At 34.6% G+C, this 72,089-nt stretch overlaps 6 protein-coding genes across 6 annotated transcripts; 2 read left to right on the top strand and 4 right to left on the bottom strand.

Annotated features, from left to right (window-relative positions):
- The first annotated feature begins 13,730 nt into the window (after nt 1-13,730).
- LOC133173784 (calpain-D-like) lies at nt 13,731-37,097 on the top strand. The gene is made up of 13 exons (XM_061308819.1): nt 13,731-13,823; nt 15,527-16,116; nt 16,372-16,550; nt 16,820-17,003; nt 17,387-17,531; nt 18,597-18,684; nt 21,756-21,860; nt 24,014-24,160; nt 24,409-24,570; nt 25,787-26,004; nt 26,702-26,919; nt 27,172-27,341; nt 34,203-37,097. The coding sequence occupies exons 1-13, from the start codon at nt 13,796-13,798 to the stop codon at nt 34,369-34,371; spliced, it is 2,403 nt and encodes an 800-aa protein (XP_061164803.1). The 5' UTR covers nt 13,731-13,795; the 3' UTR covers nt 34,372-37,097.
- LOC133173783 (uncharacterized) lies at nt 36,974-38,396 on the bottom strand. The gene has a single exon (XM_061308818.1). The coding sequence runs from the start codon at nt 38,377-38,379 to the stop codon at nt 37,183-37,185; it is 1,197 nt and encodes a 398-aa protein (XP_061164802.1). The 5' UTR covers nt 38,380-38,396; the 3' UTR covers nt 36,974-37,182.
- A 328-nt stretch (nt 38,397-38,724) lies between these two features.
- Nucleotides 38,725-41,160, bottom strand: LOC133173782 (insulin-like growth factor-binding protein complex acid labile subunit). Its single transcript, XM_061308817.1, has 3 exons — nt 41,103-41,160; nt 40,507-40,563; nt 38,725-40,397 (listed from the first exon to the last, which is right to left on the bottom strand). Exon 3 carries the CDS (start codon nt 40,384-40,386, stop codon nt 38,773-38,775), a length of 1,614 nt encoding a protein of 537 aa, XP_061164801.1. The 5' UTR covers nt 40,387-40,397; nt 40,507-40,563; nt 41,103-41,160; the 3' UTR covers nt 38,725-38,772.
- Nucleotides 41,161-41,371: 211 nt separating this feature from the next.
- On the bottom strand, nt 41,372-49,686 carry LOC133173747 (S-acyl fatty acid synthase thioesterase, medium chain-like). The gene is made up of 8 exons (XM_061308771.1): nt 49,603-49,686; nt 45,285-45,418; nt 44,631-44,769; nt 44,337-44,436; nt 44,170-44,248; nt 43,962-44,055; nt 43,729-43,811; nt 41,372-41,909 (listed from the first exon to the last, which is right to left on the bottom strand). Exons 2-8 carry the CDS (start codon nt 45,415-45,417, stop codon nt 41,788-41,790), a joined length of 750 nt encoding a protein of 249 aa, XP_061164755.1. The 5' UTR covers nt 45,418; nt 49,603-49,686; the 3' UTR covers nt 41,372-41,787.
- Nucleotides 49,189-56,637, top strand: LOC133173746 (uncharacterized). Its single transcript, XM_061308770.1, has 10 exons — nt 49,189-49,328; nt 49,623-49,722; nt 50,054-50,171; nt 50,275-50,472; nt 50,673-50,903; nt 51,118-51,270; nt 51,399-51,491; nt 54,455-54,614; nt 54,714-54,881; nt 55,038-56,637. The coding sequence occupies exons 1-10, from the start codon at nt 49,298-49,300 to the stop codon at nt 55,505-55,507; spliced, it is 1,722 nt and encodes a 573-aa protein (XP_061164754.1). The 5' UTR covers nt 49,189-49,297; the 3' UTR covers nt 55,508-56,637.
- A 5,288-nt stretch (nt 56,638-61,925) lies between these two features.
- Nucleotides 61,926-67,631, bottom strand: LOC133173829 (replication factor C subunit 3-like). The gene is made up of 7 exons (XM_061308879.1): nt 67,493-67,631; nt 65,882-66,087; nt 65,366-65,460; nt 64,206-64,387; nt 63,834-63,970; nt 63,307-63,475; nt 61,926-63,187 (listed from the first exon to the last, which is right to left on the bottom strand). Exons 1-7 carry the CDS (start codon nt 67,577-67,579, stop codon nt 62,999-63,001), a joined length of 1,065 nt encoding a protein of 354 aa, XP_061164863.1. The 5' UTR covers nt 67,580-67,631; the 3' UTR covers nt 61,926-62,998.
- Between the last annotated feature and the right edge of the window lie 4,458 nt (nt 67,632-72,089).

Genomic DNA, 72,089 nt, shown 5'->3' with positions numbered 1-72,089 from the left:
CATATAAAGATGACTAGTCATAGCTTTACTGTTCTAGAGAATATTTTTAAAGATTTTTTTCCTATAAATTCCCAAGTAAAACCTTGATCTACTATTGTGGCTGCCCTACCCCAGTGGGTCTTGATTTGAATAAACATGAATTTACACTACCTGAGGATGCTTCTATATAAATATGAATAATCATGGATTTGATCTCCTGTTGTGGCCTTGCCTTAGCTCCATGGGTCATGATTTGAACAAATTCGAATCTACACTACTAGTAAGTAATGAAACTTAGTTTAATTAACATAAGTTTTATCTTTTCAGGCCCAGTGGTTTTTGAGAACTGTAGAAATGTTGCATTTCTGTGGAATTCAAATTGAATGAAAATATTTGACAAACTTATCTATTTTATGCAATTTAAATATAGATAAACATAACCATTGTATTTTCATTTTAAATGAATAAAACTGCATGCCATACTGGCATCTCAAGATCACGCCTTGAGACACTTTAGCAATCAAATCCCCCAAGTTAATTTGTTTACACAGGGAATTGATGTCTACATATATATTGTCATCACCTCATAAATGGAACCATTAAAACACAGGTTGGAAGTTTAAAACGAAGATAACACATGGTATAAACTGCTTTTAATATGATTTTACTGTTTTCAGTGAACTAAGTGGAAAATGCAAATCTGCCAAAATATGACCTTTTGGAAATAAATAAGTCAACAGTATCTACCTTTGTAAGAGGGTGTAGCTCTTAATTTGAACAGGTCTTTTTTCTTTTAGGAAGTCTTTATACATATGTATCCATGTGAATGTCTTTAATGGTTTAATTGGCTGTAGGTGAGGTGGGGGTGGGGGTGGGGTGGGATACTGTCTGCATAAACTTGAATTTAAATAGCATGAAAATGCTTGCATTGAGAATCAAAATCAGCAAGCATCAGGCATTTTGTGAAAAAGTAGCAAAAAATTAACTTTGGTTAAAACTCTTTTAAAAAAATTTCGGAAGGGTATAATAAAAACAAGAGGTCAAAGGGATTTAATGGTCACTGGAGTAATTAATACAACACTGTAAAGAATCCATAGATGTATAAAATAAAATATATAAACTGAAAGATGAAGATATCTTGCCCAAAAGCAAGATAAATAGGATGATCAGGGATCAATAAAATAATTTGTCTAGTACTCCATAACAAATCTTAAAGTAGATATATTTACTTGCATGTACCTGTCCCTATATGTCACAATCACCATGTAAACTAACAAAAAAAAATAGTGCTTGAGCATGATTAATAAACACAACTTATTCCCCTCAACTTCCCTTGGCCTTTGAAGAACATTTAATGTACATTAAGCTAAGGCATTTTGTCTCATTTTTGTTTATCTATAATTATTCACAGGTCTCCATGATCCTTAAAAACTATGAGAGTGCTTTTTATAGATTATAATAATTCTTGTATAAATTTCTTATTCAATTGACCTTTCAATTACATTATTTATGGTGATTAATTATCATAGATGAATAGCAAGGGGAAAGAGCTTCTCTTAGTAAAATACAAATTAATAAAGTCCTGCCAAGCACCAGAACACTTGACTGAGTGGTCCAGAATTTCACAAATGTGATAAAAATACCCTTTGCATCCTTGATGCCCAGGAGCAGAGCAGAAGATTTTCAAAGAAATAATGCATTTTCAATGTATACATTTAACAAGGTGCCACCCTAACACAAGAATCCTTGACACAGAGGTCATGAAATTCAGTGTTTTGGGAGAAGCACACTTGCTCACCATAACTATGCACCTAGTTTATCTGCTAAATACCTAGAGGCAGAAAAGATTTTCAAAGAACTAATACATTTTCACAATATACTCAAAACTAATCAGATTGCAGATAGCTTCACATCTCCCCATCTCCCCAAATCTGTAGGAAGCAATTTCAGTGTGTGTGTGTGTGTGGGGGGGGGGGGGGCACAGCCATACATTTTCAGTTGAGGGGGCACTACGTACCAAAAAAAAAAGGTCATCAGACCTTTTTAGTAGGGATGTCAATTTTGTCAATAATTCATAGTCGAATATTCAATGAAAGTATTCGAATATATTCGAATATTCGATAAAATAAATAAAATCTGGTTTATTTCAAATGTACTCATCATACTCTCATGGCAGGTTTTGCATCGGTACATGTATTTGGAAGTAAAACTGGATGTAGACTTTAATTTGTAGGTATACAGCAAGGAATTCTACATATATTTGTCAATGTTTAAAATAAATAATTGATTTAAGTGTATACAACCGAAATATTATTTTAACAAATGATTTCTATACAAGCTCAAACTGACGAACCAGTTGTCTAACCAGGGGCAAGATTGTCGTTTACTCTTCAGATTTAAATACACATAATTAATTACAATTATCTACTTAATAAGAGATATAATCTTCGATATAATGATTTGAAAATAAATTCAAAATATAAACAAAAACTTCCATGGACAATTTTCCTAGGTCATTAAATTCCTGATAATGCTTTTAAAATTTAGGAATGTATTCAACCTGAAATTATCAAGTAATTGATGCACTATTCTAAAACTGAACCCTTTACAATATTACAGACTGACATCAAAGATGTATTTCGATGATCAATAAAATTTGTTCTCATAACTACACTCTTAGACATTCAAGAAAGGTTTCATTTCGTTATCCTCGATTCTAGATCCGATCATATTACACTATTGAAAGTACTTCTTTTTTTTTTAAAAAATATATAATTTGTGTTTATTTCTTTTATACCTTACTCAAAATGAAATAATTTAGAATATCTATATTAAAGATAAGAAAGTAGTGAAAGAAATCGGGGGATCGCTATATTAAGTATAACGGGGATAATTCCAGCACTGTTCTAACTAAAATTCAGTATCTCAATTTTGTGAAATCTGAAAAATACCGAATATTCGAATCTTAAATTCATATTCGAATATTAACTCATCGAATGAATATTCGAATGTTCGAATATTCGTTGACATCCCTAGTTTTTAGTAAGGGGGCACTAGGGGGCATTTGCAGATATAGTATCTAAGTTTACTACAGTAATCTATATATCTGCAAAATTATTGGGGGGCATGTCCCCCCCCCCCCCCCCGGTTCCTACAGCCATGAATCTGTAGAGGTTCAGAGAAGTAGCAGACAGCTGAACATCATACTGACACATTCTACCAGTTACTAGGAAACATCCTACTCTGACCATTACATATCCCAGTTAAAAAAAATTATTTGTTTTCAGAATTCCAAAACTTAATATTATTATAAATCCATGTTACATTAAAACACTGTAAAGAGTTGAACAATACTACATGTTACAACTGAAATAAAAAAACAAACAAACGAAGAAACACCAAAAAAAAAAGGCAGAAGAAGATACTTAAAAAAAGATTAATACTACCTTAAAATCAATATACCAATGATATCAAACTCAATAATTTCCGCTAAATGGTTAATACTTTATCAAACAGTTCTCAGAACTTTTCAAATGCCCCTCGTACTATATGTAAGTCTTCAATTATAAGGTGGATATGGTAAAATATTTAAAAAGTCTCTTATAAATAGATGTTTTAACTTCCTTCTTATAATTACCTCATACACTATCGTAAAAGACAGCTCATATAATTTCCAATGTCCTGGTTTGTTTGTGCCTAGATTTTCATGATAATGTTTTTCACACAGGCACCTGACGTTACTTATTTTCCTTTTAATAAAAAAAAATATATACCCCTTACCTAATATTACACAGAATTATTAGGTAGGGGGTATATTTTTATATCAAAAGAAAAATAAGTAACGTCAGGTGCCTGTGGTTTTTCATTATGTCTTCATGGAAATTATCTACATACTGAGATTTAAAATCTCTAGTACCATTTCAAATTTTTTTTCTAAATTATTACTAAGACTATCTTTAAACAAGATGTGTTTCTGAAACACTGATGCCCCCGTATGGCAGCTTATGGCGAAGGTTAAAGTTTCTCAAATGGAAGTCAAAATCCAGGCCAAAAGATAAACAAGAGGCCCATGGGCCACATCGCTCACCTAAGCACATTGGCTAGGAAAAAGCACAAATCACTTCAGTATTGAAAAGTTTAAAGGGGGGGCGGGCTTGGATTTTGAACTACTTGACGATGCTTCCTTATCAATATAACAAATGGCTTTGCTGTTCTTCAGCAGAAGATTTTTAAAGATTTTTTCCCTATATATTCCCCTGTTAAAAATTTGATCCCCCATTGTAGACCCTCCCTACCCCCCCCCCCCCTCATTTGAACAAACTTGAACTACCTGAGGATGCTACCTGAGGATGCTTCCATATCAATATGACACAACATGGCTTTTCTGTTGTTGAAAAGATTTTTTCCTATATATTCCTATGTAAAAATTTGATCCCACATTGTGGCCCCACCCTACCCCTGGGGGTTATGATTTAAACAAACTTGAATCTACACTACCTGAAGATGCTTCCATATCAATATGACAAAACATGGCTTTGCTGTTCCTGAGAAGATTTTTCAAGTTTTTTCCCTATATATTCCTATGTTAAACTATGATCCCCCATTGTGGCCCCACCCTACTCCCAGGGGTCATGATTTGAACAAGCTTGAATCTACACTACCTGAGGATGCTACCATATCAATATGACAAAACATGACTTTGCTGTTCCTGAGAAGAAGATTTTTTAAGTTTTTATCCCTATATATTCCTATGTAAAACTATGATCCCCCATTGTGGTCCCATCCTACCTCCAGGGGTCATGATTTGAATAAAGTTGAATCTACACTACTTGAGGATGCTTCCATATCAATATGACAAAACATGACTTTGCTGTTCTTGAGAAGAAGATTTTTAAAGTTTTTTCCTATATATTCCTATGTAAAACTTTGACCCCCATTGTGGCCCCTTCCTAACCCTGGGGGTCATGATTCGAACAAAGTTAAATCTACACTATCTGAGAATGCTTCCATATCAATATGACTTAACAAGGCTTTGCTGGTCTTGAGAAGGAAGATTTTTCAAGCTTTTTTTCTGAATATTCCTATGTAAAACTTTGATCGCCCATTGTGGCCCCACCCTACCCCAAGGGGTCATGATTTGATACCAGCTTGAATCTGCACTACCTGAGGATGATTCCATATCAATATGACTAATTGTGGCTTTGTTGTTCGTGAGAAGAAGATTTTTAAAGAATTTTTTTCTATATATTCCTATGTAAAATTTTGATCCCCCATTGTGGCCCCATCCTACACCCCGGGGGTCATGATTTGTACAAACTTGAATCTACATTACCTGAGATGATTCCATATTAATATGACTAATTGTGGCTTTGTTGTTTTTGAGAAAAACAATTTCAAGATTTTTCCTACATATTTCTATGTAAAACTTTGATTGCCCATTGTGGCCCCACCCTACCCCCGGGGGTCATTATTTGAACAAACTTGAATCTGCACTACCTGAGGATGATTCCATATCAATATGACTAATTGTGGCTTTGTTGTTTTTGAGAAGAAGATTTTTAAAAAATTTTTTCTATATATTTCTATGTAAAACTTTGATCCCCCATTGTGGCCCCACCCTACCCCCAGGGGTCATGATTTGAACAAACTTGAATCTACACTACCTGAGTATGATTCAGTATCAATATGACTAATCGTGGTTTAGTTGTTCTTGAGGAGAAGATTTTTAAAGATTCATTCCTACATATTCCTATGTAAAACTTTGATCCCCCATTGTGGCCCCACCCCACCCCAGGGGGTCATGATTTGAACAAACTTGAATCTACACTATGTAATGAAGTTCTCACATAAGTTTCAACTTTTACAGCCCAGTGGTTCTTGAGAAGAGGATTTTTAAAAGATACCACCAAATTTTCACTAATTCTTAATTATCTCCCCTTGAAAGAGGGTGTGGCCCTTCATTTGAACAAACTTGAATCCCCTTTACCTAAAGATGCTTTGTGGCAAGTTTGGTTGAAATTGGCCCAGTGGCTCTGGAGAAGAAGTCAAAAATGTGAAAAGTTTACAGACGGACAGACAGACAGACAGCTTGACAGACAGACGGACAGCTAGACAGACGGGCAGACGGACGATGGACAAAATGTGATCAGAAAAGCTCACTTGAGCCTTCGGCTCAGGTGAGCTAAAAATGTTAAATTTGAAAGCCCTAGCTCCAACCATTCAAAAGTTATGGTGAAGGTTAAAGTTTTTCAAAAGTAAGTAAAACATCAAGGTGAAGGTCAAAGTTGTTGGTATTCAAAGGAAGGTCTTGTCACAAAGATTACATATATGAAGTATGAAAGCCCTAGCACCAACCGTTCAAAAATTATGGCCAACGTTAAAGTTTTTCAGAAGTAGGACAAACTCCAAGGTCAAGGTCAAAGGGTCAAAGTTGTTGGTATCCAAAGAAAGGTCTTGTCACAAGGATTACATATATGAAGTATGAAAGCTCTAGCACCAACTGTTCAAAAGTTATGGCCAAGGTTAAAGTTTTTCAGAAGTAGGACAAACTCCAAGGTCAAGGTCAAAGGGTCAAAGTTGTTGGTATCCAAAGAAAGGTCTTGTCACAAGGATTACATATGTGAAGTATGAAAACCCTTGCACCAATCAAAAGTTATGGCCAAGGTTAAAGTTTTCAAAAAAGTTGGTCAAACTCAAAGGTCAAGGTCAAAGAGTCAAAGTTGTTGGTATCCAAAGAAAGTTCTTGTCACAAGGATTACACATGTGAAGTTTGAAAGCCCTAGAACCAACCGTTCAAAAGTTATGGCCAAGGTTAAAGTTTTTCAAAAGTAGGTCAAAGGGTCAAAGTTGTTGGTATCCAAAGAATGGTCTCATCAAAAGGATTACAAATGTGAAGTATGAAAACCCTAGCACCAACCGATCAAAAGTTATGGCCAAGTTTAAAGTTTTTCAAAAGTAGGTCAAACTCCAAGGTCAAGGTCAAGGGTCAAAGTTGTCGGTATCCAAAGAAAGGTCTTGTCACAAGGATTACATATGTGAAGTATGAAAACCCTTCCACAAATCAAAAGTAATGGCCAAGGTTAAAGTTTTCAAAAAAGTTGGTCAATCTCCAAGGTCAGTGTCAAAGGGTCAAAGTTGTTGGTATCCAAAGAAAGGTCTTGTCACAAGGATTACATATGTGTAGTATAAAAGCCCTAGCACCAACCGTTCAAAAGTAAAGGCCAAGGTTAAAGTTTTTCAGAAGTAGGTCAAACTCCAAGGTCAAGGTCAAAGGGTCAAAGTTGTTGGTATCCAAAGAAAGGTCTTGTCACAAGGATTACATATGTGTAGTATAAAAGCCCTAGTACCAACCGTTCAAAAGTTAAGGCCCAGGTTAAAGTTTTACACAAGTAGGTCAAACTTCAAGGTCAAGGTCAAAGAATCAAAGTTGTTGGTATTTAAAGGAAGGCCTTGTCACAAGGATTACACATGTGAAAAATGAAAGCCCCAGCACCAACCGTTCAAAAGTTATGGCCAAGATTAAAGTTTTTCAAAAGTAGGTAAAACTCCTAGGTCAAGGTCAAAGAGTCAAAATTGTTGGTATCCAGAGAAAGGCCTTGTCACAAGGATTACACATGTGAAGTATGAAAGCCCTAGCACCAATTGTTCAAAAGTTATGGCCAAGGTTAAAGTTTGGTAAAATTTTGCAAAATTGGGCCAAACTCCAAGGTCAAATGGTCAAAAATGGTGGTTATCCAAAGAAAGGTCTTGTCACAAGGAATACACATGTGAAATATGAAAGCCATAGCTCCAACCAATAAAAAGTTATTGGCAAGGTTAAAGTTTTTGTGGACAAACAGACAGAAGGATGGACAGGGCAAAAACTATATACCCTCGAATCTTTGATACGGAGGCATAATTATCCTGGTCACTCATCTGGAAAATGTAGGTCAGATTCAGAATCCAAAGCAAGTCTGGAAGTGACCATCCCTAGCTACATCATCCAAGCAAGTGTGGTAGTCTCCATCCCTTGATGCATCATTCATGCAATGTTCTTCAAGGTAGGGCTAATTATGCCCTCGTATCGAAGATTTGGGGATATATAGTTTTTGCCCTGTCCGTCCATCTGTCGGTCTGTTTGTCTGTCCACAAAAACTTTAACCTTGACCATAACTTTTGATTGGTCAGAGCTATGACTTTCATATTTCACACATGTAATCCTTGTGACAAGACCCTTCTTTGAGTACCATCATATTTGACCTTTTGACCTTGACCTTGGAGTTTGACCCACTTTTGCAAAATTTTATGAGACTTTAAGCTTGGCCATAACTTTTAAACAGTTGGTGCTTGGGGTTTCATATTTCACATATGTAATTCTTGTGACAAGACCTTCCTTTGGATACCAACAACTTTGACCTTGACATTGATGTTTTACTTACTTTTAAAAAAACTTTAACCTTCGCCATAACTTTTGAACAGTTGGAGCTAGGGCTTTCAAATTTCACAGGTTTATTCCTTGAGACAAGACCTTTCTTTGGGTACCAACATTTTTTATCTTTTGGCCTGGATTTTGGCTTGCATTTGAGATACTTTAACCTTCGCCATAAGCTGCCAAAGGGGGGCATCAGTGTTTCACAAACACATCTTGTATTTACTTGGGAATGGACCTGCTCCAAAAACTTTAACATGGTTCTCATCTGGAAAATGTTGGTCAGATCCAGCATGCAAAGCAAGTGTGGTAGTGTCCATTCCTAGATGCATCATCCATGCAAGTTTGGTCCAGGTTGGGCTAATATTTACTTGGGAATGGACCTGCTCCAAAAACTTTAACCTGATCACTCAACTGGAAAATGTAGGTCAGATCCAGCATCCAAAGCAAGTGTGGTAGTGTCCATCCCTAGATGCATCACCCATGCAAGTTTGGTCCAGGTAGGGCTTATAGTTACTAATGGGAATGGACTTGCTCCTATAACTTTAACCCGGACGCCAACACTAACGCTGACGCCGGGGGTGTAGCATAAGCTCATCTTGACTTCATCGAGGTGAGCTAAAAATGTAACAATATAGGGCAGCAAGAAATTCAAATATTGAATATATTATTGGTGCTTTTAAACTTGTAAAATGTAAATATAAGGAATGTTTTTAAGTTTAGTGTGAATTATTGGTGTGTAAATTACACAGACTTGCAAGTTACAAGGTATATTTTTCATTAAGCACTAGCGCGCTTCCTGAAATATGCCTATGTGACAAGTCTGTTTGATTTACATGCCAATAACTCACACAAAACTTAAAAACATTCCTTAAATGACTCATCAAAACTTTGCTGTTCTTGAGAAGATGATTTTAAAAGATTTTTCCTATGCATTCCTAACTAAAACTTGTTCACTCATTGTGGCCCCTTCCTAACCCCAGGGTTGTGACTTGAACAAACTTATTAAATCTACACTATGTAATGAAGCTTTCACATATGTTTCATATTTTCTGGCCTAGTGCTTATTGAGAAGATTTTTAAATAATTACCCCACCCAATTTTCACAGTTACTCTTTCTTAATTATCTCCCCTTGGAAGAGGGTGTAGCCCTTCATTTGAACAAACTTGAATCCCCTTCACCCAAGGATACTCTGTGCCAAGTTATTTGATTGATATTGACTGGTTCTTGAGAAGAAGATGGAAATGTGAAAAGTTTATGATGACAATGATAACAATGACAGACAATGGACAAAGCTAACTTGAGCTAAAAAAAAAAAAAAGCATTATATGACCTTGACCTTTATTGTACAGAAAGAATGGAGACTCCTTATAAATATGTCCAAATGTCAGATCTCTACTATAAATGGATCAAAAGTTACTTTGCATTTATATGGCATGTAGATGGTATAAACACGATTCAAAACGTAGGCTCCAGAGTGACCAATATATAGGATGGCTATAATTTTATTTATATAATTTTTCTTCAAAATATGTTGAAAACATGTCACAGCTTATTATTTTTCTTACAAAGATCCTTCATTATTGACAATATTATAGTGAAATTATTCTTTTTTTCTGGTGTACTTTAATTATAAGATATGCATTAAAACAGATTTCATGGGTGTTGTGTACTACCTTAATGTTCATCTCATCTGGTTAATCAGGGCATAGTCATGATGACATTATAATATATATTTATTATGTTTTTTATGCCCCTGTATCAAAGATTCGGGGGTACATAGTTTTTGCCCTGTCCATGCGTCTGTCTGTCTGTTTACCTGTTTGTCTGTTTGTCCGCAAAAACTTTAACATTGCCCATAACTTTTGTTTGGTTGGAGCTATGACTTTCATATTTCACATGTGTATTCCTTGTGACAAGACCTTTCTTTGGGTACCATCTTATTTGACCTTTTGACCTTGACCTTGGAGTTTGACCCAGTTATACAAAATTTTACCCAACTTTAACCTTGGCCATAACTTTTAAACAGTTGGTGCTAGGGCTTTCATACTTCACATGTGTAATCCTTGTGACAAGACCTTCCTTTGGATACCAACAACTTTGACCTTTTGACCTTGACCTTGGAGTTTGACCTACTTTTGATAAACTTTAAACTTGGCCATATCTTTTGAACAGTTGGTGCTAGGGCTTTCATATTTCACATGTGTATTTCTTGTGAGAAGGCCTTTCCTTGGGCACCATTAGTTTTGACCTTGACCTTGATGTTTGACTTACCTTTGAAATTTTTTTTACCTTTTCCATATCTTTTAAATGGTTGCTGCTAGGGCTTTCATACTTCACAGGTATATTCCTCGGGACAAGAGCTTACTTTGTATAGCAACATATTTGATTTGTATTTGAGAAAGTTTAACCTTCGCTATAAGTTGCCATACGGGGGCATCAGTGTTTCACAAACACATCTTGTTATGCCCCCATATCAAAGATTCGGGGGTATATAGTTTTTGCCCTGTCCGTCCATCTGTCTGTCTGTCCGTTTGTCTGCAAAAACTTTAACATTGCTTATAACTTTTGAATGGTTGAAGCTATGGCTTTCATATTTCACATATGTATTCCTTGTGACAAGACCTTTCTTTGGGTACCATCATATTTGACCCTTTGACCTTGACCTTGGAATTTGACCTTCTTTTGAAAAACTTTAACATTGGATATAACTTTTGAACGGTTAATGCTAGGGCTTTCATACTTCATATGTGTAATCCTTGTGACAGGACCTCTATATGGATACCAACAACTTTGACCCTTTGACCTACAAGTTTGACCTACTTTTGAAAAACTTTAACATTGGCTATAACTTTTGAATGGTTAATGCTAGGGCTTTCATACTTCACATGTGTAATCCTTGTGACAAGACCTCTATATGGATACCATCAACTTTGACCCTTTGACCTTTGACCTATGAGTTTGACCTACTTTTGAAAAACTTTAACATTGGCTATAACTTTTGAATGATTAATGCTAGGCTTTCATACTTCACATATGTATTCCTTGTGACAAGACCTTTCTTTGGATACCAACAACTTTGACCCTTTGACCTTGACCTTGGAGTTTGACCTACTTTTGAATAACTTTAACCTTGACCATATCTTTTAAACGGTTGGTGCTAGGGCTTTCATATTTCACATGTGTATTTCTTGTGAGAAGGCCTTTCCTTGGGCGCCATTAATTTTGACCAATTGACCTTGACCTTGATGTTTGACTTACTTTTAAAAAAATTTAGCTTTTCCATATCTTTTCAATGGTAGCTGCTAGGGCTTTCACATTTCACAGGTATATTCCTCGGTACAAGACCTTACTTTGGGTACCAGCATATTTGATTTGCATTTGAGAAAGTTTAACCTTCGCTATAAGTTGCCAAATGGGGGCATAAGTGTTTCACAAACACATCTTTTTTTATGGTCTTTCTCTCTCTCTATTTATTCTCTCTCTCTCTCACTCTCTGTGGATTCACTTCATATGATACATGTACCAATTAATGTTACATACTGCTTTTCAATGTTAAATGTACTTTATTATGTTTTTTTCTCTTTATTTTACTCTCTCTCTCTTTCTCTGGATTCACCTTATACATGTACCTGCAATTAATGATCTATTTTACATACTGCTTTTCAATGTTAAATGTACCAATACTTGTTATAATTGTACCTTGACCTATGGAGAGAACGATTATAGGCATTATGCATGCTGTTCAATCCATTTCATTTGTAATGAATAAATATATTTTAAACTATATACCTTGTGGCTCTTCCAATATTCCTTAATTTGTGAGATGGTGCTAAAAATAATCTGGGGGTATTCCCCGAGTAGGTCGCGTTTGAATGAAAACAAATTTACTGAATCCGTAAGAATTTTTGGGGGATGGGGGTGGGGTGTTTGTTTTACTTTTTTTGAAACTGAATTCAGAATCCACCCCTAGAGACGAAATTTACTTGGATATACCATATGATGTTATATGTGAAAATGTTTGATAATGACGGGGTGCACATTTTTTTGTATCTGGAAATGAAATCAAAATAAACAATGCCTCCAAATAATATGTTATCTTTCAAAAGAACATTTTCCAGCAAAAACATGTGCATATGATGCAAATACAAAACTAAAGGTTTCAAGGTTTCACTGTTACATGTACCTACACTATTTGCCGATTTTCAATCCGATTGTTAAATGGTAGGCAAACCGGGCCAGGGCAAATGTAATCAAATACGCCCTTGGACTTACGTGCCTTAGTTTCGTATTTATTTTGATTTCCCTCTCTCTCGTCCCTCTTACTTATTTACTTAATTACTTTCTTTTAATTAGCATTTTGTCGATTTACACATACAAGTAAAACATCTATGCAAGCAAGATTCTGATTTCATTGAACTTTGTTTCTCTCAAATTCGAAAGCAACCATGGCAGACTAACAAAACAGAAAGTAAAATTTTCAAGAAAACTTTAAAGTTTGATTAACAACTTACAAGTTAATATAGGGAATATTATTGTGTAGGATTTGTGTTGATGTGAGTAATATTGTATTTTTTTTTTTTTATAATTGTTCACTTTGATAAGAGTTATAGACCCATTTAAAGTCACACCAGCAAAGTAAAATTGATCATGATTGATGTTTACCATTTATCCACAGAGGCTTTGCTCCTCCTGGTGTGCTAAAATATTCACCAACTACTAAAACAACACAGGAGTTGGTATATAAGTCTTAATAACAATTTTTTTTTTCGAGCAAGCGTCTGTGATAAAATTTAGTATTCTGGCGTATTGTATTCTCCACATTGTCACTTAATTATTTGGAACTGCCACATATTTACAAGTTATCTTTTGATAGCATACTTTATAAAAATTTGAAGAAGTCAATGCCTCTAAATTCTTATTAATATCAAACATCTAGCAGGTAAATAGTTTTGCATCATTACAATGAGTATACCAAAATTATAATCGTAATCGAGTAATTGTAATTGATTGTAATTATTATTTTTCTTTTCAGTATTAATCTACAATAATTTGTAATGAAGGAATTTTTTTTATTATCATTACTTGTAATCGTAATTTAATTGATTTCAGTAATTTACTTTTCGGGTCTTTTAGAGATCAAACTCTATAGGTAGTTTATCTGCAGGAAGTAAATTTAGAAAGATAGATGGAAAATAGAATATGGTCAAATACAGGATATTTTTACATATGCTAAAAAATGTTACAATTGTCTCAGATTGATTTCACAATTATGAATTATTTTTGTAACTAATAGGATATCATACTTAAAGCTTCTTTCTTCTTTTTTTTCAGTACATGACAAGGAATAAGAAGATGTCATATGGTGTGATAGTCATCAATCCCTAAGACATTGATTAATTTCAAACATGTTTAAGAAATTTTTTAATAAAAAAGGTAAGTTGAATTATTGATTCAAAAGTGTTTTTTGCCTTTTCTACAGTATTGTAAATTCACCATGGATCATACACCCTCTCATGTAGAATATGATAGACCTTTGTACAATGTAGTTTGTACTAGAGACATAAATAACAGAGGTTCACAACTGATCAAACACATTCTTCTGTCCAACTTTAGGATGCCATTTAGAAAAACATTCAAATGTTTATGGTCGATCCCAATAATTATTTTGATTCGTAAACAGTGAATTGTCATTAATTTTGTGCTGTAATGGCCTACTGGATGAAATTATGAATTAATTAATAATATTCGTTTTTTGTTGTTTTACTTTTAGATCACAAGTATCTAAATTTTATATTTATTTAATCCAGCTGTTATTTGTAATGAAGTGATTGACATACCGTAACTGGTGACAAACTGGCAATTAGAGTAATATACTAATCATGAACAAAATTTTTTATTAGGGAAAGTTAGTTTTTTTTGTCTTCAAACCTTATATTATTGTCCAAATGCTTGACAAAAATTTATTTCGAAATACAGACTGAGTGTGGATAATACTAAATTATATAGCATGTAAAACACATTTTTATTATAAAAATCTTCAGTAAAGCAAATTTATTAGGTAAAATGTAGATATTTTTGATGCCAAATACATGCCAAAAATTAAACTAACTTGTGTGGTTCAAGAGCACATTTTACTATGCTGAATATACCTCAGAATCAAAATATACAAATGATTTACAGTTGTACAATATTTTAAATCGAATACATGTATATACAGAATGTAAAATAAATTCAAAATACACATATACATGTTTTCATAATTTCATTACATTTATATTAGTTGCTGATTAAATGTACGTGGCATTTTTTCTTTCTTCATTGGTTGTTCTCGTAATACAGGTTTGACTGTATATGTTTAGAATTATCAAAGGTAATGAAATAAACTGTTTCTAAATCATGACCTATGGTCAGCCATATCTTGAAGTTTCATCTACTGTTGTTCATTGACCTATGGCCTATTTTGCTTTTGTAAATGAATTTTTATGTTGTTGAAAACTTTAAAAATCTCGCACCCATATATAAAAGAAATTTAACTTTAGGTCAGAATATAAAACTAATATGGAGTAGGTATAAAATGGGTCTAGCTGACACATATTTTAGCAAATAAACCTGATATTAATAGCAGGGTTGAAAATCCCTGTTATTTATACCTCTCTGTATGTACATAATACAACAGTTTTTCTTCTAAAGATATGTTCAAATCTGAACTAATCCAATTTGCAATAAGACCTACATTTCTACCAGTCTTTTATGTAAAGAGCCATTGAATTTTGCTTTAATGAAAATTTATTAAGTGACAAAGTATTGTCCAGATTAACTTTTAAATCATATTTTATAGTGTCACTTCTTAGTCGTTTATAACTACATTTGCTTCATTTCTGTTGTTGTCAGAATTCTTTTCTTACAACAGTAGAATTTTTCACCATTTCATTACCTAGAAGTAAAATCACTTTAAATTCAGAGACACTGATTTCCAATAATTTGAAGTTTATACTTTGACAGAACCATTTGGTCTTAATATAACCAGTTTTGATTGCAAGCTAGATAAAAAAAAAAATAAAATCTTGTGTCCCAAAAATGTGTAGGCCTTTTGCACATAAAACTTTTTAATTTTTATGATTGAGTATATATTTCAGACTTACCTTCTTCAAGTTGGGAATGCTACAAGTGCAACAAGAAGATAGAACCAGGGGAGAAATGTGACAACTGTGACAGAAAGTTTAACAAGGAAAAAGATAAAGAATTAGATAACAGTTCAGAGAAAGTCACTCACAAAGAAGATCCAGAATTCAAGATTAATAAATATGACAAAAAGAAAGAGAAGGAAAATGTTGGAACTGGAATAAAAACTATAACAAATAAACAACCCAACTCTGCTCAAGCTGCAGATAAGGAGTCTGTGCAAACTAGTTCTCTGTCTACTGATCATGTAAATGGAGCAAATTATGACGCTCAAGGTCATGGGGATGACAAACAGAAGTTAAGTGATGGATGGACATGTAAAATTTGTCACAAAAGTGGAAATCTTGATTTAGATTGTAAAATGTGCCAAGAAAGAAAGAAAGAATCTATTGATGAAGGGGACATTAAAAACAGGAAGAAAAGGAAACAATTAAATAGAAGCAGGCTGAAAGCAGGACGCAGCATTCGTGTTGATAAGGAGAGAGACAGACAGAAAAAAATTGCTCAACAAATCGCCACAAATATTAAAGAATATTGCAAAAAAGTAATGATTTTAAATCAGTTCTGATATTTAAAAGTTTAAAATATATCAACTCATATATATTTTCTATTTATTCCAATCTAAGATAACTGTTAAAAATATATAATATGAACAAATATAAGAGGTGTTTTAAATTTAAAATTGCTGTACATATTGTCTTTTTCCATAAAAACTGGATTAAATCAAGTGGTATAATAATACTTGAGATGGAGGCACATATACATTATGTGTTTTATTGTGAATGTTTTTTTTTTACAGAACAGTACTTGTTATAAAGATGAGAGTTTTCCTGATCCTAATGCTCCAAATAGAGATGGAGAGCAATGGAAGAGAATAGACTACATTAAAGACAAATGTTGTAAAGGGAAAGAACCCTGGACTGTGTTTAGGAACCCCAGTCCTGATGATGCTATACAGGGATCGGCAGAAAATTGCTGGTATGACAATTGTTTTCTTAATCACCAATGTTTGATGATTTTCTTCAGAATGTCTCAAAGGCCTCTACAAATTGAAAAAAGAAAACATATTTGGAAAGACAAGTTTGGGAACAAAATTGTCATTCTAAAGAACACTGATGAAGGAGATCAGTTTGTACAACCCCCCCCCCCCAAAAAAAAAAATAGAAGAACAAACAAACAAACAAACAAAAATAAATAAGAAATGCTGCTTCATCTTTAATTAAAGTATTTAATACTGTATCTTGTAGGTTCCTGTGTTCAGTCAGTTTGCTGGCACAGAGGGAGGATCTTTTAAGAGAAATTCTGATCACAGAAAATTATTGTCCAGAAGGCTTATACCAGGTCCGTCTCTGTAAGGATGGCAACTGGAAAACTGTCATTGTTGATGACCGCTTTCCCTGTGATGAACATGGAAATCTGAAATATGCAAGAGTATGTTTGTGTAACATAATGACTATTGTATGTCTTATCTATTTCAGTGTAAAAATTGATCTATTTCACACAAGAAGATAAATGTTAAAATTCTTATGATTCTGCAATGTCTGAATTAAGTCAGTGGTGTAAAATTTTTGGTGCTAAATGTAATTGGAAGGTTGATACTACAGTGAAACCTGTCTAATCTGACATGCACTGTGAGATTAATCTTATGTCAGAATAGAGAGTTTGTCAGATTATGCAGTGTTAAGAACATGGGAAATAGTAAAATGGTAATGAAAATAAAGGTCAGAATTCCCAGTGATACGGATTGTACAGGTGTCGGATTAGACAATTTTCACTGTAAATGGAAAGGATGTCAAGTTTTGTCTTGTTTCCAGCCTCATAATAGACAACTATGGGTGATGCTGTTAGAGAAGGCAGCAGCCAAGCTTCATGGAGGATACAAAGCTTTGGATTCAGGTCTTGTTGTAGAGTCCCTGGCCATGTTGACTGGAGAACCTTGTAAACACATTGACCTTGGAGGTTTGTTTCTTAAAGTATATGCAGAATTATAGTCCATGGTTCAGAAAAGCAATACATACATATTTCCAATGTATATTTTCCAAAAATGTAGCTATTATCAAAGTTGCATAAGACAGCTCACTACAGTATTGTCTGTCTTGCATCATCCATCAGAAGAAGACTTAATTTTGTATGTTTTCAGCTTCTTTTTTTCAATTTCAGTAAATTTTGGTAAATATTACCTTTGGATAAAGAGAACATACATTATGAATTTCATAGTCTCTGCTTCTCAGGGGTCAAAACCATCAAAATCAATGCAATCTTTGAAAATGTTCATCTGTTTGTATATTTATAATAAGCAATAGCTTCTTACCAAAATTGTGAAATTCATGGCCCCTTGGTCCAGGATTTATACTCCAGGGTAGGACTATTTTGTCATACATTTGTATCTTATAAATTCCTCTTTACTGAAATTGACATCAAATAGTCATACTATGTTCATGTTTACAAAAAGCAGTCAGTCCTTTACTAAAATTATGAAATGTAGCTTCTGGGCCTATGGTTCAGGTCTTACTGACTACGATGGGTCTTAATTGGTTAATCTTGGAAAATCTTTTTCTAATCATGGTCATGCTCATCTAAAAGGAAAATTGACTGTCTGATTCTAATGAGCAGATAACCCTCTATAAATTATAAAATTCATGCCTCCAGGTCCAGGGATAGGCCTACAGAGTAGTCAAAAAGGTCAAGATTATGTATTATACTTGTTCTTCCCTATTTTATGTCATTCAGTGTATCAATTTTCTTAATGTGATGACTTTGGTGTATACTGATTATTGGTATGAGCATTTTTTTGCACCCTGTGTGACTCCATTATACGTGGTATTTCTATTTATACTCTTTAAGAAGATCTGCATGAATAATCTGACCTTTACTCTCAGAATAAAAAAAGTATTGATTGCTAATGTGATGTAGATAAGTGTTGTGACCTATGGCTTTCTGATACTATTCAAATATTAAAGGTTTTCATTATAATATGATTTACGGTAAGGAATTCTTATAATTGTTATGATTTATATTTTGAAGGAGTGGATATTCAGAAAAAAGATGACAAGAAACTGAAGATAGATCGAGATAAACTTTGGGAGGATCTTAAGAATTGGAGATCACTAGGGTAACATTTCTTAAATACTCTATATAGAGAAGAGCTAGGTTCACTTAATGCATAAAATGGTCCTGACCACATATTAATTAGTTGACCAAGTCCCTATTTCATTTCAACCATCAATATAAAGAAGAGATCCAGTGCTTTCATTTCCTATAAAAATTTCCCCGAGAGTCCAGGTATTAAACAAGAGGCCCAAAGGCCTTAACGGTCACCTGAGTATAATAAAACAATTTAGAAGTTAAATACACTGATAGATGAAGCATTGTTGCCCTAGCCCCCCCCCCCCCCCCCCCCTCCTCAAGAACCCCAAAAACTGAGGCCATATATTTAAAAATTTTGGAAGAGGCATCCTTGTCTATCATAATCATGCACTTAGTTTGTTTAAATAATCTCCAGTAGCAGAGAAGTTTTTCAAAGAATCAATGCATTTTCACTATATAATCAATAGAGCCCCGCCCTAACACCAGAACCCCTGACCCTGGGGCCATGAAATTCACAATTTTTGAAAAGGCATCCTTATGCGTTTAAATAGTCTCCAGTAGCAGAGAAGAAGATTTTCAAAGAATCAATGCATTTTCACTATAAAATCAATACAGCCCCACCCTAACACCAGAACCCCTGACCCTGGGGCCATGAAATTCACAATTTTTGAAAAGGCATCCTTATGCATCATAACCATGCACTTAGTTTGTTTAAATAATACCCAGGAGCAGAGAAGAAGATTTTCAAAAAATTAAAGCATTTTTACTATATAATCAATAGAGCCCCGCCCTAACACCAGAACCCCTGACCCAGGGGCCATGGCTTTCACAATTCTGGAAGAGGCCCACCTCCTCATCATAACTACGTACTTAGTTACTTTATTAAATACCCAGGAGCAAAGAAGAAGATTTTCGAAGAATTAATGCATTTTCACTATATAATTTATAGAGCCCTGCCCTAACACCAGAACCCCTGACCCTGGGGCCATGAATTTCACAATTTTGGAAGAGGCACTCTTGCTCATCATAACTATGTACTTAGTTCCTTTATTTAATACCCAGGAGCAGAGAAGAAGATTTTCAAAGAATTAATGCATTTTTCTCTATATAATCAATACAGCCCCACCCTAACACCAAAACCCCTGACCCTGGGGCCATGAATTTCACAATTTTGGAAGAGGCACTCTTGCTCATCATAACTATGTACTTGGTAACTTTATTTAATACCCAGGGGCAGAGAAGAAGATTTTCAAAGAATTAATGCACTTTCACTATATGATCTATATAATCCCACCCTGGGGCCAGAACCCCTGACCCTGGGGCAATAAATTTCACAATTTTGGAAGAGGCACTCTTGCTCATCATAACTATGTACTTAGTTCCTTTATTTAATACCCAGGAGCAGAGAAGAAGATTTTCAAAGAATTAATGCACTTTCACTATATGATCTATATAGCCCCACCCTGGGGCCAGAACCCCTGACCCTGGGGCCATGAATTTCACAATTTTGGAAGAGGCACTCTTGCTCATCATAACTATGTACTTAGTTCCTTTATTTAATACCCAGGAGCAGAGAGGAAGATTTTCAAAGAATTAATGCATTTTCACTATATAATCAATACAGCCCCGCCCTAACACCAGAACCCCTGACCCTGGGGCCATGAATTTCACAATTTTGGAAGAGACAGTCTTGCTCATCATAACTATGTACTTAGTTCCTTTATTTAATACCCAGGAGCAGAGAAGAAGATTTTCAAAGAAATAATGCACTTTCACTATATGATCTATATAGCCCCACCCTGGGGCCAGAACCCCTGACCCTGGGGCCATGAATTTCACAATTTTGGAAGAGGCACTCTTGCTCATCATAACTATGTACTTAGTTCCTTTATTTAATACCCAGGAGCAGAGAAGAAGATTTTCAAAGAATTAATGCATTTTCACTATATAATCAATACAGCCCTGCCCTAACACCAGAACCCCTGACCCTGGGGCCATGAATTTCACAATTTTGGAAGAGACAGTCTTGCTCATCATAACTATGTACTTAGTAACTTTATTTAATACCCAGGAGCAGAGAAGAAGATTTTCAAAGAATTTATGCACTTTCACTATATGATCTATATAGCCCCACCCTGGGGCCAGAACCCCTAACCCTGGGGCCATGAATTTCACAATTTTGGTAGAGGGCTCAATGCTTATTACAATGATGCCAACAGTTTGACTGCTTCATGTCCGGGAGTAAAGAAGAAGATTTTTAAAGATTGCATTATTTTTGGTGGTTTTAGCCCCACCCCTCAGGCCCCGGGGGGGCAGGGACCATGAAATTCACAATTTTTGTTCCCCTTCACCCATAGATGCTATATACCAAATTTGGTTGAAATTGGTTGAGCGGTTCTAGAGAAGAAGTTAAAAATGTTCAAAAGTTAACGCACGACGCACGACGACGGACAAAAACAGATAGCAATAGGTCACCTGAGTGACTCAGGTGACCTAAAAAATGGGGGGCTTTGTGAAATTGCAATGTTCTTTAATTCTGCAGAAATCAGGTGTATTTGAATATCTTCAGTAAAGAATTAAAATGTGAGCCCACCCCTCGGTCCAAAAAAAATAAAACATTTTATAAACTTCAGAAATAGTTCTTTTTATTATATAACTGGACATTTTAGATCAGAGGTTGCATGGGCTCTATGCAAAATATTGAATAACAACTTATATTTTTGGCTATTTTTGAAGAATTGTTCAAAATTTGGAAATAATGATGCAATTCATGACATCATAATATAATGACTAGCAAGAAAATCATGCCATTTTCAATGTATATGCAGTCACTAAGTGTTCAGGTGATATTTAATGTATTGTTAAGTTAACTGAATTTTGATTTTTCAGAAATTCACAAGGCCAAAAAAAACCCCAAAGTGAACCTTGTTCTTTATAATACACTGTACATGTATATCTAATATGCCCTATTGAAGAGCTGAATAAATGTGATCAAACTGCAGTTGCTTAAATATTTTATGAACCTTTTTCTAAGAAATTGGTAGTAGTACATGTATTGCTAATGCATACTATCTAAGGATAAAGTATTATTTTAAGGTACCTTCTTGGAGTCAGTACCTCCCCAGATCTTACTCATGATGAACTATTTCGAGCCCACTGTTACCCTATCTTGGATATTGAAGAGACAGCAGATGGTAAAAGGTATTTTGAGGACAAACATTCTCTTTTATTCTATTAAAGTAAAAAAAAAAGTTTTATACGTGTTCAAAGTTGGATATTAGAAGTTGTGAGGAATGCCTTAAACTTTTCCCCCAGCATGAGTCATATTTGTAAATGCTATGATAAGTAGGAGTACATAAGATTTAGAATTTTCAATTTTAGTAGAGATTGAACTTACATTGAAGATGAATAGTTGATTTATTTTGTTGATTAATCCAAAGTTATCCTATATGTGAGTGATTTGATTGAAATACATGCATTACAAATTGGTGGCACTTAGAAAATAAATGGAAGAATGAAAGAAAAGAATACTGTGTAATAGATTTATTGATATATGCATATTCCTTCTTTTGTCGTGCTTTCGACTAAGTGATCACATAAAGTTTAAGTGAGGTGCGGCAGATGACAAGAAAAGAATTGCAAGCCTTCTCTCTTTTTATGTATCAGTTGAAAACAAGACATTTAACAAGGCTTTTAGAAATAAAAGGTTAACATTATTGATAACATGTAATATATATTAGAGTATATGAATAGGAAAAAAAGTGTGTCACTCCCAGATTTAAAAAGAGTAGGGATGTCAACGAGTACCCGGTTAACCGGGTACTCGATCAAACGTCCGAGTATCGAATACTAAAATCGGTACTCGGTTACTCGGATGTATATTTTTTCATATTTCAAAGTACATATATTTATTAAAAACTTTTATTTGAATATGCACTGTCAATGTCTATACAGTAATTAGTGTCACCTTCTCCAGTTAATACCCGTTATCGCCTGTGGCTGTGTATATGTATATATAGTAATTACCGTGACCGATCACTCGACACTGTACACAGCTGTCCTCACCTCTTGTGACCCTAATTTTTGGATGGCTTCAATTATTTGATTTCAATCTTTTAATTAGATCCACTAATTATCCTTATATTATTTAATTAGCATACAGTAGCAAAATGGGGCATACGTAGAAATACCGCTACCAATTCAAAAGCGAATTAAGAAATGTTGAAAAATAACTGAAGATTTAATAAATGTTAAATTCAGCTCTGCATAATAAATCTAGCGTATACGGGGGAAGGGGGGAGACCATGTATTTAAGGAATCACTGTATAGTTTGTTGGGTATGCCAGAGCATCAAGGGTAGTTGGAAACTTGGGGATAATTTATGCATGACGGGTGAAGTTGTAAATACTAGTAACAAGAAATCATCATACTTGTCTTTCAGAGTTATCACAAAGAAAACATTTGGAAATGTTAATAATATACGACTCGCGATCACAATAACGATATTCTCTTCTGCTAGTCTAATTATTACATTACAAAATTGCGTCCTTCTCTTCCGTTGGTCAAAATGTCTTCCTAAACAAGAACTGTAAAGCATTAATTTTGTAGTCATTGGTGTCTATTGTGTTTGTTTGATACATAAATTAAGTACAAAAATCATTTTCGTTTGGCTCGATGATTATATAGATGCATTATAAACTAAAAGAAACATCGAAGGGGTATACAGATCTATAAATCAACAAACTTTTACATGTATGCACACTTTTTCCGAGTACCCGGGTACTCGATCGGAAAATCGTCCGAGTAACCGATTATCAAATATTGACATCCCTAAAAAAGACAAAAAAAAATTGTAAAGAGGGGGTTGGGGGTCCATACCCTGTGCCTGTGGTATATTTATACATGTAAATATTATTCATAGTGAATGCTGTAGATTCTTTATTTTATATGAGTAATAATATTGTGCTTTGACTTGCCTTCAAATTTTGAAGACATAAATTAGATGGTGCACTGTTCTGGGTTGATCCAGAGTTTTATCATGTATTTCATCAATAAAAGCAAGTAATGTCATGAACAGTGCTTTTCTCGAAATTACATGATTATAAATTCCTTGCATATATATAGGAATCTGTGGTATATATGCTGAATATATATTTCAGGTACCTGTGGTGTAATGCATTTAGCATAAAAGTGAAAAAGATTGAATTCAAGAAACACTTAATTTATTCACTTTTTACATTAAATTTAAGAGTTGGTTTATTCATCTTTGTAAATAAAATATTATTTATAATGAATATACAGATATAAGCTGAGTATATATATGTACATGTGTTTAAAGTACCTCTTTTCTTCAGACTGATGAAGCTATGGACCTCCACTGACCATCAACATTGTATCACAGGCTGTTTAAAGCGCTCTTCTTTACAGAAAGATAAAAAGAAGCTCCTTCGGCATCTTAAGAAAGGACAATTCTGGATTTTATTTGAAGAAGAATTTATGGAGTAAGATACAACTCTTTTACTCTGAAAGGTTTATTTTGTTGCTTAAATTATCTGTCTTTCTTTTTTTTTTTTTAAATATGAAAATAATAATCCCAATATATTTTTAAAAAGAAGTGAAGTACAATGTATATGTACATGTATATACATTTGGAGAAAGGGTAAAGAACCCCAAAGAATATGAATTAGATGCATCCCATATAATCTAGTTACCAGTATAATTATGTCAATTTACTGTCTGTTAATTCCAGGCACTTTAATTACCTGTCCGTGTGTAAGACTGACAGTGGATGGTTTGAGTCGAGATTCAAAGGTGTGTTCCTCCCTGAACTCAGCAATGACTGGAAGTACTATAGCTTCAGACTGACAATGGATACAAAACTAAAGCTTAGTCTCTTCCAGAAAAGCATGAGGTACTGCATAATGGTTTGAATTTGTGGGTGTTTAATTTTGTTTATTTTTCCAATCATGGGTGTTGAATTCAGTCAAATGTAATTTATGTAGTCAATGTTAATTTTATGAATACCTTTTGGTCTGATCCTCTATCATGTTTATGTATATATTTTTCTTATTTTCGTCATTTTGAATAAATGACATATTTCATCTCAACATTGGTGTTGATTTCATTGATCATAACTTGGCAACAAGAGGCCCATGGGCCACAGCGCTCACCTGAGTAACTTTGGCCTTGCTGTTTTTCACCTGATTTCTCCCCCCTCCCCCCGTAGTACTTATTGTGGCCCCGCCCTACCCCCGGGGGTCATGATTTGAACAGTTAGAATCTACACTACCCCAGGATGCTTCCACATAAGTTTCAGCTTTTCTGGCCCAGTGGTTCTTGAGAAGAAGATTTTTTTAATGACCCCACCCAATTTTTGTATTTTCTTGATTATCTCCCCTTTGAAGGGGACTTGGCCCTTCATTTTAATAATTTAAACTCCCCTTCACCCAAGGATGCTTTGTACCAAGTTTGGTTAAAATTGGCCCAGTGATTCTTGAGAAGAAGATTTTTTAATGACCCCACCCAATTTTTGTATTTTCTTGATTATCTCCCCTTTGAAGGGGACTTGGCCCTTCATTTTAACAATTTAAACTCCCCTTCACCCAAGGATGCTTTGTACCAAGTTTGGTTAAAATTGGCCCTGTGGTTCTTGAGAAGAAGTCAAAATGTGAAAAGTTTACAGACAGACGGATGGACGACGGACAACGGGTGATCAGAAAAGCTCACTTGAGCTTTCAGCTCAGGTGAGCTAAAAACAGAGCTGCGGTGAGATTGTGCAGCATGAGGAAACATAAGTGGCATTTAAACATAAAATTTTAATGGTTTCTAAAAATTCACAATTCTTTTGGATTGAGAAGATAACAAAAATTAACACATCCCCCTATACAGTATCTTTTTTTCAAGATCAGATATTTGTACATGCATATGAATAAACATAAAAAATAATTATTATTGATACTTCCCACTAGAATTTTACAAGCATGTATGTTTGCAATTTTTAAAATAGATTGGGTCAAAGAGAAACATTGTCCTAAATTGTGCCCAGGCGAAAACTATTTAATAGTATGCTTGTTCATATACAAGCGATGAGGCTACCCTGTAAATAACTTAATTTAATATTCTTCTAGAGGAGCAGGTTTGATGGTAGAGCAGTTTGTAGATTTGCTGATCATGGTGCTTCAGAACCAGGTGGATGGCTCAGGACTTCCCTTTAAACAGGCCCCATTGTTTAGTCGAGTGATGGACTACAGTGAGAGACGAGCTCGCAGTCTCACCACATGTGAGGTGGATCTAGCTCCTGGAAGCTATACTGTAGCTTGTTTTTCTTTTGGAAAATTAAGACGAGGTCAGTATTATTATGATGTAACGACTGAAGTAGCTGATTATCTATTGTAACCCGAGATTGATTTAGTTGTACACAGGTGTAAATTGTAATTACTACTTCTGAAAGGTAGTCGGGTGTTGTTCCGTCATTTAAGCAGAAAGGTATGAAATACGTTGCATGTTTATTTTAATTATTTGATATTTTGTCCAAATTTTCTTCTTTTTTACTCTTGATTGCACTCACTTTCTTAACTTCAGTGTTCTGTTCTGAATGAAAAATATCCTTCATCACAATTCTGTCCAAAACAGTGAAAAAAAACGTGTATTAAGATAATGTTTCTGTGCATTTGTAAAAGTCTAATAGCAGGAAGATTTTAAGTAAAACAAATTTTCTTAAATTCAAAGTATTAAAATGATCTCTCTTTTTTGCACATGAACCAGTAATGTTTTTATGTAGACATAAAATTGTATCATTATGTGGGACATGCTCAAGTGATGTGAGAAAAACTTTTCTAGTGGAGTTGCAATCATTAAAATCTGCTGTTTGAAAAATAAGTTTTGCTCTTTCAAATATGCTCTTCTCAAATGATCCTCCATTCCTTAAACATGCTCTACTCATGTTTCTCAACTTCTATAACACTCTCAGAGATACAGGAGCATATCTTCAGGAGTTTGGTTGGTTGGTTTGATGTTAATCGAATACCCTCCTTGATTGACAGGTGGTGATGAATACACTGATGAGGACTATGTTAACTACACACTGAGCATACATAGCTCAGTCCAGCTCTTGTTTATGGATGAATGTGAGGTCAATCCTAAAAGCTTCCCAGAGCTCAGATATGCCCCTGCTGATGCTCTGATTACTCTGGCAAAACAGTGTAAGGTCGAGGAAAGATTTGACACAGAAAAATTACAAAGTGATGTTCGACTTAGTACGGTAAGACTTTATTGGTTTGATACACTTAAGGTGATTTTTTAGGTCACTTGAGTCATTCAGTAGAATTATTGCTATCTGTTTGTGTGTATCCTCTCAACATGCATTGTACATATATTAATTAATGGTAAACTGTCAAAGTTTCACTTACTAAATTTTTTAAATAAAGAAATATTCAAATTTTAACCCATCGATATATCATGTTTACAGTATTTATGTAATTACTTGTAATTAATGGTAATGATATTCTTCCAGGTTGATGATGGTATCTATTGTGTAATGTTCATGTTTTATGGAGAAATATGTGTGTTTATCAATGAGACTAGTGGAGGGTATGCTTATGTGAGGAATTATGGTCAAAGTTCATACCTGATGTCCTTGAGACATAAAATGAAAACAGCAGATTTTATTCCAGCAAAATCAGGGTAAGTTGTAAAGATGGTTTTTCAGACCATCCTTATCATTAGAAATACAGTCAAACTTTGTTATCTCGAACTCAATGGAACCAAGTAAAACTCGGAGATATATCCAAGGATTCGAGATATTCAGGGTAAAATACTTAAAGAATAAGGGGTTGGGACTTCCAAATCACTTTGACATATCCATGGTATTCGAGATATCAGTGTTTTAGATACCAAAAGTTCAACTGTATTTTTTTTTTAATTTGGCAATTCAGTAGTACACCATGGTACACTGAAGAATCATTATCTTTCTTGGGGGTTTCATGTGGGGTGGATAATGTGGCCTCATGGCTACCTCCTACCTACTAAAAAATCTATAGGTTTTTATAATAATCAAGATTTTTAAGTCACCTAAGCCTGATCAAAGGGTGTCTGGTGTCAGTCTGCCGTGTGACATCTGTAAACTTTTCACATTTTCGACCCATTGGGCTATTTCAACCAAACTTGCCACAAAGCATCCTTGGGTGAAGGAGATTCAAGTTTATTCAAATAAAGGACTGTGTCTTCTTTCAAGGGGAGGTACTGTAAACCAACTATTAGTCAGGTTGAAATCAATCCGCGACGATTAATTTTCGGGACTGAGGAATTACTCTCCACAAATACAAAGCAAAATAAATGGTATGGTTAATATTCACGAGTTTAAGTAGGTCGCGAAACTCGCGAATATTTCTTGCGTGTGAATAAAAGTTGGTTTACAGTAATTAAGAATTCTAAATTTAATGGCATCTTTCAAAAATCTTCTTCTCAAGAACCACTGGGCCAGAAAAGATGAAACTTAAATGAAAGCTTCATTACATAGTGTAGATTCAGATTTGTTCAAATCATGACCCCCAGTGCTAGGGTGGGGCCACAATATGAGATCAAAGTTTTACATAGGAATAGATAGGAAAAAATCTTCTCAAGAACAGTGAAGTCATGATTACTCATATTTATATGCAAGCCTCCTTTGGCAGTGTAGATTCATGTGTGTTCAAATTAAGACCTCCTGGAGGTAGGGTGGGGTCACAGTAGGGGATCAAAGTTTTTCATAAGAATTTATAGGAAAAATCTTTAAAATGTGTTCTATTATGAACAGCATAGCCATGATAAAGCACATTGATATGGGAGCATCCTCTAATAGTTTAGATTCAAGTTTGTTTAGATCAGGGCCCCGGATAATAGGTTGAGACTACAACCTCGGGAGGGGGGGGGGGGGTCATGATTTGAACAAAATTGAATCTAGACTAACTAAGGATGCTTACATATTTCTTTGACTAGCTGTGGCTTTTTTTCCTACAAGTTTGAACTTTCATTGTGGCCCCCCTACCCCCGGGGGTCATGATTTGAACAAACTTGAATCTACACTACCTGAGGATGCTTCCATATAAATAAGAGCAATCATGGCTATGCTTTTCTTGAGAAGAAGATTTTTAAAGATTTTACCTATATGCTCCTATGTAAAACTTTGATTGTCCATTGTGGCCCCACCCTACCCATGGGGGTGGTCATGAATTGAACAAACTTGAATCTACACCACCTGAGGATGCTTCCTTATGAATTTGACCAATCATAGCTTTACTGTTCTTGAGAAGAACATTTTTGAAGATTTTTCCTATATACTCCTATGTTAAACGTTGATTGTCCATTGTAGCCCCACCCTATCCCTGGGGGTCATGATTTGAACAAATTTGAATCTACATTACCTGACAATGATTCCACATGAGTTTCATCTTTCCTGGCCCATTGGTTCTTGAGAAGATTTTTAAAAGATGCCATTAATTTTTAGGTCACCTGAGTCACTCAGGTGACCTATTGCTATCCGTTTTTAGCTCACCTGAGCTGAAAGCTAAAATGAGCTTTTCTGATCACATTTTGTCTGTAGTCCGTCTGTCTATCTGACTGTCCGTCCGTCCGTCTGTAAACTTTTCACATTTTCGACTTCTTCTCCAGAACCACTGGGCCAATTTCAACCAAACTTGCCACAAAGCATCCTTGGGTGAAGGGGGTTCAAGTTTGGTCAAATGAAGGGCCACACCCTCTTCCAAGGTGAGATAATTAAGAATTGGTGAAAATTTGGTGTCATCTTTTAAAATCTTCTTCTCAAGAACCATTGGGCCAGAAAAGTTGAAACTTAAGTGAAACCTTCACTACATAGTGTAGATTCAAATTTGTTCAAATCATGACCTCCAGGGGTAGGGTGGGGCCACAATGGGGAATCAAAGTTTTACATAGGAATATATAGGAAAAATCTTATAATATCTTCTTCTCAAGAACAACAAAGCCACAATTAGTCATATTGATATGGAATCATCCTCAGGTAGTGTAAATTCAAGTTTGTTCAAGTCATGACCCCCAGGGGTAGGTGGGGCCAGAATGGGGGATCAAAGTTTTACATAGGAATAATAAGGAAAAATCTTTAAAATTCTTCTTCTCAATAACAACAAAGCCACAATTTGTCATATTGATATGGGATCATCCTCAGGTAGTGTAGATTCAAGTTTGTTCAAATCATGACCTCCAGGGGTAGGGTGGGGCCAGAATGGGGGATCAAAGATTTACATAGGAATATATAGGAAAAATCTTGAAAAATCTTCTTCTCAAGAACAACAAAGCCACAATTAGTCATATTGATATGGAATCATCCTGTAGTGTAAATTCAAGTTTGTTCAAATCATGACCCCCGGGGTTAGGGTGGGGCCACAATGGGTGATCAAAGTTTTACATAGGAATATATAGGAAAAATCTTTAAAATTCTTCTTCTCAAGAACAACAAAGCCACAATTAGTCATATTGATATGGAATCATCCTCAGGTAGTGTAGATTCAAGTTTGTTCAAATCATGACTTCCGGGGGTAGGGTGGGCCAGGATGGGGGATCAAAGTTTTACATAGGAATATATAGAAAAAAATCTTTACAATCTTTTTCTACAGAACAACAAAGCCACAATTAGTCATATTGAATATGGAATCATCCTTAGGTAGTGAAGATTCAATTTTTTTCAAATCATGATCCCTGAGGGTAGGGTGAGGCCACAATGGGGGATCAAAGTTTTACATAGGAATATATAGGAAAAATCTTTAAAAATCTTTTCAAGAACAGGAAAGCCATGATTAGTCATATTGATATGGAAGCATCCTCAGGTAGTGTAGATTCAAGTTTGTTCAAGGCATCCTCCAGTAGTAGGGTGGGGCCATAATGGGGGACCAAAGTTTTACAATAGAACATGTATAGGAAATATGTTTAAAAAATCTTCTTCTCAAGAACAACAAAGCCATGATGAGTCATATTGATATGGAAGCATCCTCAGGTAGTATAGATTCAAGTTTGGTGACAGGCAATCAAAACTTTACATATGAATATATAGGAGGAAAATCTGCTGACGAAGAACAACACTGCCATATTGACTCAGGTGAGCGTTGTGGCCCATGGGCCTCTTGTTGTCTGTCCTCATGCGATGTGCATTAACATTTGAACATTTTTAACTTCTTCTCTGAAACCGCTCAATCAATTTCAACCATATATTTGGCAGATGGCATCTATGGGTGAAAGGGAACAAAAATTGTGAATTTCATGGTCCCTGCCCCCCTGGGGCCTGAGGGGTGGGGCTAAAACCACCAAAATTAATACAATCTTTAAAAATCTTCTTCTTTACTCCTGGACATCAAGCAGTCAAACTGTTGGCATGATTGTGATAAGCATTGAGCCCTCTACCAAAATTATGAAATTCATGGGCCCAGGGTCAGGGGTTCTGGTGCTAGGGTGGGGCTATATAGATCATATAGTGAAAGTGCATTATTTCTTTGAAAATCTTCTTCTCTGCTCCTGGGTATTAAATAAACTAACTAAGTACATGGTTATGATGAGCAAGAGTGCCTCTTCCAAAATTGTGAATTTCATGGTCCCAGGGTCAGGGGTTCATGTGTCAGGGCGGGGTTCTATTGATTATATAGTGAAAATGCATAAATTCTTTGAAAATCTTCTTCTCTACTCATGGATATTAAATAAACTAAATAAGTACATAGTTATGATGAGCAAGAGTGCCTCTTCCAAAATTGTGAATTTCATGGCCCCAGCATCAGGGGTTCATGTGTTAGGGTGGGGCTCTATTGATTATATAGTGAAATGCATAAATTCTTTGAAAATCTTTTTCTCTGCTCCTGGGTATTAAATAAACTAACTAAGTATATAGTTATGATGAGCAAGAGTGCCTCTTCCAAAATTGTGAATTGTATGGCCCCAGGGTCAGGGGTTCTGGTAATAGGGCAGGGCTCTTTTGATTATATAGTGAAAATACATTAATTCATTGAAAATCTTCTTCTCTGCTCCTGGGTATTAAATAAACTAACTAAGTACATAGTTATGGTTAACATGGCTGCCTTTTCAGAAATTATGAATTTCATGGCCCCTTTGTCAGAGGTTCAGGTGCTAGGGCGGGGCCCTATTGATTATATAGTAAAATTGCATTAATTCTTTGAAATCTTCTTCTCTGCTCGTGGGTTTTAAATAAACTAACTTAGTGCATAGTTATGATGAGCATGGTTGCCTATTCCAAAATTGTGAATTTCATGGCCCTAGGGTCAGGGGTTCTGGTGTTAGGGCGGGGCTCTTGATTATATAGGGAAAACACGTAAATTCTTTCAAAATTTTCTTCTCTGCTCCTGGGTATTTTTCATACAAAGGAAGTACATGGTTATGATAAGGAAGAATACCTCTTCCAAAATTGTGAAATTCGTGGTGCCTGGGTCAGGGGTTCTGGTGAAAGGGGGGGGGGGGCTCTATTGATTATATAGTGAAAATGCATAATTTCTTTCAAAATATTTTTTTCTACTACTGGTTATAAAGCAAAGAAACAAATGTATAGTTATGATGAACAAGGGTGCTTATTCCAGAATTGTGAGCTTATGGCCAATGGGTCAGATGTTCTGGTGTAAGGATGGGGCTTTATTTATTTAATAATATAGTGAAAATGCATTTCTTTGAAAATCTTCTATGCTTCTAGGCATATTCCAGGCAAACAGAGAAAAGTTTTAATATGCAAAGGTATTTTTACCAGAATTTTGAACACCTGGACCATTTAATCAAGTGTTCTGGTCCTGGCCAGTGCTCTATTAACTTGTATTCTGCTGAGCAGAGTTATTCCCCTTTGCCATTCACCTTTGATAATAAATCACTGTAAATAATGTATTTGAATGCTTAATAGAATAAGAGAATTATGCAAGAATATCTATTGTATAATACAAAAGGTACTTTCATAGATTTAGTGATCAGGTAGACTTGGAAATAATAGATGAATAATAACTTATATTTTTTAATTGTTCTTCAAAGGCCAAGATAGGCCAATGTGAGAAGTAATAATATGGGGTTAAAAAATAGACCGTTTGTTAATCGTCTGCATGGTAATAGTGATAAATGGGGGACAGATAGATACTAGACCAATTATTTTGTTGATGCAAATCATACTATTTTTCTTGCTTTTGGGCAACAAAGCTTCATTTGTCAGTTTATGGATCCTCTTAATTGTTGTATTGTACTCATGTGACTGTTAAGGCCCTTGGGTCTCTTGTTCACTATTTTGTAATTATCTCCCCTTGGAAGAGGGCAAGGCCCTTCAATTGAACAAACTTGAATCCCCTTCACCCAAGGATACTCTGTACTAAGTGTGGTTGAAATTGACCCAGTGGTTCTGGAGAAGACGATGAAATGTTGAAAAGTTAACAACGATGACAGACAACGGGCAAATTTTGATCAGAAAAGCTCACTTGAGCCTTCGGCTCGGATGAGCTAAAAACAATAGGACCATGTTGATTGTATTGATACTGTAGATCCTAAATATACGTGAAGAATCAATTATTGCATAATTTCACAAGAAGCACCACTTGTGAAATAAAATTACTTGCTTCTATTTTCATGGTGCTGAAATCCATGTAAAATCTCTTGATCAACTGTCCACTTGCAAAATATTGTTCTCGCAATTTGATGTTAATGAGCCATTATGCGATATTAAGTACTCGAAAAAAATAAGGAATCTACAGTATTGTAGCAATTCAATGCTGTGTTGATTTAAGTTTGAATAAATCCTAACTCCTTTAGGCGACAAGGTCTACATTTTGGTATACATGATGGAGTCAAAATATTTATGAAATCTTGAAAAATCTCCTGGGCCAAAGTGACTCAGGTGAGCATTGTGGCCCATGAATTTGCATTTCTATAAATGTGCTAAATGTAAAAAATCCATAAAAATTACTAACATGATTTAAAATGATTCTTAAAATATGTCCAAGGGACACTGGACAAAGCAGCTTATATGAGGGTTGTCCCACTAAATCATGTACATCTAAAATTTGATTATCCTACTTGGCCCAAAATTTCACATTATATGTACATTTATTTCATTATTAAACCCATTTTTAGCATGCAAAGAAATATTTTATGAAATAAAAAAATACCATATAAGTTGAATTTTTAGCGAGACACAAAAGCGATTTGTCCATAAAACTTAGTATCTAATTTAAGCGAGAAGTATTTTTTACGATTTTATGGTTCATAGAAAGATACCGGTAACCTCCAATTTGGAAAAAAATGTTAGCGATATTTAATTTTAGCGATCTCAACACCCTCACTCAAAATACCAAAATTGAGTCCTCACTAAAATTTCTGCTTATACGGTATATTTGAGTACAGGTTAAATTTTTAGAAAAAGTTAAACTTGCATGCATGGTTATGGTAATAAGTTTGAATTAGTGCCTCTGAACAAGGTAATTTAGATGGACAGCATTACAATGAGTCTAATTATAAATGAGCTTGAAAGGGAAAAGCTGACAATGGATATATTTTTCTTTTACACAGGCATGTGATAAATATAGTAACCCCTATGGACCCGATGACTGACTGGGTTGTAGCTGCTCAAAAGAATGGACGTCCAGTAACAGAGGAATTCAGCAGTGATCCAGCAATCCCACAAACTCTGGAGGGTCTCCTCAAAGCAAGGCCTATCCCTGAGATCACAAAGCATTAAAATACTTCAGATTTAGTCATGAACCATTTCTGTATTACTGAGTTTGGTGCATTTGTATAACTTTTTGGGTATATTTTCTCTCTGTGCTCAGTCTCATTCATATTTGACTCCCAGAGTGTCATTAAGTAAATGGGGAGTGATGTTGAATAAAATTTATTTTTAACACAAGATAAAAACATTTCTTAAAAGTTTAATGCTTTACTAACGTTAATTTAACAAAAAAAAAAAAAACAACCGTTTTTAATTCACTATAATTTAGTTTCTATGGGTGAAAATTAGCATTGACCTTGATCAAATATTTTTACGCAGTGAATTTCTTCTCCTATTAGTCCCACTTTGCTCACCTGTTGGTGGATAAAAGTTCAGAATCATCTCAATTCAATATTCTCATACAAAACTCAAGGATGACATTTACTCAGATAGCAACAAAATTCCAGTGTCAGCTGGGAAGTAAAAACCACCTTAGTATTGTACATTTTAGACCTAATATTCGGGTGCTATTTTTGACTTTCACTATGTAGGTCAATGAACTAACTTTCACGCTTGTGGCATCTGAGTATTTCTCAAAAGAAGTTGGAAAATCCCAAAATATTTTGCACTACCAGGGACTACGACCAAGATTTTTTTCCTAAGTAAGTAATAAAACTTTTTGGATAATGAAATATAATGAAAAATTGAAGAAAAAAAGAGTTGCTAAATAAAATAAACAATGAGCAATAAACTTCCCTAATGACTCTTAAGTAGTCCAGTTCGAATTTCTTCTGTCTTTTTTTTTTAATTCATCCAGGGAAGTATGTCCCTGATTTAATCCACTTTTAAACTAATATTACAAGACACTGAATGGTGGAAACTTGAAACTATTTTTAGCTTCAGTTTACTTTTATTGCCCTTATTCTGTTGGTGTTAAAATTATATAAGGTCAATGATCAAATTCCAATTGAAATAACGCATGAGCTTGAACAAACATAATATTTGCAATAATTATAAATGAAAAAAATATTGGAACTATAAATTATTAGGATGACATCGTTTGAAAAAAATGAAAATTAAAAATTCAGTCCAGATTTCCTCTGCATTTTCTTTATTTTACATTTGACATTGCATATTTTTGTTAAATTTGTAACAAGAAAGGAGAAAATGTATGGCTGGACCGGGAATCGAACCTGGGACTCATGCATCACTAGTCATGTGCTTTACCGACTGAGCTACCCAGGCCGATACCCATGGCCCAAACCATTATAAATTGTAAAATAACTTTTGATATTAATTTATTACATGGTAATTCTGTCCATTTTGAACATTTTTTATTTATTTTATTACACTTTATAGCAATCCATTTCGTCATCCTTGAGGTCAGTGTGTTAGGGCTTTCTGGACTGCATTTCCTTTTTCCCTTGTCCAGTTCATACTTCACCTATAAGTATGTTTTTAAGTTGAAAGATATGAGTAATTAATATGACTTAAGATTTTTAATCAAAGGACAACAAAGAACTTCTTAAAATTCTTGGTCATGACTTCATTTTTTTTTTCTCATGACCCAATCTTCTGTGCACCCAGCTTTATGTGTAATAAAGAGGACTCGTTATTCTGACTTAGAGGTCAAGGACAGTTCTGAGGATTGTGTTAATTCCTTATTATTCAATATTCTTTCTTTGTGGGCCACTTTCAAATGCATTCATATAAAGTCCTCTAGAAAGTTGTGCAGAGACTAGAATGAAAATATTTTACCTTGAAGGTAAATCCAACTACTTCTTTGTCCAGTCAATGGCATTCTCTACTGTCTCCTTAGTATTTTACTATCGAGGGCTTCGAGTTTGTTTAACTACTGAGAGATGTATGTGTTGTTTTTTAATTAATATGAACTTGCATTCAATTTCTGTTGCAGTTTAACTGTGGTATTGTGTGTAAACATATGACTTTGTCTATGATCCTATTGAGAGCTACAGCAAACACCATACACACTTTTTGTATTATCTTGATTTAATTCCTAAAAGTGATATTTATAACAGGTGTGAGATGATTTTCAGTGTTTTTTGTTTGTTTGTTTGTTTGGCTTTTACCTATTATCTATACCTTAGAATGTTAACTAGCATTTATTACCATTCCTGTGCCTTGCTTTAAGCAGTTTCAGGTTGTATATACTTTCCAAAGTTTCTGTGATATTTATAAACTTCATTCGATATTTATACTTGTTAAAAAAGATGTTTTAATGGCATTATGAAGGTATAGAATGTAACTGTTTATTAGAAATTCTTTATATTTGGCATTTTTTGATGTTTTAATACTTATTATTTGTATTTTATCACACTATAATACAACTTTCAACAATTGTATGAAAACGTAATTCTTGTGCTAAATGAAATACATGTATTTTTAAACATTATACAGAAGCAAAGGTAAAACGAACAGCATCATAGTGTAGAAAACGTATTTGACTTCCGAAGTGAAGTGTAAAATATTTACATACAGAACCAGTTTGCTAGAATGCCATTTTATAACAATGTAGTTGTAGAGTGTTGTAAACATGGTCAGATAAGGCTCAATTCAGTGGCGATGAATTTTCATTTTTTTCTTAATTTAAATCAATGTAGAACGTGTCCATTTTTCATACTCAACACTCACCATCATACTTTATAACATAGCCACATCAGATAAACACATGATTGTTTTTATATTTTTCATTTTTAGTAGTAATTATGGTACAATTAAATTCAGAAATAACTTTACCAGTTTTGTTTTATTTATAGGGCATTTTCCTATTAAATAAAGCAGTTTATGTCAATATTCTCAATCACCAGGTATTAACTTTTTTCATTCATCGTCATCATCATCACTAGATTCATCGGAAGACAAAATGACTGGCTGAAGATCAGGACGGAAGTTGTCTGCTGTTGTCACGAGGTCACGGGAACTGAAATCGAGGTTGATATTTTTGAAAGTCAAACTCTTTAGTTCTAAGTTTCCAACGTGCCGATTGTATTCGTCCTCTGGCGTTCCGGGTACAGTGTCATATCTATTTTCAGACATTTCTTTCATGGCTGCCCGAAGCCTTAGAGTATAATAATCCCTATCTTCAATATCATCGACAACAAAATCGCTCAGGGCATCTACAAACTCTTTAATTTTGTCATCGTAATTAAGAGACTTGATAGCTTTTAACTGAAGGTCTATAATGTCTACTTTCTTCTCATCTTCAAAGAAGCTGGATGATTTCTTCCTGTGATTTTCGGTTTCCGACATCCGCTGTGTTTCGGGTGCGTCTTGCGTTACCTGTAGCAATAATGAAGGTCTGCAGGTGTGTGGTCGTGTCTTGCTTTTCGGTAATTCATCCAAATGCGCATGCATTTGTTTATTTTCTGGGCTCTTTCCTTTTGTAGAAATATTCATATGAATGTATTTTTGAACAGGCAGGGTTTTAACGCCGACTTCAATCTGGCGCGGTAGTGGCTGACTTCCGGTGGTTGAGGGTCTCTCTAGAGGTTTTGGTGGAGGAAGTGATGACTCTGGTGTAATGCCAGTGGATCTTGATGTCATACCTTCTGTGATGGAGTTGCTCCTTCGTCGGAGACCTTTCTCCTCCAGAAATACATCATCGATAAGGCCATTCTTCCCAACTTTTGATGTGGTAACCTTAATTGCTGGTGGTTTCTTTTGCCTGTTTTGTTTTTTGTCCTTCCTTTTTCTGTTATTTTGAAGCTTTGTAAGGAATTCGTAATCTTTTTCGGCGCTTCCGAAATCAGTGTTTAATCCATGAAGCTGCTTGGCACGAAGTTCCCTCTCGGTTTCTTTGTTTCCATGCAGACGAGCCTCACATAGCTTAGATCTGTAAAGTTTATCCTGGAATCTTTTAAACAACACTTTCTGATCTATCTTGATTCTGTGAATTACATTCTTCTCGCTCCTCTCCAGAACATGCAATTGCTTTTTTAACAAAATATCCTCTTTCCAGTTTGCATAATGTACTGATGGTGATTTCTCTGCGTTGTCACCTGCCTTCCATCCTGGCATGTTGAAGCTTTTCGGGCTTCGCAAGTTTTGCTGAACATTTGTACATGAATTTCTTTAATCAGCTGTGTAATCATGTGTTCTGTAACCAAATCGTATACCTTTGTTCCTTATCGTGCAAAACGAATGTATTCATTCCACTTTCATTTAATTTATGCGGCCATGGAAGTTCAATGATAACAACTGCTTTCACGTACTTTTAATTATCTTTAAGTCAACATGACTACGATATGCCTCGAATAACTACCGATCTATAGCCTTCTATAGAAGTGTACTTGTGTTTTACACTTCAGCTGCGTGCTTTCAGACATACCCCAAAAACTAACTTACGCGAAAAAAATCTAAACGTTCTATTCTTGATAATCTTATCTTCTAATTTATATGTTGCAATTAATTTTATTTCCAGCATTTTTGAAGAAGAGAGCAAACAAATAGTACCCAAACATTTATCAAACTTAATCCAGTGTTTGATTGTAAAGAGCTATTCGTATCGAACGTTCCCGGGCACCTAACGCTTCTCTCCGTCCGGTTACAAAATGTGTTAAGTTGTGCTGCCAGTCTGGTACTCCCAAGTTCATATACAGTGTTATTCAGCCAGCACGAGCCTGTTAATCCCATACCAAAAATAGTACCACTATGCAAAATTCCTTCTATTTTACAGTCGCATTCGATTGGATTTCCAGAGACATCGACATAACGAAACGAACACAGGGGAGCGCTGACGATGAATGAAATGTCTGATAAGTTATTGTTGTCCAGGTCGAGGCCAATTGGATTTTGCAGTCTTGAGAAGGCCGAGGAGGAAATGTTTTGTAAACTATTGTTGCTCATAACAAGAGTTTGAACCGATAAGACAGAGAGATCAGTATCAAATGTTTTACTAGAAAAATGATTGTGAGAAATATCCAAGTATGATAACATTTTTAGAGGCGATAATGCTGCTACGGGAATTCCGGACACCCCGGTGTCTCTGAGAAACAGTGTTTCTAGTGAATGTTCCAAACCTTGAAAAGTATCTTCGCTAAACTCTAGAGGATTGCTGTCGAGTTCTAACATATTTAATGCGTATTCGCCATGAAAAGCGTGTTCGATTGTTCTAATGTTATTTTTCGAAATTTTTAAAAACAGAAGCTTCCTCAATGGTCTTAGGGCAGCTGTTGGTATTTGACTTAGATAGTTTGAATAAAGTTCAAGTTCCTTAAGGCTGCCTTCTAATCCTATGAAAGCGCCAGCATCTATCGAGGACAACTCATTGTAGTTAAGTATTATTTCTTCCAAATGCATCAAAGTAATAAAGCTGTTCGCTTCTATAGTTATAATGTCGTTCCCACCAAGAAATAACCTCTGCAAGTTTTGCAGTAGTAAAATTGCAGTAGGCACTTTTTCTAGATAATTATATGTCAAATCAAGTTCCCGTATTGATTCCAATCCAATAAACGCCCGCGGCCCTATTGCTGTAATACCACACGATCTCAAACTTAGCTTCCGAAGCGACTGTAGCCACAGATCTCTGAAAATGTCGTTGGGTAGAATCTGGGAATCGGTTTGGTAATTAAGTATCATATTTGAATCCAGAACAAGTTCTGTTAAAATGCTTAAATTCTTTATGAACATTAATCCTTCATTGATGGCGATTCGATTTCGCGCCAAATTAAGCTTTGTCAATTCCCCCGCGAGATGGGAGAGCGTCCCGATGCTCTCAGTCTGTAACGTGTTTCTGCTTAAGTCCAGTTCCATTATGTTCCAAACGTCAAAATCAGATATAGAGAGAGAGGAGATGTCATTTCCGTTCAGTAAGAGCCTTGTCACGTTTTGTTTTGACAGGGATGATAAATTAGGCATCATTTTTAGATTTGCAAAGCTGCAGTTGACGATGGACATCCTTTCATTGTTCCACCAGACGATCTCGTGGCACGTGCATGACGTCTGCTTCTCTAGAACGGGACAGCGAAAGACAGCCTGAGTGAAGAAGAACACCAGCGAAGCGGTCACAAAGTGCAACAAATTCATTGTCGGGGGGTCTGAAAACAAGCGAAATGAACAGTAATCTAGCTACTTACAGACGGGTAGCCGAATTAAGCACATTTGAATCTTTTTTCTTATAAATTGGTTGTAAAATCAAAGACTTACCCTCTGTAGCATTTTATTGATGTCTGGCACATTTAAAGTCATTATTTTTCCATAAATCTAAAAAAAAAAAAAAGTACACATGTATTTTGATGATTGTGAGTTGTCAAGTACAGTCTTTGTTAAAGACCGGCATACATTTCCTTCACTGTGTTCTATAAACTTATACATATTATTTTTTATGATGTCACATGACAAATAAATAATAATACTATGCCGTCAACGGATCATAACCAATAAAAATAAATCTTTTAAATTTATTACATCCATACATAGAAGAAAAAAGTATCGATTTTAAACTGCAATCAAACCATTTGGGTGATATCGACATGAAAGCGCTCTGATTTTTAAATTGTTCTGTTGCACTTTCTATTCTACCATAATACATGTACATGTACATCCCATCCATAACATTGCCTCAGTAACTCTAAAAATGTTATGAAATTAAGTCTTATTCAATATTAATTTGACCTATACAAATTTTGTTACAGGTTGAAATATTCTTTTTGAAATTAGAGTCCATTTATATGGTTCATTGATATTGTTAAAAACTTGGACAAAAAAATATACGTAAATTGTTTTTACAGATGAGTGCTTACCTTACTTTGTCGTGTGGTCATAAGTAAAGCTCCTCAATTACACGTGTGTACCTCTGCACGCGCATTACTCGTATACATTGGTAACTGATCGCAGTTTTTGAACGCTTAGGGAGTCTCATTCACATGCGGCGGTGATTAAGAAACCATCATCGGAAAAAAAATCTGAAAAATCCGATGTGAATGTTTCCCATCTGTTACCAAGTTTCAGAAACCATCAACAAAAAAGACTTGCATAAAGAGCATGCAGCCGTTTACATTTTATTATTGAATTGTGGTGACTTTGACTTGATTTTTCATATCCACCAATCAACTGTTGTGAATTTTTTAAGAACATTAATGAATTTCCCTCACGTTCACAATAAACGCACACTTGCATGTAGAGGTCATGTTAAAGTATAGCATCTGTCGGTGTAAGATTCCAGTTGCATTCAATCCATATTAATTCTCTTTGAAGAAAAACCAATAACTGTTTTCCTCCGGGCGAAAATATTATTATAGTCTGACAAATTTGAAGGCGTAAAAAGATTCATTTAAATGTAAAAATTAGTTAAATTACTGTTAGAAGATTAAAAGAGTTGCACACCGTAAATTGGACTTGATAACTTAATGACTGATTGAAGTTTATTATTTTTAATGTTGTGAAATTTAATCGTTTTATGGCACAGCGTTATCAAAAATCCACCAATCAAACGAGGTTTTTGGAAATGTAAGAGATCAGGAAACTCTGATTGGACGGTTCTTTGAGATAGAAGTGACCACCAGGCAAAAACTGTATTGTCTTGTCTCCTGAAGTTACATCCTTCCAAGCTAAAATAAAATAAAAAGGGCAAAAACAAACAAAGCTTCACCTCCAAGAGAAGGAACAACAAGACAAAGTACAAAATGTGTTTGTGTTCATGGGATTCTATGATAAATGTGTGTTCCCTACTTCTCTTGTTTGGCCGCTTTGTTGGTTTCTGGGGATAGTTCTCGGCTTAAACTGAGATAAATGAACTTTTATAACAATTCTGTGTATGGAGGGTCTAAAGGACAATATTTAAACCATTTGATAATTTTTATGCCCCGCCATGAATATGGCTGGGGCATATAGTGTTTGTCATGTCCGTCTTCCGTCCTTCTGACCTTCCGTCACACTTTGCGTTTAGCAATGTTCAAAGCTCAGTTTCAAAGAAACTATCCAAGATATTTTTATCAAACTTCATATGCTGATAGATATTGATGAGAGCTATGCAACTGCATCAATATTTTTCGACCTTGACCTTTCCTTTGACCTTGACCTCACTTTTCTTAAATTGGTGTTTAGCTCAGTTTTAAAGATACCATTCAAGATAGTGTAATCAAACTTCATATGTTGATATATACTGATGTAAGCTATTCAACTGCGTCAACATTTTTTGACTTGACCTTTCTTTTGACCTTGACCTCACTCTTCTTAAATTAGTGTTTAACTCAGTTTTAATGAAACCATTCAAGATATTTTTAACAAACTTCATATGCTGATACATACTGATGAGAGCTATTCAACTGCATCAATATTTTTGACCTTGACCTTTCCTTTGACCTTGACCTCACTTTTCTCAAATAAGTGTTTAGCTCATTTTAAAGATACCATTAAAGATAGTGTTATCAAACTTCATATGCTGATACAAACTGATGAGAGCTATTCAACTGCATCAACATTTTTTGACGTTGACCTTTTCTTTGACCTTGACCTCAGTTTTCTTAAATTAGTGTCAAACTTCATATGCTGATACATACTGATGAGAGCTATTCAACTGCATCAATATTTTTTGACCTTGACCTTTCCTTTGACCTTGACCTCACTTTTCTTAAATAAGTGTTTAGCTCAGTTTTAAAGAAACCATTCATAATATTTTTATCAAACTTCATATGCTAATACATACTGATATAACTTTTTCAACTGCATCAACAATTTTTGACCTTGACTTTTCCTTTGATCTTGACCTCACTTTTCTTAAATTAGTGTCAAACTTCATATGCTGATACATACTGATGAGATCTATTAAACTGCATCAATATTTTTTTTCACCTTGACCTTTCCTTTGACCTTGACCTCACTTTTCTCTATTTGTGTTTAACTCAGTTTTGAAGATATCATTCATATTATTTTTATCAAACTTCATATGTTAATACATACTGATGTAACCTTTTCAACTGCATCAACATTTTTTGACCTTGGCCTTTCCTTTGACCTTAACTTCATTTATTTTAAATTAGTGTTTAGCTCAGTTTTAAATAAACCATTCAAAATATTTTTATCAAACTTAATATGCTGATACGTATTTATGAGAACTATTCAACTGCATCAAAAACGTTTGACCTTGAAGTTTTCTGGGACCTTGACCTCATTTTACTTAAATTTGCATTTTGCTTAATTTTAAAGAAACCATTTAAGATATATTTATGTGAGATTATGCACTTATACATAATTTGGTGAAAATTTATCATCTATATCCAACTTTTTAGATTTCAATTTCAATTTTAAAGAAACTATTCAAGATATTCTCATCAAATTTCATACACTAATACAAATTTTCATGTTGCATTACTAATATACCCTCGGCAGGGCATTCATGTCCTATGGACATATTTCTAGTTTTCTTACCTTCTAAATTGTGCTTAACATCATTTTCACCATCGAATAAATGAAGAGGACACGAGAAGGGTGGATCTTGTCCTACTGGAGAACTAAGCATGAACAAAATAATTCGGCTGATTATGTGCATGTTAAAGAGTTACGTACTGAAAAGGGATTTTTTTAAAATATTGGAAATTATTTAACGGGTATCATGTTGTTTTTTTTTTCAAAGCAGCAAATTCAAGACTGATAAATTTTACTTGAAACCCTCCATCATGATGTAGTCAGCTCTGAGTGGGGGAAGGAAAAGTTTCATCATTTCGGGGTCTGATAGCACCTGCTCAGGTGTTCCCCCTGTGAAGGTACAATGTCAAGTTAATGATATGTATATAAAGAAAAATACATTTAAGTAAAAATTGCTCATCGGTATTCTTTATAGATATTTAGCAGAGAAGAAATATATTATACCTAGCTTTTTGAGATATTCTACAAATTCTGCATCGGTCATATCTTTAACTTTAGGTCCCGAATGTGTCCTCTCGGGGGCCTGAAAAAACAACAATTTTTTAATGATATGTAGTTGCATTTGTTGATTTTTTCTAGTGTCTAGATCAGACAAATTTTAATTTACTAACATGTGGTGCAGAAATCCCAGAGCAAAACATCATCAAGGGTTCCTTGTTGTATACTCTTTTCATCAACAGAGCTGTCTCAAAACTAAACAGCGCTCCCATGCTGAAAAGAAAGCTCAATCGAAACTTTAAAGTGCATATTATGTCACAGAAAATACAGTACGATGGTTACTAAACAAATTTGATAAAGATTAAATACGATACCTTCTTGTTGATTAAAAGGCATTTATATTTTTGTTTCAAAGATATATGTGCATGTATTTTAAATCAACTTTACATAATCCAATGAGCATGTACCTGTGTCCCCAAAATACAAGATTTTTTGTGCTGTATTTGTTGTGTATAGCTGAGCATGTGTCTTGTACTATCTGCTTAGCATCTGAATTACAGGATTCTCGAAATCGGGACTCGCGGCCAGGGAGAGTAATCCCGCAAACTAAAAATTAAACAGATCTTTTTAGATAACCTGATCCAGGGGTTCGAGAGAACTTATCTTGTCTGGCTGTCCTAACATCTGTCTGTATTTGTTATGTGTTGCCTGTAAACTTTTTACGATTTGAACCATTTTCTCCGAAACCACTGGGCCAATTTCAACGAAACTTGCCATTTGCCACAAGGCGTTCCCTTCTAAAGGAAATTCAGATTGTTTAGATGAAAATACACAGTGTTGTGTTCAAAATTTTCGTGTGAGTGAAGAAAAAAAAATCTTTTTTATAATCTGAACAAGAACAGCGTGGCTGTTTACTCAGGTGAGCGTTGTGGCCCATTGGGCTCTTGTCTGTTGACATCATATCACCTGTACAATTAATTCAACACTTACATACAACAAAATTAACCAAGATCAAACCTATAATAAAACCCAGTTTCAGAGTTGTTTTATAGTTGTAAAATCAAAGTAAATTCTCTTTGACAAAATGGTTTTAAATAGCCTTGGAAGGTTTAATCTCTTACCTTCCACAAAATCTGGACTCATTTTTCCCCATTGCGCGTAAAAATTAGATCCTCCTCCGGCCCAAGGAAAACAGATTAAAACATAGTTTGCATCTGGTTTGGCAAACCGGCAATTTAGAAACTTGTCAACCATTCTGCACAAAAGCAACCATACACAGAGTTAAAACTGCCAATGTTAATCATGAAAAAGGCTAAAAATGATCCACTTTTAATTAAGGCAGTGCACATTCACCAAAAGAGGGGGGGGGGGGGGATAGCATCATTATTATTTTTTTATTTAAAGTTTTTGCTTCCTTGTGAAACTTTTTATTGGTGTGAGGTATAGTTTACGAATTCTAAACATTTTTTTTCTCAGGAAAACTTAATATACACTTTTCCTATTAAGACAATTTTAGCATAGAAAAGTATATGTTTATAAATGCTCTTGTATTAAGAAACTCTTTGTAGATTCCGAATTAGTGCACACTTCCGAAGAGCTGAAAGAGGCTGATATGGATTTGAGAAAATTTGCACTGATCAGAAAATTCCTCTGGAAAGAAACAAAAGAATGTGAGAATCATGTAACTTTTAAAATTGAACAGAATATGAATTTTTTTTTCAAATCAGGATTTATATAGTTAATGAAAAAAATCTATAATTATCAAAATGTATGGTGTCCCGATAGGGCCATTTGCAAAAGTGTAACAGCGCGTTCGGAACAATCGCTGGCGCAAAGTGACAAAGCGCTAGCGCGTTGTTCACAACACACCGTCGCGCTAACACACAACACACCGTCGCGCTAACACACAACACGCCGTCACGCTAACACAACTTTACACAATCGCGTTAACACGCAACACGCCGTCGCGCTAACACACAACACGTCGTTATGGTAACGCAACTTTACTCAACATCCCGTCGCGCTGACACACAATACATTGTGTAAAGTTGTGTTATATAGCGTGACGGGATGTTTTGTGTAAGAGAGACGGTGTTTTGAGTAAAGTTGCGTTAGCGCGACAGCGTGTTCTGTGTTAGCGCGACGGCATGTTTTGTAAAGTTGCGTTAGCGCGACGGCGTGTTTTGTAAAGTCGCGTTAGCGCGACGGCATGTTCTGTGTTAGCGCGACGGTGTGTTGAGTATAAAGTTGCCTTAGCGTGACGGTGTGTTTGTGTGTAAGCGCGCCGCCGTGTTGTAAACAACGCGACGGAGCCTTGTCATTTGCGCTAGCGCTTTGGCACTTTGCACTAGCGCGTTGTCACTAACAAAAAGCAACAATGCGTTCAAAACAATGCGCCGGCGCGTAGTGAACAAAGAGCTTGCGCGTTGTCACTTTGCACTAGCCCGTTTTCAATTACAAAAGTGCAACAATGCGTTAGAAATAACGCGCTAGCGCGTTGTTCCTAACGCGCTGTTACACTTTTGCGAATGGACCTATATCGGGACACCATAAAAATGAGTGAATATTTACCGGTAATTAGAACTTAAAAAAAAAGAGGCGATGTCATACTGCTTCAAAAAACTTTTCAAAAAAATAGTCTTCCAATAATTGAACTTATCTCTAAAAGAAGATTTATAACTACATCTGAATTAAAGATAGGTCTAAATGAATTAAAGGTAAGTACACCTATCTTTAAATAATGGAACCTAGGTTCAAAAAGAATTTTTAATTCCATTACAGATAGGTTCAATTCAATTACAGATAGGTTCAATTGAATTATACCTATTACACCTTTTTTAAATCCATTATACCTATCTTAAATTCTTGGTATTTGTATCTATCTTCAAATGAATTCTATTCGGCCTATACCTATCTTCAAATCAATTGTACCTATCTCCAAATGAATTAAAAATAGGTATAATTGAATTACATGATAGATTGGTATGAAATATTTCAGTTAAAATACGACCTAATGATAGGTTATGATTGCTAAAAATTTCATTATAACGACCATATAGATTCTATAATAGAATTTACGAAATGCTGACTCATAATATTGTACATATCTTCAAGTAATTGAACCTGTCTCCTGATGAATTGAAGATAGGTATAACTGAATTAAAGATATTCAACGTCCATTAAAATAATACAAATCGGGAGCAGAGCAAACATGGACCTCCAAAAATATTCCAAAGAATATTAAATTCTAAAACAATGGACAGCGTATGCAAAGTCCTTCTTTTTTACTAACATATCTGATGGCGAGGTATGTCTAAATGAATAAAGGACAGGTGTAAATTTTCTCTTTCTTATGTCATATGCCCTCTCAAACTGGATCCAAAATTGGAATAAACTGTTCAATGTGTGCCCCCTCCCCTCCCCCCCCCCAAGTGTTAAAGCTATATACTGAGTATGGCCTATCTGAGCTAAAACATGATAATACGAGATTGAGTGTAGATATGCGTGCTTTGAAACGCAGTTGATTTAAATTGTGTAATTTTCAAAAAAGTCCTATCTTTATATATAAAGTAATAATATTAAATTATTAATACTCTAGTACAAATATACATGTTACAAATCTTTGTACGTTTGCTAATGAAATATATGGAGATAACGAACAGTATTCAAGCTCAAAAGTCCATTATACAATACAAAATAGGAGCAGAGCAAACACGGACCTCCAAACATCAGAGGTGGGATCGGGTGCCATGGAGGAGTGAGCATCCCCTGCCGACCGGTCACACCCGCCGTGTGCTCCTTGTCATGATCGGGAAATAACGGAAAAATCCGCTGACAATTCAGTGTGTAAATAATGGCCTAACAATTAGTATGAAAAACGTCAGTCAGCATTTGACTCAATGATAAATTGTATTTGCTGACAAGGTCATTGTATCGACCATAGAACTTACGAAATGATGACTTTAAACGAGACAGCTGATATTCTTGTTTCATCAACTTCTTTGTCAATAATTTACCTCGTTTTAGAAATTGTGCATACGTAGAGCATGCTCTTGCGTATCGAATCAACTGAGAGATATAATATACCCCGTATGCAGGTGATGAAGGTATATTGCTGCAAAAGTAAGGGAAGTTGACGATTGAAAAGTTAAAGTCATCACGTTTATCATAAAGCTTGGTTGTTAGATTACCATTAACGTCTTTTTCAAGTAAAATATCCAAATATGAAACAACTAATTATATATATATATATATATATATATATATATATATATATATATATATATATATATATATATATATATATATATATATATATATATATATATATATATATATATATATATATATATATATATATATATATAAAGCATTTATTATTGGTAATCCCCATCTGCTATAATCATCATCATCTTCTTTAGTTAGTTTCTTTTCTTTTCTCTTAATATCGACATGTTGCTACTATCAATTTTGAATTTCTTCTTGTGTATATAATTCTTTACTTGTATGCCCTGAGGGGTCCCAAATTGGGATCAATAAATCTTATCTTATCTTATCTAAAGAAAAATATCAAATAGAAAGATATTTTAAATTTTGGTTATCTGCATCCTCGCAAGCCAGGGGTCCTGAGTCAACACGTTGCCGTTGGACCAACGGCAACGTGTTGACTCAGGACCTCTGGCTTGCGAGGATGGGTTATCTTATTCTCTATTGAGAAGTTGCTGGCTCGTTTAATACCTCAACTTGAGGGGGAGTAAACGAGCCAGCAACTTCTCAATAGAGAATAGGGTTATCTGAACTTATCAAAAATACGCCATATTTGACAAACGAACTTTCTTCTTGTATCCCAGCTGTACATAACTAAAAAGTAATTTCCTTATCAATCTTTTTATTTAAAATAATAATAATTAAATATTTCTTTTAATTACATGCATGATGCACGTTAATGCAATTCTATAAATAGATACGGTGCTTTCCAAAATATGAAATCATTGGAAATTTCCTTCCATTCGTATCTCTCTTGAGTTTTCAAAATAGCCTAACTGAATGACGTCAGGAAAGATTTAATGGTGGCAACAACATTAGAAACTTGAAGAAGCATTATTTTCTGTCGAATATGTAGACCCAGCGAGTCATGTGGAGGTGGATATGTGGGATTCCACGAGGTAAAAATTACAAAATTAATTTTTAACTTGCTAGAGTAAATGACGCAATACGAGCGGCCGTCCACAGTAACTGTAAGATTTCAAGGGCAATCAGTCTTGATGTGTTGATATCCAAGTGCGTTGTATTATCAGAACGTATTTACGAGAGAATAATGATTTATTAAAAATAAAATATTCTGTAATTTTGAGCGATAAATTTATCCCTTGACATTTACGTTTCATTGTTGAAAGAACACATTCCTGTGTTTGTTCTACAAAATGGCATTTGACCTACTTGTTTATATTTGTCCACAGCGTTACGGCAGCACCTGCATAATAAGAGACCCTACACCACCGCCTGTCTCGACGAAGAGCAGAACAAGAAAGACCAAAACAGAGTTTGTCACGCCACAAGGTTGGTGAAGCTGGTCAAAAATAACTGCTGTTGCTTTTGTCACCTTTGAATGCACATAAACCGGAAGTAAATTATATTTCAATAGATAAGAAACCCTTTAAAGTTTCCAAATAAGTTAGTTTCAAAAGCCATACAGACATTGATAAACAAAAATATAGTCCAAAAATATATACTAAATAAAAACCATTGCAGGGTTTGTAGATAATAGTTTTTATTCAAATACAATGACAAAAAGCAGAGACATATAATAATAATAAAATAATTATATGTCTCTGCAAAAAAGTAACTAAAAAATTGGAGAACCTGTTTCCTATTCTCATATCATTTGCAGAAAAAATAATTTCCATGGTAACCATAGAAATGACCAGGGAGGGGAGAGGGAGTGGTGGAATAGCAAGCCTCGATGGAATTGCTTCACTTCTTCGGACACACTAGGAGTCTTGGGATTGGTTAGTATCGTGTCCAAGAGAATTTGTCCCAGTTTACTACTTTATAATTCAAGTTTTCAAGCCTTCCATTTATAAACATTGTTAATGTTGTATCTCCTTTCAGGGTGCAGTTGTATATCTTAGCCTTCAGATTTCAAGATGTCACCAAAAACTTACAGAGAGGAAGGAGAAACCTGTGCATGCAAGGAATTGTCTTCTGTCCCAGATATCACAAATTGTATACTGTCTGCCGGCCACTGCAAGGAGGCTTGGGGACCAGAAAGGACTGCTCCAAGATAGTGGAAAGGCACCGATAGAGGGGGTAGGTCATATAAGGGACCTCTGACACAAATTAATTCTCCAGCAAGATAGTTTAGCAATTTTTGTTTCAAATATATAACATTAAGGGGAGAACAATTATTTGCATTTATAAGCATATTGGTCATTTATATTGTGGGATTATTATTTGCTTAGCAATGAACACAAACTATCAGTTAACATTATCTGGTACATGTATAATAGGAAAACAAAGATGATCCACTGACAAAAGTAATGAACGACTTTGAAAATGTGGTACAGAAGTATGTGGCAATAGCTAAAAATATTCAAGCCCAACGCAAAGCTAAAACAGGGGAGATGACTGAGGCAGTAAGCATGTGGAAAGAGGCTAGCGATATGGGACACTCCCGATCACAGTTTAACCTTGGCCTCAGCTACGAGACAGGTCAAGGGGTCACAAAGGATGTAAGAAAGGTACGTACTTCATTTTAGCTCCAGTTGTCAATAGCACAGTTCTTTCAAAAAAAAAAAAAAATATTTGTTTGAAGCACCATGTAAAAAAAAATAAATAGATGATTAGGACTTAAATTGTGAGTAAAGTGTCTCAGTGTCCATCAGTGTTTGTTAGAATTTAATCTGCACAAGAGACTTTGAGAGGGTTATTCATATTATGGTAATGTTTGTTTAGGCTGCAAAGTATTACAAGTTAGCAGCAGCAGAAAATCACCCACAGGCCATGTATAATCTGGCACTCATGTACCAGGAGGGGGAAGGGGTGTCACAGAACGAGGACAAAGCCATCAGTCTTATGGAGAGAGCAGCTGAACTTGGACTAGCTCAGGTAGTTATAGACAACAAGGATCCGTTGTCTACTATTGATAAATAAATTAAGATTCTGAAAACACATCAAATTACATGTACTGGTATTTGGATTTGACTAGGTATTAAGAAAGAGATGCTTTGTTGTAGGCTCAGACATACCTTGGTGTCCATTATACAGAGCCAGATTCTCAGGACTATGGCAAGGCAGTGTCAAAATTCAGTGAAGCTGCAAAACAAGAGGTAGGTTTGCTTTCATCAATAAAGCTATTTGGAAAGTCCTTTCAATACTAGAGTATGTTTTTAAAAAAAATCTTTCAGAAATACAGTATCTTCAAATAAGTCATACTGACATGTAAAATGCAATACTCTGATATGATGAAGATTTTACATGCATGATTTTATTAGGTCACCTGAGTCACTCAGGTGACCTATTGCTATCCGTTTTTGTCCGTCGTCGTGCGATGTGCGTTAACATTTGAACATTTTTAGCTTCTTCTCTGAAACCACTCAACCAATTTCAACCAAATTTGGCATATAGCATCTATGGGTGAAGGGGAACAAAAATTGTGAATTTCATGGTCCCTGCCCCCCTGGGGCCTGAGGGGTGGGGCTAAAACCACCAAAATTAATGCAATCTTTAAAAATCTTCTTCTTTACTCCTGGACATCAAGCAGTCAAACTGTTAGCATCATTGTAATAAGCATTGAGTCCTCTACCAAAATTGTGAAATTCATGGCCCCAGGGGCAGGGGTTCTGGTGCTAGGGCGGGGCTATATAGATCATATAGTGAAAGTGCATTATTTCTTTGAAAATCTTCTTCTCTGCTCCTGGGTATTAAATAAACTAACTAAGTATATAGTTATGATGAGTAAGAGTGCCTCTTCCAAAATTGTGAAATTCATGGCCCCAGGGTCAAGGATTCTGGTGTTAGGGCGGGGCTCTATTGATTATATAGTGAAAAAGCATTAATTCTTTGAAAATCTTCTTCTCTGCTCCTTGGTATTAAATTCAGTAACTAAGTACATAGTTGTGATGAGCAAGAGTGCCTTTTCCAAAATTGTGAATTTCATGGCCGCAGGGGCAGGGGTTCTGGTGTTAGGGTGGGGCTCTATTGATTATATAGTGAAAATGCATTAATTCATTGAAAATCTTCTTCTCTGCTCCTGGGTATTAGATAAACTAACTAAGTACATAGTTATGATGAGCAAGAGTGCCTCTTCCAAAATTATGAATTTCATGGCCCCTGGGTCAGGTGTTCTGGTGTTAGGGTGGGGCTCTATTGATTATATAGTGAAAATGCATTAATTCTTTGAAAATCTTCTTCTCTACTCCTGGCTATTATTGAAACACATAAAAAACATAGATATGATAAGCAAGGATGCCTCTTCCAAAATTGTGAAATTCGTGGCCCCTGGATCAGGGGTTCTGGTGTTAGGGTGGGGCTCTATTGATAATAAAGTGAAAATGTTTTAATTCTTTAAAAATCTTTTTCTCTGCACCTGGGTATTATTTAAACAAACTAAGTACATTGTTATGATAAGCAAGGATGCCTCTTCCAAAATTGTGAAATTCATGGCCCTGGGGACAGGAGTTCTGGTGCTAGGGTGGGGCTATATAGATCCTATAGTGAAGGTGAATTATTTCTTTGAAAATCTTCTTCTCTGCTCCTGGGTATTGTTTAAACAGACTAAGTACATTGTTATGGTACGCAAGGATGCCTCTTTCAAAATTGTGAATTTTATGACCCCAGGTTTAAGGGTTCTAGTGAGGGGGGGGGGGGGGGGGGGCTTCTATTGATTATAAAGTGAAAAAGCAAAATTTCTTTGAAAATATTCTTTTCTGCTTCTGGTTAAAAAAGCAAAGAAGCTAAGTGTATAGTTATGATGAGCTGGAGTGCTTCTTTCAGAGTAGTGAATTTCATGACCCCTGGGTCAGATGTGCTGGTGTGAGGGTGGGGCTCTTGATAATATAGTGAAAATGCATTAATTCTATTAAATAATCCTGTTTGCTCCTTAGTGTTAAGCAGATAAACAAAGTGATTAGTTATGATGAGCAAACTTCTGGTCCCAGGGTCAGAAGCTCTGGTGTTTTTTTTTTTTTGGAGGGGGGGGGGGCTCTATTGATAATATAGTGAATCTGTAGTAAAAATGCATTATTTCTTTAAAAATCTTCTCCGCACCTGCGCATATCTGAGGAAAATAGAGTAAAAATTTTTATAAGGAAGGAAATTTTTACCAGATTTTTAAACATCTGGACCATTTGGTCAAGTGTTCTGGTCCTGGCCAGGGCTCTATTAGTTTGTATTCTACTGAGAGGAGTTATTCCCCTTTGCCATTTACTTTTGATAATTTATCACTGTAAATAATGTACTTGAAAGGTAAATAGAATAAGAGAATTATGCAAAAACTTTTATTGTATAATACAAAAAGTACTTTCATTGTTTTAATGATCAGATAGACTAGTAAGTAGTAGATAAATAAAAATGAGACAAAAATAACTTGTCTTATTAAATGTTCATCAAAGACCAAGAGAGGCCAATGTAAGAGATTTCAACAAGGGATTAAAATAGTACAGAAGCATTGATAATTTGTTAAAGAGGCTGGGGGGTTGTGGCCATTTTTAGACTATATTGATCTCCTTTAGAAGAAGAGCTCCATATGAAGATATAGAAAATGATAAAATTTTAAAACTAAAATTTTTGCAATTTTTCTTTGCCAAATGATAGTTGACAGCTTAAGATATCATATCTAAAAAATTAAGTTAAATCTGGTGGTTAATTGGTTAATTTGTTGACCCCCCAGCCTCCTTAATATACTGTATGGTGATAGTGATAAATGGGGAACAGATTAGAACCTAATTTATGAACTGTTAATGAATATTAAGACCAATTATTTTGTTGATCATGATCACCCTATTTTTTTTTTCTTTTGGGCAACAAAGCTTCACCTTTCAGTTCATTTTATACTCTATGCATAATGCAAATTATTGTATCATACTCAGGTGACCGTTAAGGCCCTTGGGCCTCTTGTTTAGTGAGGTTAAGATGTGAATTCTTGAAAAAAAGTTGGATAATAGATTCACTCTGCCATTTCCTTAACATACTAGCATTGAAGGAACCAAAGTTCAATTATTATAAAGTGATTTAATTTGAAACTTGAGAAAGAAGAAATCAAATGTAAACATGTATTTACTAACACTTGTAGTATCCAGAGGCTCAGTACTTCCTGGGAGTTTGCTATGAGCAGGGATGGGGTGTAGAAGTCAATGAATGCAAGGCGGCCCATTTATATTCCCAGGCAGCTCAGTCAGGACATGATGGAGCTCTCTATAATCTAGCAGTGTTTCAGGAATATGGAGTAGGAGGTGACTTTTAATTTCTGACATATTCTTTATTATTTTTAATTTTCTATGGTTTGTTTAATAGGCATTGTTTAATCATACCCGTTTTTCGTCTTTTGGTAGGATTACCAGAAGATATGCTGTCTGCAGAAGAGCTCTACAGAAAATCTGCCAAACTGGGAAACAAAATGGCTGAAGATAAAGTGATGGAAATTGAAGCAAAGAAAGTGGTTAAACCATGGAAGGGAGACTATCCTAGCTGTAAAATGGATGAATTCCTCTCTGATTTAGGTATACATTTTCTTTAGTTCAAATCAGTAGAGCTTCAGTCTGGTCAGCAACTTCTGGTTTAGTGCTTTAAAAAACTAGAAAACATACTGTAGAAGCATTATTTTTTATATCTTATTACTATGCATAGAATATTAGGTAAAACTTTTCTGATTTCAGATCACTTCTCAGGTCAAAATGAAAATATCAGGGAATCCCCAGTAAGAGAAGATCCAAGACCAATCATTCATAAAGAACAAACGTCAGAATTAAAGGGAGGTAATTCCAAGAATTCTTTCCACCTGTCTTCCTCATCTCCATCTCTGACAGAGTATGTCCGCCAACATCTGTCTCAGCTACAAATCGGAACAGCCCCTGGTCTTCTGCCTGTTCTCTCCTCCCAGGACATGGGGGGAGTATGGAACCCTCAGTTTGGGAGCCCCAGAATCTCCTCTCCAGTGGCTGCCCCCTCCCCTGTAGTGTTTACGTTGGGAGATGAAGACGAGGAGCTGATGACTGTTAATAGCCTCAGTACAACACAGACAGACATACAGTTCCACATCCTGGAGAAAAATCATCACTTCTGCTCCATGATACAGAAGAACTCCACCATGCCTGATCTTCAGAGTCAGGCTGTATCCTGTGTTTGATGACTTCTTACTTTTGTAAAATGATTTAGAATTTTCATAGAAGGAATTTTTTCGATATATCAAATGACAGTTAATATGCTTCTGTTTGCTTTTATCTGATAATATGTACATAGTCATTTTAGTTTGATAAGAAGACAATTTTGCTTCAAAGCTTAACCATTATATATATATTTTAAATTTTTTGAAAACAGTTTTTGCATATTTTTTATTTCTTCATACAGTACCCATTATATTTTTGGCAATTTTATATTGTGGCACATCTATAAGATTATTCTAAAGATCCATTGAATTTTTGTTATGTCATAAATGGCTTTATTGTGTTTAAACGATTCTCAAGCATGTTTAAGGCTTAAATTTAAGATTTTTTTTTCTTCCATTACAGCAATAATTTCTCTATAAACTGTATTGATTGATGTGTGTAGAGGTAGAATTTTTGAAATACCCGGTAATCTATAGATATTTCTTTACAGATTACTAATTTAAAAAATGTATGTTAAAATTCTCAGAAGAGACCAGTGTGCCAATGTTAACTTCATAGACAGCTTTATATAGACAAGTCATATGGTATTCTATTTTTATTTTTTATTAACCTAAATATTTGATATTGATTTATTTCATCATCAATTAGAGAAGATATTATTATGTTAATTCAAACATGATTTTGAATTCCAACTCAGACCTTAGAAACCATACGTTACAGTTCAGGTTATAATTTGTTATAATTTGTCATTTTTACAATTTTGTTATTCACAAAACTCAGTTTATCACTGATCATTCTACAAATACATGTCATTTAAGTAATACTCCCTTCATTGTAGAGAGAAAGTTACCGTACAGAATGTTGACCGTGTTTTAACAAGTTTGTGTTCAGTTGTTTTGTTTTTTAGAGTGCAAGCATTTATTTGGTGCATTACCATATATGATATCCATTTGTTTCACTAAATGTGCTGTTAACAATGTGTTCTGTACAAGCACAATAAACCTCACCAAGCAATGTAATAACATTAAACAGAGCTTTGTTTTGTTTTTGTTTTCCTAGAGAGGGGATAAGTAAATGTTTGTGTAAGAACATATAAATGTACATTTGTATGTACAGTAGAATTTGTAAATAAAAGCATCAGTTTTGTGTAGTTGGACTTCCTTGTTCATTTCTTGTAAGGAGAACAAAAAAAAGTCCCAAGACGTAAGAGCTTGTTCCTTAACATTTTAAATAATAGCCCTTGAACAAAAAACAGGTGGGGCTATAGGTTTTGTCTTTTAAACTAAACTTCACTTTTCGGGAAGATTTTTTGAGTTCGAGATATTCAGATATGGCACACTGCTAGGGTATGGCAGTAAATTCTATTGAAAATCTGTGTACGAGGAGTTTTGGGGAATAATGGACTGAATAACATGGATTTATTAATCACTTTGAGAATATTCTATCTAGTAAACATAGAAAACATAGGTAATCAAAGATTATGAAGCTCACCTCGTTGAATGTTATCTATAAGTAAGGCAAATGTCACATCATATTTTTTTTCTTGTTGGGGAACATCCCAAGATCAATATCCTTGCAAGTTTGGTTTAAGTAGGAATTGTAGTTACTTGGAAATCGACCTGCTCAAAAAACTTTTAACCTGTTTAGTAATCAAGAAAATTTTGGTCAGTTCTGACATCCAAAGCAAGTCTGAAATTTTTTATCCTTAGATGTACCATCTATGCAAGTTTAATCATAACAGGCCATAACATTATATAGCTACATCAAAAAAATTACCCTGGTCACTCATCTGGATAATGTTGGTCAGATTCAGAATCCAAAGCAAGTCTGGAAGTGTCCATCCCTAGATACATCATCCATGCAAATTTGTTTAAATTATGGCTAAAACAAATAAAATAAAAATCTAGGTCAGATCCAGCATCTGAAGCAGGTTGGTAAGTGTCCAGGTAGGGCTTATAGTTACTTGGGAACGGAACTGCTCCAAAATCTAAACCAGGCCTGGAGGTTATAAAACTTTTTGAGTACATACTCTGTGCTCAAACTCATACTCCGTTCTCTAACACCTTACTCATACTCAAATTTTATATACAAATTAGAGTGGAATTTTTAACATGAGTATGGTTTTGGAGTACGGAGTTTGAGTTTGAGCACTGAGTACATACTCAGAAAGTTTTATAACCTCCAGGCCTGGTCTCACATGTGGAAAATCTAGCTCAGATCCAGCATCCGAAGCAAGTGTGGTAGTGTCCATCCTTTGGATGCATCATCCATGCAAGTTTGGTCAAGGTAGGGCTTATACTTACCTGAGAACGGACCTGCTCCAAAAACTTTAACCTGGTTAGTCATCTGGAAAATCTAGGTCAGATCCAGCATCCGAAGCTAGTCTGGTAGTGTCCATCCCTAGATGCATCATCCATGCAAGATTAATCAAGGTAGGGCTTATAGTTACTTGGGAATGGACCTCCTCCAAAAACTTTAACCTGGTTAGTCATCTGGAAAATCTAGGTCAGATCCAGCATCTGAAGCAAGTGTGGTAGTGTACATCCCTAGATGCATCACCCATGCAAGTTTGGTCCAGGTAAGGCTAATAGTTACTTGGGAATGGGACTTAATTCTAAAACTTTAACCGGAACGCCGATGCCGGGGGTATAGCATAAGGTCATCTCGACTTCGTCATTTATGCAATTTTATCTGATAGGGCTTGCAGTTACTTGGGAATGGACTCATCTAAAAACTTTAAACTAGACTCACTCATCCAGAAAATGTAAGTCAAATCCAGCATCTGAGGCAAGATTGAGAGTGTTTGTCCCTTGATGCATCATCCATGCAAGTTAGGTTCAGATAGGCCTTATAGTTACTTGGAAACGAGAACTACTCCAAAATCTTTAACCTGGTCACTCATCCAGAAAATGTAGGTCAGATCCAGCATCCGAAGCAAGTCCAGTAGTGTGCATCCTTAGATGTATCATCCATGCAAGTTTGGTCAATATAGGGCTTATAGTTACTTGGAAATGAGATCTGCTCCAAAAACTTTAACCTGGTCACTCATCCAGAAAATGTAGATCAGATCCAGCATCCGAAGCAACCTGGAAGTGTGCGTCCTTAGATGTATCATCCATGCAAGTTGAGTCAATATAGGGCTTATAGTTACTTGGAAAGCAGATCTGCTCCAAAAACTTTAACCTGGTCACTCATCCGGAAAATATAGGTCAGATTTAGCATCCGAAGCAAGTCCAGTAGTGTGCATCCTTAGATGTATCATCCATTCAAGTATTGTCAACATAGGACTTAAGGTTACTTGGAAATGAGATCTGCTCCAAAAACTTTAACCTGGTCACTCATCCGGAAAATATAGGTCAGATCCAGCATCTGAAGCAAATCCAGTAGTGTGCATCCTTAGGAGTATCATCCATGCAAGTTTGGTCAATATAGGGCTTATAGTTACTTGGAAATGAGATCTGCTCCAAAAACTTTAACCTGGTCACTCATCCAGAAAATGTAGGTCAGATCCAGCATCTGAAGCAAATCCAGTAGTGTGCATCCTTAGATGCTTCATCCATGCAAGTTTGGTCAATATAGGGCCTACAGTTACTTGGAAATGAGACCTGCTCTAAAAACTAAAACCTGCTCCAAAAACATTAACCTGGTCATTCTTTGGCTGAAATTGCAGCATCTGAAACCTTGACTGGTACAATGAAACACACTAGAAGCATCCTCTATGCATCTCTGATTAATATGGGGCATATAAGTACTTGAAAAGAAAACTGCTCCAAAAACTTTAACCTGGGACACCAACGCCGAGGGTATTACATAAGCTCCCCCAACTGCGTTGAGATGAGCTAAAAATGGTATAAAGATATAGCAAGTTTTTATCATATCCTCCTTTCAATTTTTTGTTAGAAATAATGACATAATGAGCTACTCCAAAAACATTACCCTGGTAACTCATCTAGAAAATGTAAATCAGATCTTAAACAAATGTTTCATCTTTTCTGCAGGCCCAGTGGTTTTTGAGAAGATTTTTCAAATATGACATAAAATTTTCACCAATTCTTTTAAAATTATTCTCCCTTGGAAGAGGATGTGGCTCTTCGTTTGAATAAAATTGAATTTCCTTCAACCAAGAATAACTTTGTTGCAATTTTGTTTGAAATTGGCCCAGTGGTTCTTAAGGAGGTTGGATCCTGCCATCAAAAGTAATGAGAATTTTTTATCAAGTATATTTTTAGAATTTACACACATAGCTTAATTAAAAATCAAAACAAAAAATGGGGGTCAATGCGCTTCTTTTGGCACTACAGAGCATTTAGTTTGACCTTTTTGCACTGTAAATACGTCTTACACATAAATCAATTTTTAAAGTTTTTCCTCCAATATTTTTTATTCAAGTAAATTATGGGAACAAACACAGACTTATTTCATCTTGAATAGACACATTAAAATTTGTGACAACGAAAAAAATTTCAAATTACTCCACACGTTCAATTATTTGACCTTTTTGCACTCAAAAAATTTCATTTTTCTGGCATAAAAATTTAACAAGCAAAAAAATAATTTGAAAGTAATGTCATTTTACTGAATTTAAGAAGAATGGTTAAAAGTATCTTATATATTTAAAAAATAAAATAAAAAGTGGGGGTCTGTGATGTTAATTTTTAGATATTACTAAAATAGTGCTAATTTTAAGCTTAAAATAGGGATATTTTTTTCTTGATTTTCACAATATATTTGCTATATTTATGAAATATGATGATAGAATTCTTGACAGTTTATTTGATTTATAATTTAGGACCAGTATAAAACAGTTCATTGTACAAAATAACTCTGTATGCAGGCTGCATGGAAAAATAGGAATCCAAAATTAACATACTTTAAATACTTTGAAAGAGAAAAAAATGGACATTTTCTTCTAAAAAACCTTCCGCAACAAAATATAGTTCCTCACTTAATGCTTTTGGTATGGAATATAATCATGGAGTTTTAACTGAAAATAATTTAATTCGCATTGTAGAATCCAAATTTATTGAAAGAATTAATACTTTATGCAGAATTTTTGAAATATAGGTTAAGCTATAAATCTGCTCAAAAGCTCAGGAGCGAACCTCGTTAAGACGTCAAAAATGTGAGAAGTTTACAGACACCAAACAAAATATGATGAGAAATTCGGCTCAGGAGAGCTTAAAATGAGAGGCCCATGGGTCACAACACTCACCTGAGTAACTTTAGACCTGGACTGTTCTTCAGAAATTTAAGATATTTTCCTTTATATTCCATGAAAAGTTGTGACCCCCATATTATGGTTCTATGGCCCCACCCCAACTCTATAGGGTCTCTGAATCCTCACCACAATGGGACTCTTCAGTATCAATATGATCAACATTGGGAAAGATTTTTTTTTCCTGTAAAAATGCACTGTGTAAAATTTTATTCTAACTCTAACACAGGGTCCATTATTCGAAAAAAAAATTAATCCACAAAACTTGGGAATGTTTGTAAATTAATGACCCAATTGTAGTTCTTGAGAAGATTTTACTTAACCATTCCAATCTTATTGTGACCCAACCCTACCCCAAGGGCCATGGTTAGAACAATTTAGAATCTAAATTATGTCGTGAAACTTACCTATAAATTTCATCTTTTCTGGTCCAGTGGTTCTTGGAAAGATTTTTCCTATATGTTCCAAAGTAAAACTTTGATCCCCTATTGTGGCCCCATCCTACCCTGGGGGTCATAATTTGGTAAATTTTGAATCTACACAATCTTAATAAGCTTTCACACACGTTTCACTTTTTCTGGCCCAGTGGTTCTTGAGCATTTTTAAAGACCGCGCCCTATTTTTGCTGTTTCTTGATCATCTCCCTTGGAAGGGAGCTTGGTCCTTCCTTTAAAGAATTATGTATCCCCTTATCATTCACCTGACCAATCAAAGCCATAAAATTCAAGTTAGAAAAATATCAAGATATCATAGCCCCATTAGTCCATTACCTTGACCCTAGAATTAATTACTTGAGTCACAAGATAATACGACTTGTGATGAGATGCAAAATTGAACATTCTATACCGTATTCACCCTATTTAGCACCCCTTCCCTTATAGGTATCCTCTGGGACCTTTTTCAATTGACTAAGAATAAGGGCCCCCTTCCCTAATATGTCTTATCATATAATTTAAAGTTACATAATGAGTCAAAATCATGTGTTTCTTTTAAGATAATTGTATCATAAAACAAAAGATTTATAAGAAATATGAATAAAGCAAAGTCTTGACTACTCAACTGCACCGTTAAGCAAGAAAAGAACTGCAGAATGTAAGTGCCGGAAAAGCAAAGGTTGTATCTATCGCTTAGTTGTTATCGTCAAAGTCAAGGTCACGCGATGTTTACTCTTAGCAATGAAACTTTGTAAACAACATTGAATTGGAGCAAGAAAAAGTGAGGAATAAGTTCTGATCATCTTTATTAAAGATTGTATCAAAATTCTCATTCATCCAACATTTATATCTATGAAACTGACACCATGGTAAATTCTTCAACTTTTCTGCGCATGCGTAACAAAGAAGTAAAGCAATATTTTTGTGTTGGGGCAAACAAAAATTATTTTTACTTTCATTTTTCTCCATAAAAGTAGATTTTTTAGGTTCTGAAATCTGTAATTATCTTCAAGAATTGAACAAAATTTGCTTGTGTCATGCAAAAATTTTACTTTTGTCAATTTTCCCCTTTTTCCGTCATGGTGTCTCTTTAACTTAACACGATTTTACCACTGTACATTGACAATATTTAATACATGAATTCTTGGAATGAATTATCTAAATTTCTAAAGGCATATATAGTGTTTAAATTTCTTATGCCTTCTTAATACGATATTGCACTTTGCTGTCACCTTTTTTTATTTATAAGGTAAAGCATGTACCACTTTTAAAATGCATTTTTGATGGGGATGTTTTGATAAAAGTATGTTTCTATTTGTTCTAATACTGTACGTCGTGTAACACGGCATGTTTTATAGCAGACAAACCTATAAATATGCACCCCATTCTTCTAACTTTCTACTCACTCAGGGCTTTTAATAAGACGCATACAGTATTTTAATTTCATTTTGTAAAGAATTCCAAAAGTATATTTGAAACAAAATCTGTGACATGTCATTACCACTTGACCTTGGAGAAATGACCTAAGCCAAGCCAATCACATCTGTAGATCACATTCATCAAACAGAACATTTAATTTCATAAAAGAATTCATATTTGTTCCAGTCAGGGGGTGCAAAGCTACATCTTAGATGCTTGTTGCAAGACAGATGGACACCCAAGCATTCACCAGGGTCTATTTTTGCATAATTTGTTTTTTCAAAATTATTCAACAAAAATGACAAATACCAGTATTTATATGTTTCTGTTTGGTGCAAACTCATTAATCTGAAAGTTTTCATTGGTCTCAGTTAATCAACAAAAAAAGTTTCTCAAATGAACTCCACTGATGTCTACTGACACTGGCAAAGTCATTTGATTTGTTAGAAGAGATCTGCAATGTTTTCCTCCATGAATCGTTTGTAGATGGCCATGAACTTGGCTACAAAGGCTTCCAGGTGATATATTGCCTTTTGCCCAAGCTGGAGTCGATGTTGAAAAAATGCAGCAGATTGCACCACCTCTGTTTTCAGCTCCCCATCACAATTATTAATCAATTCTTGTAACAATCCCTGCAATGTATAATTCCATGGAACTGAGAAATTAACTCCAAGATTAAATTTTGTACAAGGTTAAATTTTGCAATAGATATGTGGACAGCTAACAATATTAAATTTGAATTTAAATTGACCTTCATAATGATGTCTGCCGGTATGCAATGAGTCAGAAGTTCATAGAGACGACCTCTGACCTCCAGCAGGCGTCGTGGAGATTGCTGTTGAATTATCATATTAGCCGTTTCCCTGAGATAAACCTCCCAGTCTGGTTCTGATACCTCTTGGTCTGATTTTAATGGAGTCCTGTAATGTAGGGGATTTTCACTGATCTCACAACACATTCACATTCTTCTCTGTATGTAAGTATTAATACTGAGATGACCATCATTCAAGGTTTATAAATTTTGCAACATATTGTTTAGCAAGAATAACACAGGTCCATCACCTAGAGATTCTTCCCTTAAGTCCTCTCAGACTTAAACTAATGAGAAATGAGTAATATCTGTATAAAGTAATAGACATCAGGCAAAACTCAGTTTGATCTTGTCATCACTGAGGACTCTTTTGATTTACGACCAGAACTAATTCCTGTGTCATCAGATTACATATACTTGAAGCATAGGAATGACAATGCTCCTGCTGCTACAGACTAAATACTTACTGTTGAACTTTGCATGCTTCTGCCATCAGTAATGCTCTCCGGAGATTTCGTCTGCTCTTCTCTGCTACCCTTCTAGCTAACTCTATGGGTATGGGACAACCCTCTTTCTTACAAACCATTTGGAGAATGTGTGTTATCTATAAAAAGAACAAGGTAGAAAAAATATGAAACAAGATTTTCCAATTTATTGTTTAATAACTGTACAGTGAGCAGATACACATTCTTTGAAAAACAAGACTCTTCACAAATTAATTTCATAAATACTTCCACCCTTGTCTGCATTCCATTTTCTGTTTGAATTTTGCATTTTTTTAATAGTTGCTCTCATTCTATCTTTTAATCAAAATAATTTAAAGTACAGAAGTCCCATACTTCGTCAATGGTAGGTGCTGCAACCCTGACCCCTAGACATCTACTGCGGATGGCTGGAATCACTTTACTTGTTGACACACAGCAGAGAATAAGTCTGCATGTTGCCATGTACTTCTCCATTGTACGACGGAGAGCATGCTGGGCATCCTTTGTCAGCTTGTCAACCTCAGTCAGTACAACGACTAGAAACAAAAGGATAGTAGTCACCAGTAGCAGGAATCATTGAGGAAAATAAAGAATATCAAAAGTTAACATTTACAGGAGTCTTATTAAAGTAAATATTGATAGAATACAAAAATATCTTCATTCTCATAGATGTTAAATATAAAGGCACAGTGATATATAATAGTAATACGACAGATTACAGAAACTATACAGTATGTACCCTAGATGGCATGTATTAATAACCAATATTTCAGCATTGAATTATTATTTTAGGATATTGTTGGTCGTATAACAGAACCTACCCATGCTGACAAATTGAATACCCTGCGTTAGTGTGGTATGATAATTTGTCAGCACAGCAAGGTGCTGTTACATGATCGATGACATCCAAAAACAAGAATTCAATGCTAATATTTACATTCTCTAATTGTCTCTCTTTATAAATTTTAATTTTCATTCATCTTTATTATAAATTTAGCCCTTCAGAACGGATTTGGATGTATGAATTTCTGACCTTTTTTCTTTGACCTTTTAATCAATAGAAGTCTTCTTTAGGCCATAAGGAGCTGTGATATAAAATTTCATACCACCCAGAAATGAAAGTGTTACACACAGACAGAATGTATGAATTTCTGACCTTAGTCTTTGATGTTTTGACCTCAAAACCGTTACCAATCTTCTTTAAGCCATAGGGAGTTGTGATATAAAATTTCAATGTAAAAGCCCAAAGGCTTTTTGAGATAGCGTCCATAAACAAAACAGTTACACACAGACAGAACAACAGACAAAATGGTCAAATGATCATTAAGGACTGATGTTTCCTTATATGTTATCAGTCCAGACAATTTTTTTTAACGGCCTTGCCAACAAGAAGGACGGTTTTCAACAACTCTGGAGCATTAATCTACAGTATAAGTTTTACCTAAATTCCAGTATTTTCAAGGATCCTGTACAGTATTTGGGTCTAAAAATTATCATATGTATGTAATATATACCTTTGAAGTCTCTCTGTGAGGAATCCAAGTTGTTTGTTTGAGCTACTGTTTTAATTAGTTCCTGGATAACAACTCTGTCTTGTATTCCCACATCACTAAAATACATACATGTATATGCAAAATATCATGCAAATATAGACACACAGAATAATGTGACAAAACTAGATTTTTCATATATTACTAAAATAAACAATCAACGTATCAGGATTTAAAGTTTCTACAAGCTGTAAATAACAAGGCCATGCTCCTACTAGCACTAGCTACAGGCTTCATTCTCAATCTCAGATGGAGCAACATATTTATTATCTGAGGGTTGTAGTTTCAAACCACATTGTGGACAACTGTACATAATCAGTCCTATAAAAACTAAAATGATATCATTCATAATTTCTTTGAAAACACTATGCACTTTGTACAAACAGAGTATCTGCATATAAATTCTAAGTTTGAGAATCATACACATTAACAAAAATTAACATTTGTTAAACAAATTAATGTTAAGCTTATAATGAGTACCTTGGATTGACCTCAATATGATAATTGCTAGAGATAGTTGAGATTTCAATCTTTTTATTGGATGGGGTGGTGAAATTGTGCTGCTCTATACGTAGTTTTTCAACTCCTGATCCATACAACTCCCTCAAAAGACACATGATACGAGTCTTTTTACCTGCTCCTGAAGGCCCATAGACCAGTAGATGTGGAAAATCTCCTCCATGGACCTAACAAAATTGTTCCATAAGAAGTATATATAATCGAAATAGTTTGATTTATTACCACTACACCAGAAATCATCCTTATAATGACAAACAACATGAACAGATAAATAAGTAACATTATTTGAAGGTCTCTGTAATGATAGCTGTTTCAACTACTTTAAGAACAGAAGAAAGCATGTCTTAAAAGAAAATTAATAAATTTCATACAGTCAAATATTTAATTATATCTGAAGCTGCATGACAACGGGATAAACCAGTTTCTCAGCCGTTTACAGTCTGGTCGAACCCCCGAACGGGGGTAAACGGAAATGGGAAATCCATACCCCCAAACGGGGGTACGAGCATGCGCAGATGCTTAAAAATGTGCGTATTTCACGCAAAAAGTAGGGGTTTACAAAAATCGCCGGTGCAAAGTAAAGGATTATTTGGCAAATCTAAAACCACTCGGAAATGATAGATCAAAGGTGTTTTTAGAGTTTGTATTTTACAAAAATACAACTTTATTGTACAGATCGGGATTTATTCACTGGCAAAGTTGGCGATCTTTTGCTTCTTGACATGCAGGTATTTAAGATAATATAATCGATAAACAGACATAAGCAACTAATATTAAATTGAAATTATAAAAAAAATGTATTATTCTACCATATATCTTTTATTTTCATAATAAAATGCAAGAAAAAATGGTGCTAATATCGATTTATTCATGATTGTGGGTTTCAGTCCGCGTTTCCTCTGACTAGCAATCGACGGTCTTTATTATCGATAATAATGCCCAGGAAGTGTAACAAAAGTACATATAAAAATAAAATTCAAATGAAATCTATCGTATTTATTGTCTTTTATATCTTATAAGAATTAAATAAAATGTTTAGCAACTTGTTGTTGTAGTTTTTTTTTAATAAATACGATTGTTTGGGGGAAAACACGATTTTATTTAATTTTATTTAAATCTAGATTCTAAATTAACATTTTCCTCATTCTTAGAATATTTTTCCTTCTGTTTTAAATTCCAAAATCCTAATTGAGACGTCCTACAAAATAATTAAAAACATTTCATGAAATGACGGAAAATATTTTGTTATTCCTACATTATAAATTCAAACTATGGAAAACTTAACCTGTTAATTTTTTTCTGTTAATATTTTACCAAGTTCATAGCAGAAATAACATTATTATCGATCTTTTTCCTAAGATAGATGATATATGCAAGTTTGTTTATATTGGATACGGCAAGAGTTACTGTTCTTGCGCATTGCATGACGGGACGGAAAACCCTCGTTTGGGGGTATACCCCCGTTCGGGGGTTCGACCAGACTGGTTTAGATTCTTTGCAATGAGTGAGAAAATTCGAAATAAACATTTACGCGCCAAGTGCACGATTATGACCTCAGTTCTATATACTCACAAGTTTCTTAAGAAGAGTAGCTTGATCTTTATGGTAATCTAGCTTATTCAGAGACGACGGTCGATGTTTATCAACCCATAAACTCATTTTCTTTGTTTAGCCAAAAAAATAAATACCACAAAAGTTCCCGGCAAAATCAACGTCAGCTAAACGCTTGTAACAAGTGCTCCAAAAATGTTTACGGTGTGGTTCGACCCGCGTGGTTACGACCCAAGTGGTTTCGACCTCTCTAATATATATCCCTATATGTGAATACCTGAGTACAGGGGTATACACTGTGCGGTAAACAAATGGATATTCGGTAGCTGTATATTGTATGGCTTCAGAGATGTGCGTGTCAATAGGTAGTTGTTTCCGTATTTGTAGTCAACATGCAGTTAGAAGGTTTCCTAACATTTTTTGTACTATCGCGGAGCATGGATGTTGATGAATTTGTTTAGTAATGAATTATATTTGAACAGTTTTCCATAAAAATTAATTAAATACTTCTTCAAATGTACCGTGATCACATATGCACTATCTAAACATTAATGTAGATTTCTCCAAATTATGATACACAAATATACAAAAAAATGTAGACGAAAAATAAAATGTAAAACTGTTGAAAGAGTTAAGAGGCAGTCCACCAGAAAACCAGGCAGTTTTGTATTAATAGGCGGCACATCGAATGTGACGAATATTTGATATTTTATTGAAAATGATATAAATGTAGTCCATATGGAATAATGTAAGTAAAGATTTGTTTGAAAATAACTTATTTACTAAAATATCGTTTTGTTTTGTGTTCTTGAATTCCCCTATATAAACCATTGAATGTAGGTCGGAAACAAAGAACTGTAAATTCTAATACATTTGCAACAGATCTATAATTCACTCCAAACTAAATCAAGAAATAATTCATCTTTCAATTTAAAAAATAAAATCAGTGGGAAAAATATTTTCAATAGTAGTTTTCTTGCGAAATAGACAGTCATTTTTATGAAATTCTGTGATGCAAGAGTTATCTCCCGTAGCATCGGGAAATCATCTAAACATCTTACTATCAGAACCCCTGTGAGAAATTTAGAACTGATACGCTAAAGAATATCATTCAACCAAAAATAATTGGTTTATTTTCAAAAAGGGAATTAATTTTCACCTCCAAACATAATATTTAGTCTAAAATTTGCTTTATTATTCAGGTTGAAACCACGTTTCCATTGATGTATCAGTGACGTCAAATACCTATCTAATATTGTGTCACAATAGTTGCAAATATTCCGCGGAAGTTGGTAATTTTATGTAAACGTGCAAAGAAAAAGATTTTTAAAAAGTTGCGTTAAATAATTTCTCTTTTCTGTCCAATTACTTTTCCGAGTGCATTAAATAATATTGTGATCCAGAATGTATTTTATTCACGGGCGGTGCCTCAGCTATAGATGTTTTAAAAAAAGTCAGTATTGATAAGTAATTTTATACATGTACAAAACGTCTTTACAGTAATCATAATAGGATTAAATTGATAAAATTTGGATGTGAAAAGATTAAGAATTATTTCTTATTATTCAGTAATAATGAATAGGCCTATTCCAAATTTACACAACATTAAATTCAGCAAAGTCGAGATGTGCACTTCATGAAGTGTTGTTTTAAATACTTGAATATGTTAACTTATATGCAGTAATATCAAATATCAGCATTATACGACTGTCGGACCGAATAAGTTTTAACAGTTGTGAGAACGGAAGTACTCGTCACATCCCACTTCACTAAATGTTGCCAATTCTACTGCTGGAAGCCCCACTTCAAGCTGACACTAAAACGGCAGATGAGTCAATGGAACATTTTTTTTTATTTTCGTTTTTAAAATTTGACAATTGTTTCACATATCCTAATACTTTATACTGAGTTAAAATAAGTCAGTAGGTTGGTAAATTTCCAAAATATCTCATTATTATCAAACCAGTTACAAAACGGATGCCGCCCAGACCAAACCCCCCTCCCTCCGCTTTTTTTTTCCGTGCGTTCATTTCTGGGCTCAATTATCATGATTATATGTATGTAAGTGTACAGGTTTTTTTCTTATTTATTTCAAATTAAATTTCTTAGAGCATGAAAATATTCTTTAATATGATGAATGGATGAAAAAAATTGGATTAAAGCCGAGGCTGTACACATAAAAAATACTTGCTGGATTAAAGTACGTGCATGCGTAATTTCGTCACTGCAGGACTTTTTTTTTTTTTTTTTTTTTTTTTTATAGATTTTCTTTTTAGTCCAGATAATTTAGAAAAATATTTTTCTTGGAAATGAGATATTTTATTAAGCTTAAAATTTGCTATTAATTGTTAAATTAAATAGATATCTTTTTAAATAGGTGTGTATCAAGAAATCAAACATATGTTTTACAAGTAATTAAAAAGATCTTCATGGACCTGAAAAACATTTAGTAATTAAGATATATGTAATCTATGGATAAAATCATCTAAAAACATGTAACTCACAGAAAAGAAATAAAATACAGACATATTCCTACGATAAAATACAACGAAGAGCCGATTTTAGAAAATATTTCTAATTTTTAATATAGAAACCAATCCCGATTGAAATAAAACCGATCCCGATCGAAATTAATGCAAAATTACTAAGTAATCAAATTAATGGTAATTGCCACCTAGAAAACATGTTTAAAAATAAATCAAGTAATTTGTAAACCATATTAAAACAAAACAACCAAGTTTCATGATGAAATCATAGTAGCTTTCTTCTTTATATAATTCCGGTCGGGATCGGTTTAATTTGGATAAATTTATAGAAAGTAGATAATTTGACGCCTCTTATTTCTCTCAATATACCTGTTCCCACCAATTTTTTTTAAATTGATTCAACAATTTGTACTTTGTATTCATAATAACATGAGGAGAAAGTTTTGACATTTAAATGTATTGGATTTTAGAACGTAATGAAAATTGAAAAGTGAATTCATTAAGTTACTTGCTTAAGGTAGTATGGGATACCTCCACGTTATGACGTATTTCCGTTTGAAGTATTGTTTTGATTTGCATGAGTGCTTATTATCGGGTCAAAATTTGTAGTTACACCGTTAAAAAGAACACTCTGAAGCCTATTTCAATGCAAGTTCTCACAAGTCGGCATTTTAAGTAAAAACAGACAAAAAAAATCGCAAGTATATAAATTTACTTATAATTGTACAACGGACATTTAAAAAAGCAAACCCCTGTAAAAGGTAGTTTCAACATTGCTGCTTTTGAACACTTTTAAGCAAAAGCTGTATTTCAATTGTTTGAGTAACTGTACAGCACCTTGTGTGCGGTGAGGCATGGATAAGTGTGATTACTTCACATTGTGCTGAATTATCACCAATCAATTATCACGTTAACCACAGCTGGACTTTTTTGTTATTTAATTCAAGAAGTAACTGTTTGGTCACAAATCAGCTAGCTGTTGTATATAGTCCCAAAACGTTCAGATGAATGGAATTGCTCTGAACAAGACACGTCCTGGAAAGCGATTGTCCATGCATTGTTTTCAAAACCGCTCAAAGTTGAAAACTACAAAGTGCGATTTTTTTATGGTTGGGAAAAAATGCTCATCATTTCTAAAATAGCACCCAGGTTTTTTCAACCCTTGGAAAATAAAGAAGGATAACTCTTCCGCTCGGATCTTTTAATTCAAAAAATTTTAAATGCATTTTATATTTTCCATTTATACATATATTTTCAATTTGTTTATTTCACTTTGCTAACATATTAAGATACATTCTTATTGTAGACTTTCATGAAATGTTATCCGTCTGTTTTCAAGAAATAAAGTTTTCCCAGTTTTTTACGCTTATTTTTTGTTGAAAATTAAAAAAATACTAAGACATATTTCTTGTCATTTTTGTTTTTATATACACTTTATATTAGCAAACGCCTGCCTATAATATTAAGCTTATGAAAAAATAATTATGCAAGGAAAAAATCATTTTTGTATTTCTCATTAAAATAATAAAAAAAATTATTAAAATTACACTTTAATATACTGAAAGGTGGGGGTATTTCAAATCCTTCTAATTTGGGTACATAAATATGTAGGAGAAGTTTCGTTTGGTATCCCATACCACCTTAACTCAAGTTTAGACCACATAATTTTTCTAAAGATATATAAATTGGTGTTTTATTCATTGATATTATAAAAATAAGGGATTATACTATAAATAATATTTATTGACATATCCAGTTTTTGAGTATCTGTTTCAAATAAAACAAAACAAAAACGTAGTAAAGGATGACTGCACTTAACGCCTGTTTTTGGGTCCTTTTCGGTTGCTTCTGTTGCTTTTGTATCTAAACCTTATCTCACTTTTGTATGTTTATGAAAGAATACTGTCAATTTGGAACCACATTTAAATCTTAAAATGATTTTAGACTGTGATACAATAAAATGATTCAATGTTCTTTGTCCTTACTGCTTTCCAAATATAGTGAATTTACACTTACCTGCCCTTGATTGAACATTAGATATGCATGAGAGGTGGAGCTAATATTGTAAGAATGGCTCTAAAATTAGACTACATAAATAACAATGACATGTTTTGAAAAGCGAACGTGATCAC

The sequence above is a fragment of the Saccostrea echinata genome, unplaced genomic scaffold, assembly GCF_033153115.1.
Source record: "Saccostrea echinata isolate AGI-Se365-2 ecotype Australia unplaced genomic scaffold, CSIRO_AGI_Sech_v1 ptg000056l, whole genome shotgun sequence".
NCBI lineage: Eukaryota > Metazoa > Mollusca > Bivalvia > Ostreida > Ostreidae > Saccostrea > Saccostrea echinata.
Note: the sequence above shows the minus strand (reverse complement) of the source record. Positions and strands in the feature narration are given on the sequence as shown.

Excerpts from the sequence above, each read along its gene's own strand:
- LOC133173746 (XM_061308770.1), top strand. The coding sequence starts at position 49,298 with ATGTGGAGGTGGATATGTGGGATTCCACGAG. Across the intron at positions 49,723-50,053 it reads AGAGTTTGTCACGCCACAAG|AAAAAATAATTTCCATGGTA; the intron begins GTTGGTGAAGCT and ends TATCATTTGCAG. Across the intron at positions 54,615-54,713 it reads TCAGGAATATGGAGTAGGAG|GATTACCAGAAGATATGCTG; the intron begins GTGACTTTTAAT and ends GTCTTTTGGTAG.
- LOC133173783 (XM_061308818.1), bottom strand. The coding sequence starts at position 38,379 with ATGCCAGGATGGAAGGCAGGTGACAACGCAGAGAAATCACCATCAGTA.
- LOC133173747 (XM_061308771.1), bottom strand. The coding sequence starts at position 45,417 with ATGGTTGACAAGTTTCTAAATTGCCGGTTTGCCAAACCAGATGCAAAC. Across the intron at positions 43,812-43,961 it reads ATCATGATGGAGGGTTTCAA|TTCTCCAGTAGGACAAGATC; the intron begins GTAAAATTTATC and ends GTTCATGCTTAG. Across the intron at positions 41,910-43,728 it reads TGTTAAGCACAATTTAGAAG|CTTGGAAGGATGTAACTTCA; the intron begins GTAAGAAAACTA and ends ATTTTATTTTAG.
- LOC133173782 (XM_061308817.1), bottom strand. The coding sequence starts at position 40,386 with ATGAATTTGTTGCACTTTGTGACCGCTTCGCTGGTGTTCTTCTTCACT.
- LOC133173784 (XM_061308819.1), top strand. The coding sequence starts at position 13,796 with ATGTTTAAGAAATTTTTTAATAAAAAAG. Across the intron at positions 17,532-18,596 it reads TAAACACATTGACCTTGGAG|GAGTGGATATTCAGAAAAAA; the intron begins GTTTGTTTCTTA and ends TATATTTTGAAG. Across the intron at positions 27,342-34,202 it reads TTTATTCCAGCAAAATCAGG|GCATGTGATAAATATAGTAA; the intron begins GTAAGTTGTAAA and ends TCTTTTACACAG.
- LOC133173829 (XM_061308879.1), bottom strand. The coding sequence starts at position 67,579 with ATGAGTTTATGGGTTGATAAACATCGACCGTCGTCTCTGAATAAGCTA. Across the intron at positions 66,088-67,492 it reads CTACTCTTCTTAAGAAACTT|GTCCATGGAGGAGATTTTCC; the intron begins GTGAGTATATAG and ends CAATTTTGTTAG. Across the intron at positions 64,388-65,365 it reads CTCACAGAGAGACTTCAAAG|TCGTTGTACTGACTGAGGTT; the intron begins GTATATATTACA and ends TTTTGTTTCTAG.